The sequence below is a fragment of the Centroberyx affinis genome, unplaced genomic scaffold (genome assembly GCF_046629955.1).
Source record: "Centroberyx affinis isolate AG114_WGS23_722 - 3 ecotype Tasmania unplaced genomic scaffold, CSIRO-AGI_Caff_v1 ptg001252l_1, whole genome shotgun sequence".
NCBI lineage: Eukaryota > Metazoa > Chordata > Actinopteri > Beryciformes > Berycidae > Centroberyx > Centroberyx affinis.
In genome coordinates, this window is record NW_027279763.1 from 242,836 (window position 1) to 314,924 (window position 72,089).

Below are 72,089 nucleotides of genomic sequence, written 5' to 3' on the forward strand. Positions count from 1 at the left end.
CCACCGCGATGCAACCATGCTGTCTTAGGAAAAGGAAACAGGGTTTTCGAGTTTGAACATCCAGAATTGCATTGCTGTGCCATGTTGCCATTAGTGTCACAATGAAAGTTGTGAAGTTGCAGGTTTTATATGATGGGAGGGGTGGGGGGTGGTGGGGGTTGTTCAAAAATCTGTGATGGTATTATTGGTTGAAATTTGTATGCACACCTACTGGTACGCCATGAAGTAACCACTAAAAATATGCCATTTTCCAAGAAGTAAAATTGATGATATTAAAATATGACAAAATAAACATTTTGCACAATTTTTGGTTTTTGAGAGTTTCATTATAAAATTCTATGTATCCAATTTGTTCATTGCTCAATATTTTAAAGATAAGATAGATGTTGACATCTTCCCAAGTGTTAAGAATTAGTGAGGAAAGGGATCAAGATTATGAACCTCAATAATTTTTCAAAAGTGAATTGCCAGCAATCTTTATCTCAGAGTAGGTATCACATTTTTCAAATGGTTGATATCTGATTATGGAATGAAAGTCTTCACTTATCTGTTATCTGTTTATGGGTTTATGACTGCTTGATTTCTATCTTTAAATCATGAAGACCACAATGTAGGCGTTCAATTTTATGAAATCATTTTATGTTTAATGAAAACATAAACTTGAATGTTGCACTGTTAGTTTTCATCAGGTCCTAGGACAATTTTACTATGGTTTAATTTCCAGTTTAAATGAATGTATTATTGTATCTAAGTATTAGGCAGATGAATACAGGTTAGGTAGATGAATACAGATAGTAAATTACAGTACATAGGTGAAACCCTCTGCCTCAGAAGACTTAAGTTACAAATGTAAACTCTGCTAATTTACCACTAAACTATAACATAGTATAATGACTAAACAAAAAGCTGCAGACAAGACACCATTTTATTTCAAAATTCACAGTCTGTTGTGGATTATGGATTAATTACTTGTCCTTACCTGCAGTGAGAGCAGTGTGCCTAGTGCAATGATAACTGCCTCAGTGTTGGGTAGTTCCTCACATCTGTAGTAACTAAAAAGTGTCAAGTCACTGTTACAAACACATGCTTTTGGAGCAAACTGTAGAATTTTAGGTTTTACTTACATTTTCGCAGTGGGAGGCTCTGTCAGATTGGGTGCATTAGGCCTACAACAGGAGTAAAGCCCCTTTCTCCTGCACTGTCAGCACTAACACCAAGTGTAGAGAGAAGTTTGACTGATCCAGAACTACAAGGCTACCTCATTACTACCTCATTAAAAACAAAAATTACCATTAAAAAGGAGCCCGCTGAGGAGGAGTTGGCATCATCTATCTTAAAACATTAATCAGGAAATATGTCTGTCATTAGGTTTGTTGGAGATGACAGCAGGCAGGTTGGGGCTCGGCTCGCCAAATTAAACATAGGCTTGATGTTTTGGATGGGAAGTGATTAGTAGATCAGTCAGGTGATGCAGGTACCGTCACTCGCCTGTGTATTTTTGACCAACTCAAACACACACACATTGTCATTATACTATGCCATCTATGCCACTTTCTACTGCCTCCCTGAAATCCATCATAGGGGGAAATCTTGAATACCTGTGTAGCCTAACTCTCCTGACTAGCAAAATACCCCAGACCGTGCCAGATTGCTCTTCTCTCACTCTGTGAGTTTACTGCCGTCTAAGTGGGCCTACTCAGAGACAAAGATGAGTCCATTTACTGCAGCGAGGTGCAGTAGAGGTCTGATTTAAGTAACTCCTTAAAGGCCTATTTCACTGCTGTGAATATGATGATTTATTAAAACTAGGTCACCCATGTAGTAGAAATGTGCAATTATTTTTGAAATTGGCGCCCTGTGACCAAAGAAAACTGAGAAAACAGCTGTAGATACCCTATATTGCTCTTAAGGGGGAATCCTACAACAACCAGAATGCATTGCGCGCGTCACTGACTCTGACGGTGTGTTCATGGCCAGTGTAGCATCAAAAACAAAGTTAGCAGAGACAAAGCAGGATTATATCTCTTTAGTGAAGCTTATTTTCATTTACAAAACGTTTTTCCTCATCAAGTCTGGATAAATCGCACCCGTTTTCAAAGGATCATAAAACAAACCAGCGCGCTGGAGTCAGTTACGTTCTGTGGATCAACTCACCGAGTGCTGAACGGTGCCGCTGGATGTAGCCGCAAGTTACAGGTAAAGTTAACACAGTCGCTGTTCGCTGTTGTTCTGTATTCAGAGTTGGCAAAGTCCGATATAATATTCTGTCAGAAAACAAAGTCAGGTTCACCAAAGCATTGTGAAGTTTGTTGCAGCGCAGAGTTTTCTGTCTGTCCCCCTGACGATCATCACCGGGCGTTCACAGGTGTTCAGCCCCCGGTGCAGAGCGTCTCTCCCGGCAGACGCTGTTCCAGCTCCTGTGGTCGCCCTCTCCTCCACACTCTGTTTTGTCTGATTCCACAGCACTATATTCGGCCTCATAAATTGTAATTGTGGCGCCACATCTCTGCTCCGACATTCAGCTCTTCACAGAGAAACTTAGCAGTTTAGCTTAGCTTATTTTATCTTAGCTTAGCTTAGCTGCGGCTGAAACATTGCTCCGGTCCGGTGGTCGCTTCCTCTTCCAGACTCAACAGCGCGATATTCGGCCTCGTATCATGAAACTAGTTTTCTTCCAAATACTGATATTTTATAGTATTTAGTAGTATGATATTTTAGTGTCTGCTTTTCCCTATCGCTAGTGTAGCATGGGACGGGAGTGTTTTGGGAGACCCACATTTTACCGTCCTTGAAGGCACCACTACAGAAAATGCGGAAATGTAGTTTGTAGTCTAAGGCCGATCTCCAAAGTCCGCTGGATGACGTGTTTTGCGCCACATGGCTTTTGCTGGTAAATGAGCGGGGAGCTCTGGGTGCAGGCAACATGGAGGGAAGTTAAACATTGTTCATTTGCATATACTACCCATATTGTAATGATACAGTGCTGGTTGAAAATCAGCACTGTTTCCCTTTAAGAAGAAGTCAAATCAGGTCGAGTCAAGTTTATGTATATAGCCCTTCATCACAAAAGCATGTCTCAAAGGACTTTACAGAGAACGAGCCTACTTAGAACTAGGAGTAGAAGTCCTGGTCCTAGGTAAAAAGTAAAAGTAAAAAAAAAGTAGCTCATTTAAATGTACTCGGCAAAATCTACTGAGTTGCTTAAAAAAAAAGAAAAAAAAAAAAAAAGAATATTACCTATGATCTTTCCCTTGCAATGTAAGTGGATGGGAGGACAGAGGTCAAACTAGGTTCTTTTAATTAAAATTGTTAAAATATCTATGATGTTTTATTGGTTGGAATTTATATTTATGCCTACTAGTGCAGCATGAGGTCATCATTAAAGATACTCTGTTTTCCAGGAAGTAAAAGTAATGAGAGTTCATGTCATGGGGACTTTAAGGATGTGCCAGTGGTGGTTTCTGTGTACAGACTATCTGTATTTTTCTTCACCAACAAACCCAAACAGTGTTTTGTTCTGATGGGTTTGGATCTGATGACTTTCTCTTACTGTTTCCCCTCACTCCCTCACTCGCTGCAGTATCACATTTTATGATGCAAAGCTTATGGAGAGCTAATGGAAAACTATGCCGATGAATAAGCGGTAGCAGAACGTATACTTGTAGTGCACTTATGTTTAGTCTACTGTCACACTGTCATCATAGTCTACTGTCTTGTCTGTGCTGTGTATGAGGTGTTTCTCCTTCTTCTTCTTCGTCTGTTTTTTCCTGCCTTGTAATGTCTCAGCACCAATCTTCCAGGTCAAATCTTCCAGGTCAAATGGTGGATTAAAATGATTCTGATTCCGATTTTAAAGTCATCAAATAAGGCGAAAATAAAGGGAAATTCAATTAGATGGGAAGAAAAGGAGAAGAAAGTGCAAGGGGTTTCTGTTGAGAGGCAGACAGAGAGAGAGAGAGGGGGAGAGGGAACAAGGGATGAAAGGACGATGGGAAGTGGCAGGGAAAGACACCTCATTATAGCAGCTCTCCACCGCTTGCTACCAGCTTGGAGATTATGACAGATGTGCTGCTCCATGCAGGAACGCCTCTCTCTCTCTCCCTCTCTCTCTCTCTCTCTCCCTCTCCATTGCCCAGCTCCGGAGAGATGTTACCCCGTGGCTGAGTCTAAACAATGCAATCACCCTTCTTTTATCGACTCGCGCTGAGCCAATGATTTTCCCCCTGTTGATTCCGCTTTGTCTTAAATAACCGGGTATTAATGGTGTCAGAAAATCAACAGGGGCTCTGAACTCCTTTCTTTTCTCTTTCTTTGCTTCTTTCTTTCTTTCTTTCTTTCTTTCTTTCTTTCTTTCAGATCTTAGACAAACTTTAGATACATTGTTAAGTTCCAGCTGTCTGTTAAGTATGCCATACCAAGCTGTACCTGTCCAAACTTTCATTTGGGACAGAAGCTTGGCCCCACCATGTCTGCTGTATTGGCTTGCATTTTACATTCTACAGCCTTCGACAGAAGTGACAGCTTGGCTTGTAAGCTCAGTTGGGGGAGCTAGCTCACTTTGAGAGAGAGGGAGAGAGAGAGAGAGAGAGAGAGAGAGAGAGAGAGAGAGAGAGAAGGGGTGTACAGACAGATGGAAAATGGCTAGGTATGAATGTAAAAACTTTAAATACAATGTTTGATCTTGCTACAAAACCAACAAAACAAAACCTCAGAAAGCACACTGTGTTATGCTTTAATTAAGTCTGAAGCGGCAACTTGATAGTTGAACACAGGCAGTCACATGACTGTACACTTGTTTCTGCCAGGCTCTTCCCTCACTGTCCCTAAAGTAAAGCTTGACAAGATGAGAGCTGAACTATGAGGAAGCACCTGGTATCCATTTAGAGTACATACTATTGTGTTTGTGCAATGCAGCACAAAGGAGGTGGGGAGCGGAGAGGTGGTGTCCATGGTCAGTTGAGAATCTGGCCAAAAACTGGTGTCATGAGCAAGAGCGTAAAGGAACAATTAGGTAATTTGGAGCAGAAAGCGAAAAACGTCCTGCAATGAGGGAAGAAGGTTAATTTTTTATGGCAACTTGTCTTGTGCTCTCTTGCTAGCAGCTTGATCAAGACGTCATTTCCAAGAAGATGTTGTCATCTTGGAAACGGTGCTAAATTTCAGACGGCACACGCAAACTCCCTCACACACACATTCATGTACATTCATTATCCTTGAACTCTCAACTCACATCCTTCCCTGGGTAATATCATTTAGGCCGTATCCTTCGCGGAGCCGTCTTACTGGAAATGTATCTGCTCGTCTTGTGTATCCTAGGAATCCGCTTATCTGATGTTAACTTCCTGAGATCTTGCCTGTAAACAGACCTGAAGTCAGCTGCTCCGTCTAAAAATCACCACCAGGTCTCATGGGTGAGTGAAAGAGGAAACTGAGCAAAAGGAGGGAGGGAAGATGAGGGGAAAGGAAGGAAAAGAAAGAGATGGGAAGGGAGGGGATAGGATGAAGCCAATGTACAGTTGAAGTAAAATATGTCGGACAGAAGGTTAGATTGTTGCTCGGGTCAGAATGTATGTTTCCTGAGGCAAGTTGAGGCATGATACAGCAAACTAAAAATACCCAATGAGAAATAAATGTCCGGCTGTGACTGCATGCATTGTGTTCGTCTCTTCTCGTCACTGTCCCCTCCTTTTCTTTCTCTCTTTCTTCACTTCCCCCATCCCTTCAACTCCTACCCTGTAATCACGCGCTGCTCCAACTGTGGTTAACATTATTAAGGCCCCAGCCATGGCCGCCGTTCCAACTAAAATAAAACAACAATGCCTCCCAGGCCTGCAGAAACCTTACAGCTGGACCCAGAGTAACTCAAGACTTCAGAGTTCTGTCACTGCTTTCCGGTACAGTACATTACATTCAGGTCTCCCCCAGAACCCTTGTTCAAGGAAAACTTAGATATGCTAGTGTCAAAAGAGATAACGCTTTGTGGGAGTGAGAGATTTCAGTCCTGTGGTCCGATTTCTGCAGGACAATTTCACTGCTGGATGTTTTGAAATTGGAGTTAATGAGGGAACTGCGATATCCTGAAGCTTAGGAGAGTGGGTTTGTGACCGGAAAAGTTGCAGGTTACGCTGGGAAAATCTGGGTTTGGGAATGGATATCAGTATCTTCTCCCTCCCTCGACAACTACTGTTGAAATGCCCTTGTACAAGACACTTAATACACAATCGCTCTAGTGGAAAAGTTCAGTGGCCAAATGTAGAAGTTGGTTGTACTGGGCAGCTCCCAGGTGTGAACGTGTGCAACTGTATGAATATAAAGCAGGGCACTGGAGAGGAAGAGCATACTTGCTTAACAAACCTACCCTGGACAAATAAACGTTTAAAAGGAGATGGAGAAATCCAGCTCTGATGAAATGTGAAGACCAGCAAAATTTGTTTCTGTCAAGCTGTGAAAGAACTTCCTGTAGTTTTACGTTTTGACTTGATTCTGTGGGTGCATGGCAGTTTATTTTGGCTGTTTCCCCACTCCCTGCTCACCCACTCGATGGGACGGGACAATCAAAACCAGCCGATGCTGCCTCTCGCCATCACATGCACATACATGAACATGCATGTGTGCATCCCTTAAGGGATACACTATTCAACATGTTTTCTATTCACTTGTGTCTCTAACAAAGCCTTAGTTATGAAGGTCTCTCACTATTGTTAGCTGTTTTTACTATTTTCAGCACTGCATGTACAAGCTATATTGATACATCATAAATTATCCTTTCCAGAGAACACCAACATTTTACTGCTTTCTTGTGTCAACAGATGAGGCAATCACCTGCTCATATTTAAATCTGTCTTCTGATTTAGTGTAAGTTAGTGTACAAACTTAGAACTGTTTACCTCATCATGACGTTCTTTGGTAGTCGACCTCAATGGGCAGAGCAAAAGAACCACAGTTTTTTAGAGCTCAAATTAGCTAAAAAAATATTTTTTTCCTTCTTTCATGACCATGGGATTCATGATCTTGGAAGGTCAGCAGTTAGCTAACTAGCTTACAGCTATAGGTTAGTATGGCTAGTTTGAACTTGGAAGGTCAGCTAGGCTAATTAGCTAACCTAGATAACTTAGTATGGCTAGTTAGCATTCCTTAGTTAGTGTCCTCCTCTCTTACCTCTTGCCTTTTTCACTGGGCTTCAGTCTAATGTTACTTATCCAGAAAAACTGTGGTTCTTTGGCTCCACCCACTGACGTTTAACTCTTTGTTTCTGACTCCAGATCAGCTCTGCCTCGTTGTTTGTAGACCTAAAACTCCAGAGCTACTACATGTATTGGAGGCAGAACTGCAAATTGTCTTTCACTCAGACCCACAGTCTGTAGTCACATATGCATACACAGACACTCAGTCATACATGTACACACACACATACATACACACGTGTACACAAACACACACACACACACACACACACACACATACACAATGCTGGAGGAGAGGTTTAGTAAAGCCAGGCCTATCAGCTGGGCTGCAGCTGTCTGTGTCAGTGGATTAGCAGTCACACCTCATCATCCTCTGTGCAAAACTAATCGCAAGATGCCCGGCAGCCAGTAGGAGGCCATTAGTGCTCAAGGGCACCACACAGGCAGACGATGGAGTGGCGCTCTCCTGCAGACAGCAGGTATACAGCTGCATACTGCACAACACCAACACTCAACATGTTCTTACACACCATGTAGAACCACAGGTGTGCACGTATGTGGTAACACACACACACACACCTCACACACAAACGTACAGACAGCCTGCAGGAGCTCAATGTGCACGGGCAGACGGTCCTCGGCACTTGTCCGGCGCCGATCCAGAAAGAGAAACTGAATAGCTTTAATCGTGGGAGAGCGGCGAGCGGCCGGTTGATTTCAGCATGTGTGTTCATTTCCTGACCATCAATCCCACAGTCCATTTGGCTCAGCACGCACCGGTGATGCTTACCATGCAATTGGAGGAAACCCAGTATCCCCTTTTGTAACACAATTACCATATACTGCAGGGAATTACAAAGAAAAGCCAATGATTAGCTGTCATGCTACTTCTAATACCACAAACACACTGGGAATTATTCACCGTAGTAAGTCTATCAAACTTGTATTTAGTCTTACTTTATTTAAAAAAAAAAAAAAAAAAACTTTTGCTCAGGGAATTAGATAATTTCACTTGTTTTCAATGCTAACCTAAGACACTGCAGTCAATTAAGCGAAACAATAACTGGACTAGCCAACTAATTTGTTGCCATTGTTGAAAGTGCCAGGACATTTGTGGATAGGTAGACATTTTAATTAATATTTTGTATTATTTTGCACGCTTGTGACTTTGTTTCTATTTCATGTCATGCGCAGCTGTCATTGTTCTCATACATGGCACGCAAAAGCAATATACATAATCTGGAAAAATGAATGTCTTTTGAAATATTTGTTTTTATGCAGCTGCAACAGCATCCATTTTTATGCAAATTAATTTCATTATTAAGACTTCTCTGAGTGTGTCTGTTTTTTTTTTTTTTTTTTGGCAAACTGGTAAAGACCAAGAAGAATGCATATGATATCAACAAACAAGCCATTAAACAACGCATCGTCAGAACAAGTTCATCCATTCGTGAACGTCTCCAGTGTTCAGAGTCATTGTCTGGAGAGAACGCGACAGGAGCAGCACATCAATAAACGCTTATTTTTCTCATTTCAGGCATTCATTCGCCATCCTTGAAGTGTGAATTAATGGGAGAAGAGAGGAGAACAGAGAAGAGAGGAGGCGGAAGAAAGACTCTTGTCTCTGGGTTTGTCTCGGGGGAGGCTGGGAGATTGTTTCCGTGACTGACCCACCATCCTCGCTCCGACGTGACAAACTTCCTGAAAAGGGATCTCTGGGAAACTTTTCTTTATGTGAGTTACCTTGTACACTTTGTATTTCCTCTACCGGAAGCTGTAAAATAGAATAGAATAGAATAGAATAGACCTTTATTAATCCCAAAGAGAACTGTTCTTGTACATAAAGAAACCCAGCAGTGCACAAAAATAGGCAGCACATACAGGTTTTATCACTAAAACAAGACAATAGTTCATCTGTGTACCTTACACTGTATTTTTTAGTGATATCTATTTTTTGTGATATCTTGTATGAAATGTGCTATAGAAATAAAGTTTGTTTGATTGATTGATTGATTGATTGATATATTCATTATCTACGTGCACAAAAAGTTATATCATGTGGGAGTGCATGTATCTGTTGCCTGTTATCTTGTTACATATACTTTATGTACCAGTAGCAGCAGCAGTAGTAGTAGTAGTAGCAGCAGCAGTAGCAGTAGTAGTAGCTAGTAGTAGTAGTAGTAGTAGTAGTAGTAGTAGTAGTAGTAGTAGTAGCACTAGTAGTAGGAGTAGTAGTAGTAGTAGTAGTAGCTAGTAGCACTAGTAGTAGGAGTAGTAGTAGTAGCAGTAGCAGTAGTAGCACTAGTAGTAGGAGTAGTAGTAGTAGCAGTAGCACTAATAGCAGCAGCAGCAGCAGTAGTAGTAGTAGTAGTAGCAGTAGTATAACTTCAGGGTAAAAATGTAGACCACATGAATTTAAAGTGTACTTTGTCACAAAGTGCTTTACAGAGAACAATCAACTTCTAAATCAGGAGACAAAAACAAGAGAAAACCTGCACTTCACAAATGTTAAGACACAGATAGGCCCAGAGCTGCTGTGTCTGTGTGTTCACGTGTATGTGTGTGTGTGTGTGTGTGTGTGTGTGTGTCCCTATCTGAGAGGCACAACTGATGACCCGGTGGTTTTCAGAGGATGAAACCGATGTCAGCCATATGCCAAGATGTCCTCAATTAACCAGATGCTGTGATCCCAACTGAGCATTTAAGGGCGATTCTGAAAAAAATGTCAGTGATGGCATTTTGCAGCATCATCACACAGTTTCAGAGGCTGTATTATCACTCAAAATTGTTACGTTCAGGAGCGATGACCTTGACTTCCAGGTGATGATGGACTGAGATCATGCCATAAAAAAGACATTCCACACCATTACAGAGCAAGTATCGCTGGAGAAAGTAGCTGGCAGTTCTTTTATATTTTGCCTTGGCCCTGCAGCTTACATGTCATAGCTGTGATTTTTGAATGGCATAACTCTGCTGTGGTTTGTGCGTCATTATTCATAGTTCACCTTTTCCTGTCCTATAGCAGCTTTTCTTGCTTCATTACTTGAATAGATAGTGGAGTGGGTTTAATCACTGCAAAAAAAACCCAGTCCATCTTAACAAACATTCTTAAACCAAGAAAAAACCTCTGCGATAAGGTAAGATAACTCCACCTGTTTCCAATGCAGTTTCTCGTGTTTCAGGAATTTTCTAGAAATGAGTGTCAGTATCCCGAAACTGAGTCATTCCTATGTTCCCAGGGTCCTATGTTCCCCATATTTATGTTAACCTGACTTGCCAGATGGTTTGTTACACAGAACCATCTGGGAAGTTGTCATTGGAAACTGTTTGGAAAAGGGCAGGCACTTTCAAAAAATACTTGGCAGGTGATTGGATGAACCACCTGTCTATCACCGTCTATCACGGGCTAACTTCAACCAATCAGATCAACGAACCATATAAACAAACTCTTGCCGAAGCCGGTCGGGAGAAGAGCGAAAACATCTTTTCCATCCAGAAAAGCCTTCAGTGCCGTTCTTAGCAGTTCAGAAATAACTGATGTTATAGCAGCATCTACGCTAGCCTCTTTAGGAGCCGCCATTGTTGTGAACGAACAGTCGCTTCTCGCTGTCGCCACACCTAAGCCACGCCCCTAGCTGCCCTCATAGGACGCTGATTGGTCCGCACCACTGTGGTTCAGCCATAAACGCATAACTTGAAGACTGGCAAGATGGATTCTCACGTGATCGTGATCTCGTGAATCCAGCTGCCTCACAAGGTAATATTTATGTGGCACATAATGGGAACATGACAAAGGGTCCTATGTTCCCAGAGTCCTATGTTCCCCAGTTCTAGGGTTAGGATTAGGCTTTGGGTTTGGGTTTGGGTTAGGGTTAGGGTTAGGTTGGTTGCTTGTAGATTTTTACCCAGAGCCCTGACCACAACTGTTTCAAAGAACAAAAGAGCTTTTATCAGCTTAGGGACCTTCCAAATCAAATAAAATGTTGTGTTTATATAGCTGTTTTGAAGCCTTGTTCCAATAAAACAAAATTTGAAACGGGTCAAATTTGACCCGAACACAATAGGAGGGTTAATGTGTATTAACAGAATATTGAACTGGGGAACACAGGACCCTGGGAACATAGATATGCTCCCTCTTGAAAGTCAGAATAAGGCAGATGGACTAAAATGGAATAGGACTCACAGACTAAACAACTTATTAAGATGAAGATTTTTTTTGCAGTGATGACACTTTGGCCCTTGAAACCTGTTAGCAGCCTATTGTATGATGCCAAAAATAGATAACCGTCAAGGAAAAAATATGCTTTCTTGTCTTTCATCCTGAAAAATGTACTTTGTGAAGATACATGCTTGTCGTCTGACTCACCCCCGTTCTGTTAACCACACTTCTCTGGCCTGATGAGTCATGTGGCGTCTCTTAGAGGCATGGCTAAGGTCTGATATGCACCTGATACTGGTTCAGACACTCACAGCTTTTGTTTCAGGGGTTTACTGCCTATCTGTAAAGTGAAAGATTCTGTGTTGAACTACAAAGAACTGGCGGGACCAGAGCCAACATGTAAATGTGCTGGACTTGCGTACGCTGGTCAAAAGTGATTTACGGTTGAGTGATTTTTGAGCGAGCCCAGACAGCTAACTTTCATTATCAGTACGTATCCTCTTTGGACTAGTTGCAAATTCTGAACAGCTCTCGCTTACCATGCACAATCCAGAGGCGCTTTCCTGGCACTTAGTCTCAGACATCTTTGATGCAGCCGGTTTTGAGGCGAAACAAAAGAGGGGTGTGGGTAATTTGACACGCTAAGCTAAACTCAGCTCTTTTTTCTGCCGTCACTGAAAACACTCCATTAGTGAGCAAAATACTGGAGAGGTGATTGTGCGTGGGAGATCTACTTGTTCACGGTTGTATTATATTAAGCTCCGCTCCCTTAAGTGTTAAGCTGCCCTGCTTATCTCACCACTTTGATCGAGGTGTAATGCTTCTCCCAAATTCTGGAAGCAAGTTCTTTTCAAACTGAAAAGGGGCTGAGCAAACCTTCCATTTTTGGCTCTCTTCCTTACAACCTCATTACAGCCATGTTGTTTCAGTTGCTACTCTGTTCAGGAATTAATGGCAGTTGAGCTTACTCAAGCAAAGCTGAGCAAATAAATAACTGAAAAATTATAACATTGTTCAGTAGGCCAGTTAATAAACTCCATGGCCTTATGGGAGTCAGCTCTTCTCCACTGTTCCCCTTACTGGTATATCAGTGGGCCAACCTCAGCTCTCCAATCAACTTTCCCTATCCAACTGCTATTCCAGTTGTCTTGAGACCAAGGAAATTAACTCTCTTCTATTTATTTCTTCTATCTCTAACCATCTTCCCCACCTGGTATTAACTAGGAGCCACTCCAGCCTTATCTGTAATTAGCATAACTCATGGAGTGGAGTTCACGGTGTGTTTATGCTGTGGCTTTGAGAGCTTGGTTAGGGAAAGTATGTGTAAGACAAGTATTTATCTCTTGCTGTTCGTACATTGGCCGCTTTCCAAACCAACGTTAGCTAGGACAGTGGAGGACCACAGGAATAGGAAAGAGAGCTCCCATCTTTCTCTCTAACGCTCGGCCTTTAGATATGGATTTTCAAGCCTTATTTAATCAGGCTAGTTGACAAAGAACTTTTATTTACAGCAATGACCTGAGGGGGGTAATTGAAAGGGGAGGGAGGGTTAAACCGATATACACAATCACACATTTCTTTCTTTCTTCTGCTGTTGGCCACTGAGCAGCTCTAACAGTGGGAGATAAAATGCCTTGCTCAAGGGCAACTCAAGTGTATTTATATGTCCAGTATGTATGTAGTTGAAGGAGAGGAGTGCATGTATCATCTGTTTCCCCCACCCACATTTGCAGAGCAGCTCTGGAGATTCAAACCACTGACCTGCTTCTCCAGCTTTAAAGCTACAACATGCAGGTTTTTCTCCTCGAGGCAGGAAAAGTGTATTGTTAGTCCTGCCCTCCTCCTCCTCCTCCTCCTCAGTTGGCCATGTTCCCGCCCCAACACTTGTCACTCGTCTTGATGAGCTGTCTACCTTGAAAAGGCATCTAGCCCAAGGCTGAGGTAACCGGCATCCATACAGACACTACAGGCTGAGGAAGGCAGACAGCGAATGCAGAGAATCTACAATAAAATGTGTTCACCTTGTTTTGTCTGCTGCATGTTTAACTTTGCTGTTCTTCCATTTCTTACTGCTTTCCACCAGTGTTGTTGTTGCTGTGACTGTCCTGTGCTGAGGCTGCTAGCTTCACCTTGATAGCCACAATCCAGCTCACCGCTGGCCACGCCCACAACAAATGGTATCCACCCCAAAACATCCTGAACATCATTGAAAAGCCAATTTCATTTAAGCATATCCACACAGGGTCCCAGGAAGACACAGACTGATGTGTGTTCATCCAGTGGTCAGAAAGTGATTTTAAATGTAGAGTTATCAAGAGTTTTTATGTCTGTAGATTGAGCAAACACTTCCGGTGAACTCTGGAACTCACAAAATGGATGCTGCCAGGAGTCTTTATCAAAATAAGACATTGAGTTCTCAGGTTTGCCCACAGTGGCAGCTTCCTGTCCCGCTGGCCACATGAATGCCCTCACGGTGCCGCTCCTGCCGTCCCTGGCATCGTTTTAAAGCTCTTGGTAGCCACAGCTATGACTTCCAGATGCTGTCTCCGATGTGTTTTTAGGGGAAAGGAGGGGACTAATCTAATAAGAGTGGGCAGCGCTGGAGAAGCCTGGAAGGTGGAGAATAATATTAGCACATCTTCTTAAATCAGCGTCCCAGCAGGAGTCCGGCAGCCATTTTGTAATGGGGCCCAGACCTCCTCTGTCACAGGGAATTACTGGGTGTGAAAACACAGTGAAGATTGCCAACCCCCCCACAATGGCCCCACTCTTTTTTTTCTTGTATATTTCAAAATTATATGTTTATACTGTATGTTTAAAGACAAACTACGCAAGTGCAGATTATGGTGATCAGTGTTTATCAATCATCAAATCATGGATGATGAAAAGATTTTTTTCCTTTTTGCTTCATACCAAGTCCTTATTTGGATGTTTTCCCCCTCTCTTTCCCCAAGATATTTCTGCAGACTCCCATATGGTGCTTTTATCTCTCCACAGACAGAGCAAGTTCTATGTATTTATTCATTTATTTTGGGGAATGGAGTGGAAAATAGTGTTTCCATGCTAATTTAGCCAATTCAAAGGGATCAGTCCGAGGAGAGAAATTCCCAAGAAATAGCATTAAATTGTCTCAATGAGCACGATCCTTATCATCCTGGCTCCGGCCCATGATGCAGACAATCAGGAAAAATGCCGCATCAGAGGCTACACTGGAGTGTGTGAGCGAGGCTTTGAACGCAAACAATATGGCATCGATAAAAGAAGGTAATTCTGCCGGCTCTCTGTTTAGACTTTGAAGAGTTTAAACGGTGTTTAATTGCACCATGTGTAGGACCCTGGAAGGAGGGGATATTTATAACGGCATCAATTCCTCCGCTCTCTGCATTCCTTTGTAGTGAGCCTGAAGGACTGCCTGGGACCGGGTAGAGGCTCAATGCTGTCAAGAGGGTGTGCTTGAGAGAGCGAGAGAGAGAGAGTCATTGAGATTCGACAGCCCGACTCAGTTTGTCGCTTAATTTTTTCCCCTCTTCTTCCCAAAAAAACAACCGGACTGTCACTCTCTCATACGAACCCAGGGGACGGCTACCTTTCTCTCCAGACGCTGTCGAAGAAGGGAAAAGCGTATTTGGAATTTCACACAGCACAAAAAAACGCAGAAGATTCATTTAAGATGGACAGGATGCCAAACGTTAGTCCACACCATCAAAAAGACACAGCTTTCCCCCGCACCGCTCTGGCTGTCATACTCTCTGTTTCTCATCTTCAAGGACGCCTGGCCCTGCCAAATCTCTCTCCCTCTCCTCCTCCCCTCTCCATCTTCCACACTCTCAGCCACTTCCCCTCGCAAAACCCTTCACTTTCTCTGTTACTGCCTCCCTTTCTTCTCTCCAATTTCCATTCCACTTCCTCTCTTTCATGCTCCAAGTTTCTCTCACACTAACCACCCTGCCTGCCTGCCTGCCTCCAACCCTCCCCTCCAACCCCTCCCTCCCTCCCTCCCTGCCTCCCTCCCTGCCTCCCTGTGGAATTGGGCTGTGCTGTAGTGCGCCGGCGAGATGCTAATTAGCAGGTGGTGTAGGGAAACGCATGGGCATCCATTCACATAAACACAGGGGAACGCGTTGACACCGAGGCCACATGGACTATCAATACTGTTTATAGCAATCACCTGAAGGTCTGATTAATGTTTGAGTTAATCAGCAGGACAGGAAGGAATGTGAGTGTTTGGCTGTGTGTGTGAGAGAGAAGAGGAAGAGAGTGGAGAGAGAGAGAGAGAGAGAGACAGAGAGAGAGAGAGAGACCAATAACACATAGTATATCTCAATGTTTTAGAGAGGGAGCGTGACATCAGTGTATATTTGCAACTTTGCACGTCTGCGTGTTCATATTTGAGGTCGTGTTTTGATTTCGGCCCGGTGAAGTGGAGAGACCCCATTAACCCGGGTTTCCTTAGCAGTGGTGGCGTGCCTTAAGAGGCCGTCGGCCGTACGCGGGACGATGGCGACCGTCAGGCTGATTGCATTTGATGGCAGCTATCTGTAAGCCTCGTAAGTGCTTGGCCTTATTACACAAGGACTGATAGTATGTGACAGATGTCATGAGTTCTACATGTATTTTTAGGCTATTTGCATTACTAAAACTTTGGAAATACTGGAGTAAAATACATTTTGAGTAGGATTTGAGCGATATGGGTTTTGAAAGACCGATACTGATACCATATTTCTGGTATCAGTGGTATTTTCAGCCTATTTATTTTGTGCCGATATTCTGTATAAATAGCTTTTGCCATTTTCATGCCAAATTAATCCCAAAAATGACAGGATTCAGTGTTTCCCCAGAATTTTATTCTTTGAAAAACCATTATGAGAAACTAAAAGTCTGCATTAAAACCTATGCTATTCTCAGGTTGGTTAGCATATCTGGTAAAACAGATTTCATTTCAAGTTTTACAGACTGACTGAAGCTGGTTCAGTAACATCATATCCTCGCCTCCATATTGTTGGCTGACTGGCCGATACCATTATCAGTCCGATACATCAGCAATCACATTGGTCTAGCCTAATTTTTCAGGTCCTGTGTGGAGACGCAGGATGATGATTACTGTCAGGCTGATTGTGTTTGATGGTGGTTATCTGTAAGCCCAGCTTCCTCCATCCCACTAAGTTTATTTACTTAGCAGTTCTCTATCATGCATGTTCATTAAAGAGACACAGGAGTATCTGTTACGTCTGTTGTCTGGGCAGTGTGGCTGGTGATTTTGTCAAACTAGGAATTTCAGCTTACAAAATGCTATGAAGCACGTCATTCAATATCTGTAAAAATGTATCATATGTCTGATGTGTTCATTTTGTCAACCAAGGACTTAAGTGACCTCACTCATTTTAAAAGGCGCTACAATTTGTTTGCAATTTTGGACTATCAAACTCTTAGTTTTGCCTTTTTGAAATGGTGAATATCTCATCTTGGAACAAAGCTCTTCAAATGTAATTCCTCCTCTGTTTGGACAGTGGACAGACTCGTAATGAAGACCATGATGTGAGCATGGGAGACCGAACCGTGGTGCTTTATTACCAGATGAGGCTCAGACCTTTGGCAAGTGTAACTGCCAGCACGGCTTAGATATGAATGGCCATTTTTTGTATCACCCCCCTCCGGTCTGGTTCTCTTCCAAGCTCCAAATGTTGGGAGGTTTTAATGTGGTTTGAAGAGAGAATTTTGGCATAGGAACTGTAGACTGTGGAGTCATTGCATGATAATGTGTGGTGGTCATTGTTAAAGCTCCACACACAAAGAGTGTTTTCTTAATGTTTATTAGTCCAATTTAAGATGTACTTCCTTGGTCCGGCCACTGCATGGCACTCTTCAAATTGAAATGTGACCTCTCTCCTGACAGGTTTGTTCTTGGCTGTGACATATTGAGCCAGTTCTTCCCCAAACAGTCCAGCATCATGTGAGACCCTCTCCGTCTCATTGCAACCCCTTCCCTGTATTTAGATTTCATGATGAACTCCATCCGTGACAAACCAATCTCACACGCCGATCAGTGGACGGACAGTTCCACTATCAGGCGCGGCGGGGGTGGAGGAAGGGCTCTTTTTGAAATCAGAACAGGACTCGTCCGAAATTAATCCCCTTCCCTCGCTCTCCTCCCTTTTCTTTTTTTTCTTTTTTTTGTACAAGGCCCCCCCTCTCCAGAAGATCCCCCGCTGGGTGGTTGGTCCTCCCAGTCAACCTTGAGACTGACATCAGCGTAGCCATCTCATTACTCTCGCAGGGATCTGGGAGGTCAGCCCTATCGAGTGGAGTGGTGCTATAAAATAAATTGAATGCTCCGCTGAGGCAAATGTTGAAGGTGATGGACAGAGAGGGCCCCCGCTCAGAACCAGCGCTCCCCTGGGTTCTGCCGACTGGGACCCGGGCCGAGCAGCTGGATGACTGGCTGGCTGGGAAAAAAAAAGGTTGCAATCAGAATTAAACATGAGCGCCCCCGACCAGCGCGGCATAGTGCCGGCCATCCGTCACTCTCTGCAGCTCGGAGCGGCTACCTGTGCACATCCGACGGGCCTGTCAGGTATTGGAATAGACACAGTTGGCTGCGCAGAGGTAGAATCAGAATTGCAGATGGGGAGAGGGAAGGGAGAGAGGAGAGGAGAGGATGAGGCCGGTCGATGCGAAGCGAACACCTGCAGTGTGGAGCTACAGCGAGATGGACTGTATTCCTTTGGTTTGGGCCAAAGAGTTATCTCAGGCTGTGGTTACACGATGTGACTTTTGAGATCTGATTCTAAAGATCAGATTTTTTTTTTTACATTAATTCACTTTATGTCCACACTTGGCCTGAAAATGTCTTTTATGTATTTAATTTAAGCATAACTCAGACCATTTTCAACCTGGACATATTTTCCCATCAGCGTCAATATGTTGAAAAATACATACTTTGAGTGCTTTTGGAGTGGATTTTTTAAAAGTATTTATTTGCCTAGACTGTATTGGAGAGACACACACACTGACAAGCAAGACAAGAAGCTCTATAATGAAGCAACTGGCAAGAATTTGGTCTGAATCGATCAGTATGCTGGAAAATTATGGGAAAATAGAGTCCAAGTCGAAGTTTTGTTGTAAATCAGTGTCTGCATTACTTTTTCCCACTCTCCTTCTCTGTCACTTTTTTTTGCTTGTATGTACATTGTGGCTAAATTGTAAAAATCCAATTTTTGAGCATCCAGACCAATCACATAATGCATGCTGGTGTGATTGGATGTTAAAAGTCACATTTTAAAAGTGTAACTGTAGCCTCAGTGTGTCGAATCGGTTTCCTTCACATGCAAAATCTCTAGACAGTGAAAATATTTGGATTGCTATTCTTAATACATCAAGAAAGAATATTCCATTCACTACAGTTCCAGGACTTTTTGAAGTGTGTGTAATTTGTGGTCCTCGTTCCCTGTTCCTTGGACTAGTAAAATATCCCATTTCACTTTCAGGCACGGTAGGCTTTGTAATAAGCCGCGTGTTACGGCCGTATGTATACCCTGTAAAGTGACACAAATAATACATCTAAAGCTATATGTTGCGATGAGAATCCATTGAATTAATTTGAAAGAATGCCGTTGGTGCAGTCATGGTTTTGCTTGTAACTGCCTGTAACACAGCAGTGTAGCAGTGGCTTGCAGGCTTGGCACAGAGACATTTTGAAATGTGAGCCCAATTATAAGTACTCATGCCCCCATAAATGACAGATGTTATTAGTGATAGGGAGTAACTGGTGCAACAGTGTGTGCAGATTGACAATCACAGTAAGTATTTGAATAGCTGATTGTAATGAGGTACGATGAGTCAGACAAATTGTTTTCAATATGCAGGAAAAAAAGTTGGCTGTTTCACTCTCACAGGACATTGTTAGATAAGGAGTTTCTTTGCTGTATGCATCAAACAAAGTGCTTAAAATTGATCCAATCTCCAAAACAAGTGTCTGGATTGCTTGGTGGCTTTCCAGAAACACCAGCACAGGAGTACAACTTGAAAATAAAACAGCCCAACTTATCCTTAAACTATTCACAATGGACTGTCCTCCAGTGCACTGCGGGAAAAGCAATTTGTTGGAAGAAGCAAATCCATTTAGCCCCCACAGAAAGGTGGCGAGCAGACTTAATTGAGGTCTCTGGCTATATTTAAAAGGAGTAAATAATTTTTGGCCGCAGCGGGTTATTTTGAGCATAGGTCAAACGGCTGAACACACATTCCAGTAATGGAAAGACTACTTGAGTTGAAGTTTGTTCTGTAATTCTAGGATACAAGAGCACCAGATTCTCTTTTCATATCATGAAAGACGTCGCAAGCTGTCCTCTTCCTCTGCTTGATACCAGAAGACTAATAACTCTTTCCTTTTTGTCTGAAAGTTTGAAAAGTTCTTTTCAGGCTAAGACGTCTGTTCTGCTAGAGTCAACACTGGTTTGAACTGCACAGCATGTCAGCGCTGAATACTTTGCAAAGAATGTATTTGGAGACACAAAATGCTGAATAGCTAAACTTTGAATAAGTTCTCTCTCAAGCTCTCGCTCTTACAGCGCGCACAAACTCACACGGGCACAAACACACTGAGGGACATAAACATGCACACACACATGGACAGAGACAGAGACACACACACACACACACTAACTACACAAAACACCTGCCTGGAGCCTTGGAGTGAGACGCTCCAGAGCCAAAGGAGCTGTTGGCTCTCCTCCTCCAACACCACAACACCAAAATCACAATGGACCCGACCTGTGATAACAGTGAGGTAAAACCCCGGGTCTCTTTCATGACAAGTGCTATCTAATTCCACCGTCTGGCTTCAATTATTCAGCGTCTCTTTCTCGAGGAAAATGTGCCGATTATTTGTCAAGCCGCCCTCTCTGGCCTCCCCCCCCCCACCCCCCACCCCCCTCTGCTCTTTTCTGATTTATATGTCGCCTCTCTGGCATGCCGAGTTAGCCCTGTGTTTTTGATTATGTTTTCATCATTGTTTTTCTAATGCATCAACTTGTAAACCAATTTAGCCGCTGGCGCCCTGAAACTGCTCTGGCATGAAGCAGCTATTGCAGCATTTAGCCGCCCCCCCCCCCCCCACACACACACACACACACACACACACACACACACCCTCCACTGCCAGTAAATGTTTAAATATGTTGTAGTTTTGTTTGAAGGACCGTGTCACCACACATGACTAGTCAGCAGATGCCTTAAAGATAAGAGCACACCTTTTACTTAACATTTACTGGCAAACATTGTTCCATTACTGTGGTTAGAGCAGTTGGTCATAAAAGACTGCAGCCGTGTTTCTCACAAATACTTCAAAAAGTACTCCAACACAGACATTGGAAGCACACTTCAAGGCCGTTTTCTAGAAATATCACCAAGGTTTCTAAAAAAATCCAGCTTTGCCCTCCACAAAGGATTGGATCTAATGATTAATTGGGTGCTATTCTGGGGGCAGGAGTGGAAATAGCTTAATCCTGGTAACTTAATCCAAGTTTAGACCACTTGACCTTGGATCCTCAGCTGTTGCAAGGCCATCCCTGATAGCACTATTGACGAGGAGGATCCACAGCTGGATACACACACTGTAGCAGCAGGCATCCACAGGCACATGGTCACACTCAATGGTTGCTCTTTTGCTGTTAAAACCACCATATGCTTGAAACTTATGTGGTTTGAGCTGCTTTTATATCATGTGTATTTATTAATACAAGGCCTATTATCAAGAGTAAACTGCCAATGGATAGATAGATAGATAGATAGATAGATAGATAGATAGATAGATACATAGATAGATAGATAGAGGGAAATTCAAATTGCAGGAAGACGCTTAGACACCACACATAGGCAAAACAAAGCACAAACCAGGTACATTGTTATATCATTATATTATGTCATATGCTTGAAACTTATGTGGTTTGAGCTGCTTTTATATCATGTGTATTTATTAATACAAGGCCTATTATCAAGAGTAAACTGCCAATAGATAGATAGATAGCTAGATAGCTAGATAGATAGATAGATAGATAGATACATAGATAGATAGATAGAGGGAATTTCAAGTTGCAGGAAGACACTTAGACACCACACATAGGCAAAGTAGAATAGAATATAAAACTTTTCAGATTTGTAGGACAAATCTGCTCCCTTCAGTTCCTCCTGAGTGAGATGGGGGCACTTTTTTTTTTTAATATTTAAACCTTTATTTACCAGGTTGTCCTCGTTTCCTCAAGAGGCACCGAGCCAAGACGGCAGCACAAGGCCAGACATACAGGCTGCAGACCAACAACAACAACACAACCATGTACATAAACACCAAATGAAATCATCCATTATCATGACAGTCTTTATAGCCGAGGCCTCTCTTCTTATTTGTCTTGCTTTTCCTCTGTCTATACGGCACTTATTATCCCAGAACCAGGAAATGACAAGTGGCACCTTCCAGTTAAAAGGGCAGCTGTAATTGAAGTCAATCAATACTGAGAGATGGATGACACCGCCGCTCCAGACTCTGAGGCTCTCCTTTGTTTGGATCTTTACGAACTTGGAGACTTCCAACTCCGGGCTTCTTTACAAGTCCCAAATGTCACCCACTTCATCATTGCCACCCTTTGATTAGTTCATCCTTTATCCGGACGGCCATAACTCTTCAGCAGAGTGTCATTATTTTGAGTGCGACATTAATGGAATCAATATTTTGACACCTAGCCTTCCCTATGCAGGTAATTGGAAGTCACAGGTACGGCGGGTAATCGAGTTGCGGGGATTCATGATTGACAGGTAATAGGATAAGGACTCTCCGCACTCTGAGGCTCTGACATCGTCCCGGCGCCCGTTCTGCGCTTCATGAAAAATGGATTTTAGTTGATACAGTTAAGTCACAGGTTACCTCACATTTTTTTTTGTTCGGTGGCTTGTATTATTTCAGCTCATGCCATGTTATTTTACGTATTTATAGCTCTCACCTCACCTCACCTGTGACTTCACTCCTACATTACGGCCATTGTCATTCAGTATGAGTTTTATTTTTCTATCCCTTGTCATTTCATGGATATTCTTGCTTTATAATTTTACACCATGCCGTGTTCTGTTGTCATTTTTCGATCCTATTAAACAGTCCAGTTGTATCTTCGCTCATCTTCTTCATTTATTCATTTGCTTGCTTATTTTTTTCTTTGTTTGTTTGAGGTGAGATGCTGTTATAAGCCCCTTGGGGGGGGTTTATCTGGAGTTTATTAAATGAGTAATTTGCATCTCCATTTCAGTATTTTTTGTCAGTATTTTTTTGTAATTTCCTGTGCTTTATCACCATACAGCTAAACTAAACTAAACTAAACTAAACTAAACTAAACTGGTGAATATCAGTCATGGTGAAACGGATTGCAGGACTCTGGTGTGTTTTTTGTTTGCTCTCTAGCTGATGCTTCGTCGTTATCCATGGCTAGCACAGCGCTCCGGGCAAAGCCCCAGCCAACAGACTGGTGCCCAAGTAATTACCAGACTTACTGTCAAAACAGAGACAGAGGTAGAGAGAGAAGAGGAGAGAGAGAGGGAGAAAGAGAAGGAGAAAGAGCGAGAGAAACGTAAAGAGAAAGAAAATGAGAGAGGGTATAAGCAAGGCTGACTGAATCTATGTGGCACCAAAAGTCTGCAATGTTTCAGATCACACATCCACATACTCTCTCTCTCTCTCTCTCTCTCTCTCTCTCTCTCTCTCTCTCTCACACATACACACACACACACTCTCTGACACACACACACACACACATACACCCGCGCTAATACCTCTCGATCATCTGGCAGGTACAAGTTGTGCCTTGATCATGTGGTTGTAGGAACATGAAGAGGGTTCATACAGTCATCCAGCTCCATGACTACCCAGGAAGTCACAGCGCTTATTACCCAGCAGCACCTGCTTCTCTGGAGGCAACCTGCAGCAGGCACCGCGCCAGATCCGTGGCGCCTAGCAAGGTTTAATATAAATGATTCATGAATAGACACTGGTCGACTTTATTATAAAAATTGAGTGGGTTGGACTTGACATATTCATCAAGTATTCCATACTGCTGTAGATGCTGTAATAAGTACATGCATCTTATTGAAATAAGGTTCTAATAATATGAGCCTGCGCTGTCAGCAGGAAATATTTTATGCATATTTTATTTCGCTTAAAAATCTGAAATGTATGACTATGGCTGCTATCTTCTTTTATATCTTTCACTGGCATCAAATTTATCATTGGCCGCTATTCTATAGATAGGTGTCTTCTTAGAATCTAATTAAAAAGACTTAACCCTTCTCCCATGGACATAAAATGCACACTGAAAATCCTTCTCAGGGCAAAACATTCATCTGCTAGTTATAAAACCATTAAGTCTCGACTGACGTCACTTCTCAGCACCCTGAATCTGAATCAGCATAACTTCACCCACCAAGTACAATAGCTTTACAGCATTTTGTCTTGGGTGCTAATGGTGAGACAAAACATAAGGGTACAAAGTACACATGGTACAAGGACAACAGGACATTACATACAGCACAAAGGGACACTGCATGACATAGACAAGACAACAGACTAAACAGTGCAGCTATACTGTACATTCAACATTCAAGATCTGTGTGTGGGAGAGGGTTAGAGAACATCATTTGGAACAGTTGTGGTGCTTTAAAGGCACTGAGCAGGATATCCCCCCTTGAAATAGCATAAATATAAAAATTATACTCAGCGTGTGTGTCTGCAGAGAGCCTGCCTTCTGCCTGGGTTTCCTTATTTCTGAATGTTGAGAACGTTTCTGGGCGTCAATGCTTTGACAGTGGGTGTGTCTGTCTGCAACCAAAACCACTGCTGAATTGTTTTATATCTAAAAGCCACGCTGGCTACGGTGGCGGTCCTGATGATACCTAGGGGGACTGCCCATTGTTCTGACAGCCCATTATTCCGAAACCCCAATAGTCCGAAAAATGTCCACCCATTGGACCGAAAGCCCATTTGTCCGACAGCCCGTTATCCCGGAGGTGGTTGGGTTGAGGCATGTGGTCACTGAGGTTAGGGTTAGAACTAGCTTACGGTCAAGGCTGTCAGAAGCCACGGTTGTGGATGGAGCCAGGCACAGAGTTTTCGGACTATTGGGGTTTCGGAATAATGGGCCGTCGGAACAATGGCATGGCACCAGACCTAGCTAGCTAGCTAAGCTAACAGGCACCTACCTGTCCAACAGAAAACAGACAAACTCTGTGTCGCTCTTCATCCCCATCCTCTCCTTCAACACTGGAGAAAGCCAACCCCAGATTCAATCTAGTTTTGGAACGAGCCTTGTCTGTTTGGTATTTCGCCTCATTGTACTTGCATTTTGTACCGTTCTGGCAACCGAGTTCAGGGGGCATGTGCTTCACGTCTTGTTGAGCTGGGGAGGAGGGGTCAACTTTGAAAGTTGCATTCACAAGCCACAACCGGCAAAATCCTACTCAGTATGCCTTTAAAGTTTGTTAAAATTCAGGTAGATTATATTTGGTAATTTGGCGCTTTTAAAGAAATAATAACCTGAAGTTACATCCTGTAGAGCAGTGGTTCTCAACGGGGGGTCCAGGCACCACCAGGGGTCCTTGAGGGCATTCCAGGGGGTCCCCCAGCAAATTGCTGAATTGTTAAACTTCATTATTTCATTTACAAGAACGATTATAGAATGTTGGAGAATGACTGTTTTGATCATAGTTTCTCTGTTATCTCTCTACCTGCAATACAGGTAGTTATGGGATTCTGGACAAAATCATACCTAACAATAAAAATATTGTCAGAATTGGGTTCAAGAGACAAAATCTCATCAAATGGGGGTCCGTGGCCTTAATGTGGACTAAATTAGGGGTCCTTAATATGAAAAAGGTTGAGAATCAGTGCTGTAGAGCATCTATTTATTTTTTGTTGTATACATATGTTGTGTACTTGTACCTGTATACAGGTGTATGTAGTGTTGAGGCCTGTCCTGTTCCTGTTTCCTGATTGTGAAGGAAGGGAGGGAGCAAAAGAAAGCCCAACTAAAGGCACATGGTGGCTCATTTGTTTGGAATGAGGAAAGACTTTTTTGAGGCCTAGCTTAGCAATTTAATGCATGGGAGAGCATCTTCAGTTGATGCTTCGTTCTGAGTTTGAGATGTTTTAGGCTTTCATTATAAAGTCCTGTTCTGAGTATTGCCTCATTTGATTTTTTTCCCTTTTCCTTGGTGGATTAATTCTTTGGATTTCTTTGCAAATGAACAGACTGGCCTGAACCAATCTGGTAAGCCCAATCCTTTTGTCATTGTTTTGCCTTTTCATTGGAGAAAGTAATTTCTCCAGCATCTTTTAGATTTTAGACAATAAACTTTTGATTCCTTTTTTTGTTGGCAACACCAGCTGCGGGAGGAGTGCATCTTATTGTCTGGTTCTGCATTCTGGTTAGTTTCTGCAAAGTACTTTTTCCCTTCAAAACTTTGCTAATCACATTCTTCTTCTAGCTGTACGACTACGGCTGCTCTTATCTTGCTTTTTCAGTGCTGAGCTTAGTGTTATCTAAACTCATGGTTATACATGGACGAGGCTTACAGTACAAGGCTAAAGAGGGCTACGTGGCAGGCTGTGTCTGATACCTATATGCCTGAGTAATGCACTTTCTCATGACGTGTATGCGTTAGGCTCATTTCTCAACATCACTTTTACTGGAAAATCCCAGATCTGTGTTTTAGGGAGACGTCTCCCCCGATCGCACGGCAAATTAATCAACTGCGATTTTCATTTTTACCTTTTTCACTTCTGAGATGCAATGAGCCTGCACCGCCACGGACAAAAATAAATACCACCTAGCCTATGTTGAGTTTTTGCCATTCTCCATGTACAGTGACTTCAAAAGAAAGTCGGAGTGTTGCACAGGATCACTCATGGAGTAGGGAGAGATTGTATGTTGTTGAAGGTGAGTCAGATCTTTCTGTATTTGTATGTTGGGGTGTGTGTGTGTGTGTGTGTGTGTGTGGAGGGGGGGGTTGGTTCAATTGGGCAACTCATCAGAGGCAAAGACCTCATGATTCTGCTTGGCTGAGGTTAAGTCAAGCAGTTAAGGAGCACACGTTTCATCACTGAAACCGAAGTTAGACCTAAGATGGCCTTGACTGAGCTTATTCCCATGAGCACAAAAGGCTTTTATGTAGAAGGCATCCTGCTCACTATTACCACCAATCCATGCCCCAGCTCTGTCTCACACACAGACACACACACACACACACAGAAAGCATAAAGTGTTTATGACCCCATGTTCCAGAGGTCACATTCAGACTTTTATTCGTTACTCTGTCTTGTCAAATGCCCCTATCAGTTTCCCCTGTCCTGCGCATTTATGTGACTGAGGTGGTTAAACAAAAATGCAGCAAGAGGTGCTGACCCTGACCTTTGACCCCCCTGGAAACATACATTCAAACGTCAAGCCAATAACTAGCTTCCTTCTCAGACCGACCAGCCGAGCGCCTAAACAGGAGCAGTCGCTGACAAGCAATTCATTGGCCGCATCAGACAAGAAAAGAGGGGGGAAAGAAAGGCATGAAACGAATGGGGCAGCTTATTTGGGCCGTAATGTAAATACATTTAACGAACCCACTGATTGGGATCCTCCATTAGTTAGAGCAAGGCATTATGGGGCAGTGGGAGATCTGTGTGATCGGCCAATTGAGACAGAAACACAGACTGAGGGGGCGACCGCTCTCAAAGTCATTACATCATTTGGAAAATTGCTTTTACGAAGAGCGAAGCCATGTTTTCTTTCCACAGATAAAGGGGGAAACTTCATGCTTGGGTTAGTGCTGATATCTGGGCGTACTGAGGATCTGTACAATTGAACAATTACTGGTTTCAACTGAGCACTTCAGGGCCTTTGGATGTACAGCAACAAAAACACATCTTCTATATCCCCTCTGTGCATCCATCTCCAGTTTCCAATTCATTATCAGGATGGATTAATAAACAAATTGTGCACATGATATGATAGCAAATGCTAATATCATAAACGGACTGCAGACATGAACACAAGGGGAAATATGGATTTTATTAAATTGCCTCTCTTCCCACCCTCGATTAACGAACGCGCTTCTTGCCAAATGCTCATATTTCAAGTCTTTGAACCGTGTCGTTTGAGGTCTTGGGCTTCATAAGAGGAAAACCGGAGGACCCTCCTGCTTATTCAATCCATCCAGAGCCGGCTTTACAATTCAGTGCGGGTATAGGTTCAGTGGGGCCGGAGCAGGGGGTGGGGGGGGCACGAACATTAGTGCCCAGGAAAAGCTTTCTCCAGCTGGGGAGAATTGACTCTGGCCTGCAGGCCCAGCATGAGGCCTCATAATTGGCCCAATCCAGAAGGATTTATACATTTTCAAATTCAAATTTATATTGTCTGGTTTGCATTCGGGGGGTAAGAGGATAGGCTTACCTATTGGGCTAAGGGACTACTTCATAAAACCTCACAGGAAAAGGACGGTGGATTCCAGTGAGGGGGAATGTGACAGGAGAGATAATGCTGCATCATAAGTTAATACCGATGGAGAGGTTAGGGGAAATCTGAATTACACTTCAAAGGAAAAGCTACCGGGTCCCAAGCAAGAGCTGAAAGAGGCTGTGTGAGATACAATTAAACAGACCCAGAATGCTACCCAAACCACCCACGTTATGCAAACACAAGAGTATAATGCAGGAGAGGTACGGTTAGAAAGATTTTGTTCTTATAAATTATGCATCCCCTGTTTTGGTTTTGAGCATAGACAGTGTAGGCTTTTCAATATTTTATACAGGCTCGCTGGAATGAAAGCTGAACTGTGAAGCCCAGATGTTGGACTAATCAGCTATTCTGCCTTGGTAAACAGACTCTCAACGCTCAAAGAATAGCAGCATTAATACTTTGTGCCGAGTGGCCTGGCTTGATACGGCAGAGGACAAAACAGTGTTTGTGTGTTTGTCAATTCCTGTGATAGACCAAATATAGTGGCATATTTGCCATCTGGTATCGGGCGTACAGTCAGTTTTTTTAACCTTTACACTTCCAGGGAAAGCTCCTTTTCAGCACCAGCCTGCTTCACATTCATTCAGAGGCCTTCATTCACACCTGGGAGCTGCCCAGAACAGCCACAGCCTTCTGCTGTCAGACACACAGCAGCTCCAGTCAGACCATTTGGGGTTTAAGTGCCTTGCTCAAAGGCACCTTGATGGCAAGTGTTGAGGGAGTGGAGGGCATCCACATTCCCTGCCCAGATTATTCTCAGCTGGTCTGGCGATGGTGGTAGTGGTATCAAGTGATGCGATGTGGCAGCAACTGCATGTGTAATTTTACATCCTGTTGTTGCATACAGTATGCTCTGTGCCCGGCCCTTTTAGAGAAGGATACAGACTGTGCCGCTGTGTCTTCACACTGGCTAGCTGGCCGGCTGCTGAGTTACTGCCTGTTGCACACGGATATAGTGAATTTTGACTTTGCACTTACCTTTGATGTGATTTTTTCATCCGTCTCTCAGTCAAAAATGATATCTGAGGTTCATGTGAAACACCACTGGTCTGATTTTGATGACACTTGAAGGGATGACATATTTTGGCACAGTGTCATGCTGTTTCATGCATTACACTGATTTGCCTGATGGGGGCGCTATAATTGAAGGTCTAAATTTAGAACTTTGAAAGGCCCTGATTCCTACGTCATAAATCTGATCGACATGAAACTTGAAAACTTTGAACAGCCGTGAGATGCATCTCCCCCGTTCAGTCAAAATTCGATCAGTGGTGTCTGAGATATGACGCATGCCAGCACATAATTGAATCCACACAGACTGTACTTTTTACTATCCAAGCACTGGGTAACATAATTCTAAATGATTAGCCTAAACAAGGCCTGGATCATGCATGGGAGCTGACATGTTTACTGCTGCCGTGTTTATTTATGATTGTATTTTTGCTTGAGCACATTGTTGTTTATTGTTTGTGTGTAACTAATGTCAGTCAGACTTCTTGGCTAAATAAAAGCATAAAAGCACTACTGTGATGAGTTGCTTTTTGGAAAGAAGTGAACCGTGGATCTGAAGGGGACAACAGACGGAAACGTAAATGCCTGGTCGCCTTGTGGACCATCCATCTCCTGTGGTCCGGAGACTGAGACACGTGGTGGGTGGGACTTAGCTCATGGTCCGCTGGGAGCTATAAGGCACTCATCACCCCTGACAAAGCTCCTCTAATCAGTCCAAATGCTTTCCCCAAATGCCTCGTTTCTTAGCCGTACGGCGAGGTTGAGCGAAGCACACCAGACATGAATCTTCTCTCAGTGAAAACCCAGATCTATGTGTGTGTGCCTGCTTGTGCCTGTGTGAGTGTGTATGGAGCAATTATCATGATACTGCTACCCACGGTTTTAGTGGAGGTAAGTGTTTCTTTTCAAGCTAGAGAGCGTTTACACTCGTCATTTTGAATTCATAAGTACAAATGTTATAAACAGTAGATATGATTTGAATTAACAAAATTCCCAGCGTTCTGGTGGTTCAGCACGCTAAGAAACATGTAATGTATTAGCAAAGTTATGGGTTTTGAATCTGGCTCATGACCTTTCTTGTATGTCATCCCTTCTTTGCTGTGTACTATCTGATAAAGCAGAGATACCACAAAGTGTATCTTAAAACACAGTGCTTGAAATTCTACCGGCACAGAAAATGAACGACTTCATGTTTGGGTCTTCATCAGTGCGCGCCGCGGTGCCCTGGTTTCATCCTCCCTTTCCTGAGAGTAATTGATGTTGTGTGGCCCAACAGTATTAGGTAACTTCGTGTACTGTCTGGTAAGAACATGACCCCATCCCAGAGTGCACTGGGTTAGCTCCATGGGGAAACATGGAGACACGGCAACCATTCCTCCTTTCAGAAAAGACCCCATCCTGGGTATAAGGCTCCCTAAAAGGGACAATGAATGCCTCTTGGCCTGTTTACCTGCAGGTAAGTGCATCCATAAAACAACGGGGATATAGTTTAGGTAAGGGGAGTGAGTGAAACACTAAAGGCTTTAGGAGAATGTATGCACTCATGTTCCTCGTACGGCTTTTTGGATAAAAGCATCCACCAAACGGTCTATGTTTGTTCCACAAAGGATAAAAAATGAGGTGCTATCATGCTACTGCATCTACAAGTCCAATTAAGTATTTTACTCTAACTGATTTGACTTGTAAATTGACAAACACTGTATGGGCACTTAAAAAAAAAACACACTTGTGGGATGCTAGAGAAAGGGGAGTTGTTTTTTGAGATTACAAAATGTGTTGTAAATAACTTTAAGGCAAGGTTTATTTCTGTCATCTAATTAGTACATAACTGTGTTTTTGGTCTGAAAATATCTGAATATTTTCAGGTATACTTGTTTGTGTCTGATGTAGTGTTTTTGTAGTTGTGTTGCCGACAAGCATGGGATGACAGGAGCCTAAATGTTAGAGAATCAAACTTTTGACTGAACCGTCATCTGTTTGAATTTGGCTGGGAAAAGTGAATGTGTAACACTCAGCATGTTTTGGTGTGTTGCCCTTGAGCAAAGCAGCATACCCCCCCCCAACCAGTACTGTATGAATTTGGAACAAGGCATTGCTGAAAAACATCACACATGCCCAGCAAACCGTTCCTAGTTAAATTAAGGTTATAAACGCAGAGGAAGACACAGGAAAGGCTTGTAATGAGCAGACTGGTGGGGAGGGGAAGAGGAGGGCATGGAGAGTTCAGCTCTACACCTCAGTTCACCTCCCATCAGCCATTCACTGGTTTATTTCTCTCTGTCACTTTCCCAAGCTCCATCCCCAGTGTCTCTGTCTTTCTCATTTTTTTTTTTTTGCTAGAATGTATTTCAAAAGTTCCTCCTCCCGCACAAACCTTTTCTGATGTAACTGGCTTCTGACATTGTTTCATGATTCTGGGGCTGAGCGTAACCATTGAAAATGCATTGTGAAATACCAAAAATGCATGGGCATTAAGGGAAAAATCAGGTGCACTACTCTAGCTTGTTGGCATCCAAACTGAACTTCTGATCAACCTCAGAACCAGGAGTCCAACATGTCTCCTTCTGTTAGATTATCACACACTAGGCAGATGAAATGGAAAGCGTTCAATCGCTCCAGCAAGTAAGTTATTCTACCACAAAATTAGAAAACTTTCATGCACTCTCCTTTTGCAATACTCCTATGATGTTATCGTGTCAACCGCAGAAATACTTTTGGAATAACTGGCCTTTACAGTGTAAGTCAGACTTGCCAAACAAATAATGTGGCTTCTGAGCTTTCTGCTACATTTGACGGGATTTCCAAAAACCTCCCCCTCTGCTCGCCTGCAGATGGAACCACTTCTGTGGCTCTAAATTAGATAATGTTTCAAGACACAAGGGGCGAAGAACGATGGTGCCCTTGGTATTATCCCTGTGGTGTGTGTGCCACTTTCAGGCACCTCTAGAGCATTGTTTGTGTGCCCAGATTCCTCCTCTGACACCCACGGGCCCTGGCGCTGCAGTCACAGCCATGCTGCCATGCTTTCATGTGGCCAGGCGTTCCCATTGTACCAGCCTCAAGTGCATTCTCTCTTGCTCTAAATGGCCCTTGTGGTTTTCTATTGGGGTAAATGGAGAGAGGAGAGGCTGTCAGAAGCCGCAGAGGCCTCAGCTTGGCCTTCTATCAGTCGCTTAAGTCATTATCGCATGTCTGTGTTTAGGATGACATGCTTTAGGGTGGGGCTTACCCCTTCTATTGTCTCAGTAAATGCTTGCAGTGCCTACTAATGAACAATCATCCCCACGCCCCTCTGTCTTACCACTGTATAATTGGCTAATTTATTAGTAGCGTGCGATAGCCAAGCTAACTGAGAGCTTAGGAAAGACTGTAGGCTTATGTTTGCTTTTATCTTCTCACACTGCAGTCCCGAACTTTCTCCCTTGTTTATATTTAAACGTACTGTATCTAAACCAAACTCAAGCAGTGCTATTACATTCCATTCCATCATGTGGTACTGAAAGCAATTTCCACCGGCCCCGGTTGTGTGGCAGTAAAGATTTATCTGTGTGCTGCTGTGCTCTGTTTGAGAAGAGGGAAAGGGATGTGGGTTAGAAAGTGTAGCTACCTTTTTAATTGCTCTCAAAAAATAATGTGACATTTTTTTTTTTCACGTATGTGTGTCTTGTTGAAAACAACACACAAAGACATGTTACTTCACAACCTATGTTGAAAACAATATGTCAGTAAGCACATTTATATGCACGCTAATAATTCAGTCTTAACCTGAATAAAGCAATACAACTATCAAAATTGTCATGTGAACTGATCTATCTGATAATCTTAATCGGGGTAAGATCAATCAGACTAAGCATTATCCAGTTAACACACCTGTTTGAATTTGGCGGCTCAATGTTTCCATTTATTGGGGCATTAAATGAATGCATGTAAACATTGCAATCAAAATATTGCTTGAAGCTGATTAGTCCCAGTAATCAAGGTATTGCTGTACACATGTTTGTTGTTGTTAACAGGTTTGTTGAAAAGTGACAAGGTAGGCTCACTGATATACTGAAAATGACACATTCCATTTAGTGTAAAAGTGCAAAACAGCAGGTGATTATCAAATCCAAGAACGCCAAGTCAATGCTTCCCAAGTTGTCTTGGAGACAATGAACTACTCAAGAACGTGAACTCAGAGAATGCGGTTCTTACAGTCTGAGACGGACTGTGTGCCTGACGTCACGCAATCGAGACGCACAGCTGTTCATCTTTCAGCTGTTTCTTCCGGCTCTGTGCTGTAGCGCTGTTTGGACACGAAGCGTCGTTCTTGCACTTAATCTTGCAGCTTCCAATTCGTTCTCATGAGCCAAGTCACTATCCGATGCGTCCTCGGTTGGCGAGTATTCTTCTGGGATCTTTATCAGTCCTCCGTCCTCAACTTCATGTTGCTTTGGAATCACACTTTGGTCATTAGATATTACGTCAGCTCCGTCATGGAGGACACAAGCACGCACAAGATCCAATGACCAATTTGAGTTTCCTATTGCAAGTGCTCCCAGTTGAAACACACAGAGCATTGGTCAGCTGTGGGACAGCCAATCAGAAGCCAAGGCTCAATGCTAACAGCATTTCCATAGCAGCATAGAGTTGGGGTAGAGTAGCAGATCAAAGAGCTTTCTCAGTTTCAATTTTTAGATGTATAAGAGAAGCATCAAAACTGAGAGCATAATCACTGAAATCCTTTGTACGTAACAAGCAACAATTTCCTTTTTCCTTTTGTTTGTGGCAAGAAGGTGCACTTCCTCATCTTGGTGTTAGCATCCCAGTGGGCTGCATTTTTCTGTTGCTATTAGCTTGATTCTGTTCATCTCTGCTGAGCTAGATAAGTGTAAAATTCAATAAAAAAAAATGATACCAGAAGTGTTTACAGTTTACACTCTACAGTTGGGTGCATGATGCTATTTTGGTAAAAACTATGCTGTTAATTTTTCATGCATTGAGAAACAGAGAAAGAGAGCGAGAGAGAGAGAGAGAGAGAGAGAGAGAGGTGTCAGCATCTCCATAACTGCGTGAAAGTGTGTATTTGGGAATGCTGTTCTTAGAGTCTGTACACGCGTTTGAGTATATTTTAATGATCGTCTACACATTTGCTCACCAGTTATTGATGACAGTTCAGCTCCCGTGGGAAGCTCTCTCCTCTCCTCTGCTGCTTCTGCCTGCGAAAGTATCGATCTGGCAGCAATGACATTTTTTGAACTTTGCATATCTCTGTGGACTCTCCCTCTCTCCTTCTGTGTCTCTGCCACATCCTCTCTGTTTCTCTTTGCCCCCCCCTCCCTCTCCCGTCTCCCTCCAGAAGGCTGATAATTAGCTCTCATTGGCGTTGGAAGCTCATTAATGCCTCGTCACCATCCGTGGAGAGAGCATGTCACCGATTCGATTCTCGCCCTGGGTAACCACGGAGACCCCAGACTCGGTGTTTATCTCCGTTTCCCTGGCTGGGCGTTAATGAGACGGCGGGTGGCGGCAGGTTTTTGCTGACTCTGTCCACGCTCAGACGATGTGAACCAGTCTTATAATTGCTAATTTACCCTTCTCTGCACCCAGCAAGCATCCAAGATGCTGTCGAGACACACCGCTAGGAATGCCCATGCCCTTAATATCTCTTCAAAGCAACAAATAGAAGCCTCAGGGAGAAAGTTGGCATTTACTTTATGAGAAAATTAAGCATCATAAATTAGATTAAACAAAGTAAATATTGCATAGTCCCAAAAGATGATAGAAAGAAAGTACAGTTTGTTTATTTTGTCTTTGTCTTACACTATGCAGCATGTCAAATTGCCACAACAGGCAAGATGAATACGGCAATATCTAGAAGCAAAATGGCTAATTTTGAATCCTAGGATTTACCAAACCATCAAAAGTAGTGCAATGTTAGGATGAGGATGGATTGCATTTAATGAGTTTACAGCAATATGGCTACAAAAATGCCAGATGTAGTCCCTTATAGTTATTGGGGAAAAAAATAATCAGATTAGAGATTAGAGAATGAGCAATTGGATTACTCAGAAACATCCTTGATCCAACATAAAATAAAGTACATTTTCATCGCAGAAGCAAATGCTTTTAGGGCACTGGCAATAAAAGTTAATCATGGTTGTGGATGTGTACAACAATATTCAAATTACAGTCTTTAAATTGGCATACATTCTCCATTTGACTTCGTACTGTTTGTTTGATTGTGTTACTGAGTAATCCAATGTATTACGTTGACAAGTGTATTTGACAGCCTGTTTTTGTGTAAATATGCTAGAAATTAATAGTTTCACACTTTAATACTTTCATTTCTGGTTTATATCACACCCATTTATGTGTTTTGTCTGAATACAAATACGGATAAAAATAATTTTCCTGATTGGACGAATACAGATATAGACAGAATAGTACCAACCCCGCTCACCCCTTCTAATCATGCAACCACGTTTGCATTACAGGTGGTTCTCTAAAGTTATTTTAGGATTTGCCTTTAACTTTTGACTTTTAGATGCGCATGATAAATCATATCCCATTATACATTTTTCATCCATTGGATCTTCTGAGGTTTCTGACATACCTTGAACTACTCAGTCATGCTCTTTCTGTTCCTCTCTCCAACTCAGTCACACACAAAGCGCATAGCACACACACACACACACACACACACACACACACACACATACACACACACACACACACACACACACACTGTGCCCTCCAACCACCATTTCCTCTTGCCCATCTTACCCTCGCCTGGCAGGAAATGATCAGCATCTACCCGCTGTTCCTCGCCCCCTTCTTCCTCTCCTCACCACCACCTCCATCTGCATTTCTACGGCTATGCCTTATTTATCCATTCCTCTCAGATAAGGTCTCGGGAGATGAGAGACATCTGCTGCGCATACTTTGAAGATGCATCTCACTGCTCAATTACGTGCGGGGCCAAGGTCTCTTTTGCATTCAGTGGCATGGCGAGTGCATCGCTAACAGGTGGTGGGAGAGAACATGCATGGCGGGCCGTTTGATAAATAAAATATATTATGATAATGCAACTGAGGAAAGGGAGAGATCTGACTACTGCTAAATTGGCAGGCTCTGCTTTCACAACCGGAGAGAAGACAAGGGTTGAGGAGGTGGATGATGGAGGCGCGCGTGCGCACACACACACACACACACACACACACACACACCACAATAGACTGATACTAGGGTAACATATATGCCTACAGTACACTATTCCTGCCCCAGGAGCATCATTGTGTACCCTCTATTCAATAGACTAAGAGTGTAGTATGATAAATGTCTACAGAACACTGTTTCTGCCCCAAGAGCTCCAATACTCTGTCACACACACACACACACACACACACACACACACAGAACACATAGATAATGTAAACACACATACGTAAATGTACATACACAAATGTAAACATATGCATATGTTTGCAGTAGTAACATTTGCATACATATCTGAATACACATTCGATATGCTAATTCATGAATACTCAAATGCAAATATACTGAAAAGTTGATGGACTTGCCGGTGAACGTCTCATGCTGGCAGATGGACACAAGCATGTGTTACAGTTGTCATTCATGTTAGCAAGGACTACAGCTTCCCTTCCTCTTGTGCTGAACAGAAGATGGACAGGCTCTCTCCTGTCAGGCCAAATCAAAAATGTGCATTTAATGAGGAAGCAGGGGTGAACTGAACCGACTTCTCCAACTCTGTTACATATGCATGCAGGCAGAAACATACACAGACTCACATTTGGACACATGCAAACAGACACACATACATCAACACAGCTGAACCTCTATCCAAAATCACGCACACACGCACACAAAAACAAAGAGGTGACCTGGGGCCAAAGGTCGTTAGACTGCAGGGCATCTCATCTGAAAAATGAGAGCCTGGTAATTCATCATGTGTTTCATCTCCCTTCAGACATTATCAGTCTAGTGTGTCGTATCTCACGGAGCCACGCAGGCTGCAGTCAGTTCAGCAAATGGGTGAAGGCTTACCGTCATCTGACCACACACAAAAGTACAACCCGGAATCAGAATCGCTTCGTTCGGGATGTATAATTAATGCACATGAATTTAGAGCATAGACTGTAAAAAAAGATGGACGTAGTGAGTGTGACGTCACCCATTGGCTTCTGAAGGGCCGTTTTGAAGCCTGGAGATTGTGTTTACGGTCGCCGCCATGTTGACATTTTCCAACCTAAGCAACCTAAGCGAGCCGGAGGGTCGTCTGCAGAGCCGCAGCTCCGCCTGCTATTGGCCCAAAATCTATGACCTGTCGATCTCTAGGAGAACAACCAAGTTTTATATCCATTATATCCCGTTAATGACACAATTATTTTGAAAATCACAGGACACATATTAAAAGAAGTGAAATTAGCTACTGAGGCCATAACCTCTTGTGGAAAAAATTTATTGACTTTGTATTTTTAGTGAGAACTTGGGCTGTTGTCCCATTAACTTGCATGGAGTTGGGCCGGGTTTGGACTCGGCCCCGAGCGAATGTTAGAGGAACTGCCACTGCCGCCACTTCAAAATTCACCCGTGGTTTTGGCCACTTGATTTAGAGGAGTTTCACCAGCTAGTGGTTTGACTTTCACAGTGGACCAGAGGGTTTTGGGTCCTATTCCCAGGCTTTCATCCCTTAACACTTAAGAAGCATGCATGTAGCATTCAGTCACTATAATGCCTCTTTAAACCCTTCCCCTTATTTGTTCAAACAATGCTTTGCCAACTCAGTTTCTGGTAAAACTTGGTATGGTGAAGTGTCTCGGGGTGGGGGTGGCATCTCGGGCTGTCAATCACAGCTCTAATGAGGAGGGCAGGGTGCGGGTGGGACGAGGTTAATAAATGACAAACAAACAGGAGAGAAGGAGGCTCTCTGTTCTGCCACGATACCTGCCCGCTCGGGGGAATCAGGCCCAGATGTGTTATGGGTAAATCTGGGTGGAGGCGGTGACTCCGGGGGTCACGCGGGGGCGGCCCGATACGCTCCTCATTGCACACAGCTGTGCTCGCCATCCAGCAACCCCTCACCTTTGACCCCGTGACCCCCCGGTGCACCTCTGGCAGGAATGTCGGGTGATTGGCTACCTTGCTCCCCGTTTCATTTCCTGTTGCTTCGTGGTCAGTTTCTACTTACGGCTTCATGTGTCTCCTGACGCCTCCCTGCTCGAGCCTTAAAGGGATTTTCTCAGCTATCAAGGAAGAGCCTGTAGCTTAAATATGAATTATGGATGGCTTTTGGACTAACAGTAAATCAATAATGTCTGCCCGGGAATGCATTATACTTGTGCAACTCATTATTCAATAAGCAATAAAGGCAGCCTAATCCCCTATATTTATGTGTTCGAACACAGTTAACCACCCTGACCCAGTTTGATTTTGAAATGAAAGGTCACGTATGGTTCAATATTGGACCGCAGGGAGTAGAATACAATTACATTTCAAGGATTTCCAATGCGGCAATCTCAGACATGATCTTGTAACCATGGGGCCTTGGTAGCATGGAACAAGTGTTACTGTTCATAGCTAGAGCAAATTACAGTGTATTGTATCCCTTGGCTCACTTGGATTCATTAGTCATCTCTGTTGTAGGTTTGGCAAAAATACAACACACATTTGAACTTTTATGAACTCGGAGCAAAAACAAAAGAATTGCAATGAGTCGAGGAAAGAGGTAAATTTTTATGGTGTTCAAGGACAAAGAGGAGTTCTAGTCATGGGTCTGTTATAAACCTCCATTTCAGCTCGGCCCAACTAAATTTCCTGTTTTTATGAGCTGAAAATGTGAAAAGAGTGCAGAAACCCTAGCTGGGCATCTGGTTTCCAAGGAGCCAGCTCCCCCGATGTGCCGATCGCATGTCTTTTATCATAAAGCACAACTGTAATTGAAGCAGAGCGTGCTTAAAAAGTTTGATTCCTTTCTGCTTTTATTGCCCTGAGGCCATTTAGTTTGTTTTTTAGCAATAATGGTGATATGACATAGGAGACTCAGTTAAAAAAAAAGGCCCAGGTTTTGAGGCATATTGTGTGCGTTCCCCTCGCCTTGCCACGTTTCTCCTCCAGGTTTGTGAGGCTGACCCCCGGTTCTGAAACCTGACTCGAATCCCAGGTCTGAGGCCGTGTGTGAGGCCCCATGTTTTCATAAATCCCAACACTGAGCTGCATCCATACTTAAAAACAGCAGTAAGAGAGCAAACGAGTGAAGAGGAACACATGGCTACGTGTCAGAAAGGCTGTTCGAGTTTTCAGTGAAAATGTGATAAACTATGCAATTCGAAAGGAATGTAGCAAGTCCCACTCAAGCTATGCCTGTGTAAAAAATATAACATAAAATAAAAAATTAAACGTTCTTTTAATAGCCCTCCCTTCATTACAAACTCTCCTCCTTTCGCAGAATGAAAGAAAGGGGATTTGGGCTGCCACGGATGATGGATGGAAGCGGTGGTGTGGATGAGGTGAGATGTGAGACGCTGTTCGCCCGCTTTTCTTCTCGTCCCTTTTGAGGCCAAATGAAGATGAAGGAGAGAGGGGTTTGAACACTCTGCCTTTGTGTTTCATCCCCTCTGAGGCCGGGCTCTGTTGTCTCTCAGATGCCTGGGACAAATCCATTAGCCGTGCCGTATCTCGGCCGCTGCAGGCGTCACCTTGGTCTGTGTCGCTCCGGAGGCAGGAGAGAGAGAGACAGACACAGATAAACAGAGAGACGCAGAGACAGAGAGGTGACAAGAGACAGCAAAGCGAGGACAGGGACAATCTGCTAAAAGTTGGCACTGAAACTACAAACACAATCCCTTTCTTCACAAATTTTATTTCAAGTTGGTGTAGAAATATGTCGACAACTTACAAAATAATACAGTACATACAGGGATAGTATGACCAGGGTTCGACCGATGTGAGTTTGGCCATTACTTTAAGACTGCCAATATTTTGTGCCGACATTCAATTTGACCATTTTAATTCCCCAAAAAATCAGGTCTTTTGTGTTTCCATAATGCATTTATGTTGCTGAGATTGTAGTACGAATGATTGTAGTATTACAAAGCCTCTGAAACAGCATTTAGACATAAAAACTGTCCATTGAAACTCATACTAATGAAATTCATGGGTTTAAGGCAGAGTGACTCACCTCACTGATTCAGCGGTGCAGGAAAACTCTGGGTTGCATTACTGACTTTAAATGAAGAATTAATTCACAAAAAGACACACTGAACAATTACATGAATAAATAAAACTGACAAATAACATTTCATTGCAGGTTTTACAGACTATTGTTATGTAGCAGTAGTCAGGGAGGAACCTCAATCATATCAGTGGACGACATTGACTGGCCGATGCCAAACATGAAATAAAAGGCCAATATCAGCCTGATAAATCTACAAGTGCAAGACATATAGAATAGAAAGTAGACAATACACTTTAGTCGATACACTGACTGCTAAAAGTGCAGCTTAAATTTGGGATTGTTTCACCAGTGAGTGGTTTGACTTTTACAGTGGAACAGAGGGTTGTGGGTCCAATTCCCAGGCGCTGCATTATGCTATTAGACAGTTAATGCGTCCTGTACTTCTCTTGTAAATCCACAGCTGTGTAAATGGAATAGGCTTGTAACACCATAACAATGCTCTCCACTTAGGAGGGAAATGTACCCAGTCAGCAATGAACTTGTTACTGCACAACGTGACGACCATGTGAACCGCCCTCTGCGAGGAAAACAAGATTTCCATCAAGTTTAAATAAACTCAACCTCGTACTTCTTGTACCGCCGTACAAGACACTGAAGCAGGTCACTTTAGCCTGTTATGGGAGTCATGGGTGGAGGACTATGGATGAGACATGACATACTGTGAAAGTGAAAACAAAGGGAAATATTGGAGACATCAACAGGAAATTCTTACCAGTGCAATTCATCTTTTCCTCTCTCTCTCCGCGAGGTCTGACACAGAATGAGGAAGTCGGTGATAGTGAAGTGTTGAAAGGTTTGGAAAGGAATGCATGATGGTGGACTCTGCAGCGGAGACAAGAAAATGGGAGGTGCGGGGGTGTAAAGACTGGACTGTCCTGGTGGCATATCATATACTCACCACATCATGAGTTCACATCTGATGCCAGGATCACAGCTCATCCATTATGCATTAATGCAAACTATATATGGTTATATATGGTTAACAATTGTAGTATTACAAAGTTAACTTTTGTTGCAGCTTTGATTCTCTGACAAAATGATTTCAGCATGCAAACCTCCCTGAGAGCTAGTAAAAAAAAATAATAATTAGGTTTTAGTTTCCACATGCGCAACCAACGCATTAGCACAATAAATTCAACACATGCAACAGCTGTGTCGCAACACAATGCATCGATATCATATCATCATCAATTATGCAGCAGTAATGGATTCTCTCATAAACCAGTATGACTTGTGAGTCCTGTCTATCAGCCAAGAGACTGCTAATTCTACTCAAAAACCCAAATTCAGATTTATAAGACGCAGGACGTAAAGTTCCACATCTCCTCCCACGGTTGACAAGGGAGGAGTAAAAGACACAGTGGGAGACGAACTACACATTTAGGACAAAAAACGTATTTTTTCCAACACATTCAGTGTGACGGACGCCTGCCTCATAATCTTTGTCTCATGTTGTCGCCCACGCTTCAGTGAGAATCTATTTGGGTGAAGTGTAAAGAATGTTCCCAACATCTGTCTGCAGGCCTGTGGTGAGCTGGCCCTGGGCTTCGGTTGTCGGGTGGGTAGGGCGACTTTTCTCATCTCCCATGTGGTTCTCGGAGAAGCTGCAGCACGCAGACCCGGGAAAAACAATATTTGCTAATAATTCTTGGCGTTTGATTCAACCTGCCTGGCGTGCCAGATGGGTGGAGTGTGCAACATACAGTAGGACAATATAATAAGTGCCAGAAGGTTTGTGCCATTATAGAAAAAAGTCAATTTAATATACCTTTCTGTGATTGACAACTTACCTAACTATCTGCACTGTCCTGACGCAGTAAACTCCATCCATCTGGTACTCCAAGCAGATTAAAATAAATATTGAGAATTATTTGCAAATACCATTTGACCCAGGTCTGATGGCACAGCTTGAATTAAAAGCTCCTCTTTGAAGGTGATGTGTCAGAGAAAAAAAGAAAGTTAAGAGCCATAACTACAGGAAGCAACATACTCTACATCTATTTGACTCCATTTTTGTGGTCAGTTCAACAACAATTTCAGTTTAAATGTTTAATGTTTAAACTGCAAAAGCCCTTTGTAGTCAGCTGTTGGAAAATAGCTCATATTGTCTTTGTACTCTGTGAAACCACCGCTGTTCAAACAACAAGGGAATTCTAGCTGTATTAAATACACTATGGTAGCTCGTCATTTAAAATGAAAATTAACAAAGCGTTGAGACACCTTCAATTTATGTCTTTCAAACACAATTGGAGCCAGACAGTCTGCTAAAGGAATCCATAACAGCAACAATAATTCTTGATGAACATTTAATTTGTCATATCCATCTCTTTCCCCCTGGATCGCTGTATAAACTAGCTGGTGAGTTATGGTCTTATTATTCAATGGGATATGTAATTCTGTAAGCGTATATTTTTCTTCACTACTACTGTATATTATTTTGCATGAGTGGGTCATTCCAGTATAACACAGTAAGATAAGAAAAGGAGATCAATCCTCCCTTCCACCTCATGGTCTTCACTAGATATGAAACCCATTTTTTTTTACTGGCAAATTAAGCGGCAAAAACCCAATTTTCTCACATCCATAGGCACAAAGGCAGAACTATATATACAAACAAGAATAACTTCATCTGATTGTTATCTATCTACTCTGCGATCCTTTGATCTGAGGGTCAAAGGTCAGACCCGGGGCCATGGACACCATAACAACTTTGTTACACAGTCAATTTCAAAGAGTTGTGTTTTTATTCCTCTCTCCCTGAAATCCAATCAGGCTGACCTGGGAAGGACCTTGCGGTTTAGCCTTAATAAATCTACTGCTTAAACGATCGAAACAGAAGAAAGTAATATGTTATCAAGTTTAACCGCCAGTTCGGCAGAGTTCGCTGCATCCCACGACGATGACTGGAATAATTACCTACTTTTCTGCAATTTATATTAATTCTTTGCGCATACATGCCATTGGCAGAGCGATCTGTGAGAACGTAAGGAGAGTTCCTCCTCTGTCGTCGGTTTAACAGAAACGGTCCGATGGAGTTACCAGAGTCGCCACAATCAGGAAGAAATTCAGTTGTTTAACATCTGTCATTAGAAGGTTCTTGTTCTCCTTGAGCGCTTAAGCAGAATGAAATTATAACATGAAGTTAATGGCATACTTTGCAAAGAGATCTCTTTTATCCTTTCAGATTCTCAGATCACACAATGTTAAAATGACTGTACTTGTAAGGAATGTGTGATTACCTCAAGGATTTACATTATTTCTCATAAGCTCTGTTTTTTAAAATTTGCAATATCTCATAACCTCTAATGTTTAACAGGGTGTTTTTTCTCATTGCAAATCACTGTCTGTAAAACAAGTCATTAAGTTTGGAAGCTTTGTTACTATTACAACAATAAAATACTTATTCCAACGATTTCATTCTCCCACGCTCTCGGTCGTTGATCCAGACTTTCCACTGTGTGTGTTTCCTCAGACAAGGCGGCTCATGTTTCATTCAGAGGTATCTGCCTGCACGGCCTCCTGCATTACCGCTGCTCATCCATCCACAGTGGTGCGCTCGCTGTGTCGGATATCCGTACAAATATGTATGCTCTCTATACTGCCGCAGATAACGTTTTTAGTTTGAACTTGGGGACAATGCAAGTTATCTCTGGTGTCACAACCCCGGCCCCGTGTTTTCTTTTCACTTTTCTGGGGGAGCAGGTCTGATATGGCGTGTTGAGGTAATCACAATACAACCACTCCAATGATTGATACTTCCCCCCAATGCCTTCTGGGATGCCATGTTTTTACAGAAGGAAAAGGGTGAACAGTTTTGTTTCTCCAAATGAAAAACAAATGGAGCTGGATGGAAAATTGTAGAGGGATGTAAAGGGATCACTACTTTTGTGGTTCCATGTCGACCACAAGGTCGCATACCAGAAATCAGGATCCCCCACAGTGGAACGAGCTTTTTGTTTCTACGGCAGCACATTTTAGCACTGTTAGTGTTGCCATAATCATGGAAATTGACCAATCAAAAATGCTTCAGTGGCTCACGCTGGGAATGTCTGTCCTCAAAATCCACACTGCCAACAACTTCGCTCTACCAGACATACACAAGTAGTTCTTTTATTTGAAGATTCAGAGGAAAAAAATTTAAAAAAGTCTGAAGGAATAGTGAGGTTTAGAGCGCAATATGAACACAACCAAGAAACCCATGACATCCAACAATGCCTTGAAGCAGAATGTGACTTTGGGTTGAAACTTAAACCACAACAGCATGGCTTACTGTGGCATTTTTCATTGTACCCCAGAGACATTAGGCCAATTACCTTGTTAAGTGATGTGTCTCCTTAACTGATTGCTCTCATGTTTTTTTCTGTCTTCGACTATTTATGTGCTTCACTCCACCAAATGAGACAGGGACAGAGACGAAGAGAGAGAGAGGGAGAGAGAGAGAGAGAGAGAGATGGGGGAGAGAGAGGGAGAGAGAGAGAGAGAGAGAGAGAGAGATGGGGGAGAGAGAGAGAGAGAGAGAGAGAGGGAGACAGGCATAGAGAGAGAGAGAGAGGAGAGAGCAAGATAAACAGAGACAGAAAGAGAGGGGAGAGAGAGAGACAGACAGAGAGAGAGACAGATAGAGAAAGAGAGGGAGACAGACACACAGAGAGAGAGAAGAAGAGATAGAGACACACGCACACAGATGGGGAGATAGAGAGAGAGAGGAAGAGAGAGAGAGAGAGGGAGACAGACAGAGAGAGAGAGAAGAAAAGAGAGAGAGAGAGAGAATGCGAGTGTTGTGTTGTATAATGAGTAAGCTATGGACTCTTTTATCCAAAACAGCATTCAATAGCTACCAGATGGCTGCGGGAAAATACAGTGAGGGAACTTGATTAACTCTAAGCATTTTCTCTTAATTTTACTGAGCCTGTGATGTTGGTAATACCACAAAGGCCGTATTCCTTTACAACACGTGATAAAGTCTGGAGGTGGAAGTGGGAACAAGAGCGGTAAAGAGTGCCATCACATGCTTCATATGAGCAAAGTGATTTATCGGACGAAATAAGAGAATATGGCACAAGCGGGCTTAAAGTAATAATGCAATAATGTGCCTTGAATAATAACATCTCCACCAGTGAATTAACACCATTGTCCCGCACCTAAATGTGCTAATATTTTAGTACGTTGCATAATTTCAATTCTAAAGTGCTCCATCGGGTGAGGTAAAACCTTCTCGACTTCCATCATAACTTCTTTCTCCTCTTAATACACAGAGTAATGGAGGTGAGGGTGTTTTCATCAAAGTGCTCCGTAAAAAAACGCGTGTTGAAGCCGTGACAGTATTAAGAGGTAATTTCCACTTTCTCTTAGTGTGTGCCAGTCAGCGCAGGCTTCGGCGGGGGGGGGGGTCAGGGCTCGTGTGAGCCAATGACAGGACTCAGAGGGATGAGGTCATCGGTCAGAGGAGGCTGGGGGTTCTCTTGGGGGTCCCATATATGTCATCGGGGGTCCCATAAGCCCAACACTTTGCTGATAGATCGCCGCTGTAATGGGCACTCCAGGAGAGAAATTGTTTTAGAGGAAGTGCCGAGTCGTTGATGGAGACGCTGCCACATAGCTGACACTTCTCCTCAACGACAATGTCCCAGCTGAGCGATAACGTGGACGGTGTGTAAGAAATATTCCTACGCAACCTCAAGAGTGCTTTATGCCCAATAAAAATAATTTAGTCTATTATTGAGTCATAAAATCATAATTTTCTTAAAATAAGTGGCCGTGGGGATAGATAATTTCACGTGTTTCTAATGCAAATCAACTTGTTTCAAGAATTTTATAGAATCAACTTTCATTTTCTTGATTGTTTGTATATTTGTTCATTTAGATCCCCATTAGCTACTGTATTGTAACAGTAGCTACTCTTCCTGGGGTCTCCATTAGCATTTTTATCAATACTTCAATAACAGAAAATACATCAGTACACATCCGTAACATTCATACTCACAATAAGACTCAATACATAACATAACCACTAAGACACACAACAACAAACACCAACTCAAAGCCTGTCTAATTCATACGATATCTCTATATAATAATTTCATCTCTTGAGTAATTGAGAAAAAGAAATCACTTAGCAACATCCATTAAATCACAAATAAAAGTGGGATGGATGGCTCAAAAACAAAAAAATCACTTAGCAAATCCACTAAATCGTAATAGTAGTAGTTCAGTGATCTGCCTTATTCTGACTTGTTTCAACATACTGACACTCATTTCTAGAAAATTCCTGAAACAAGTGAAGCTGCAAACAAGTGGAGTTATCTCACCTCACTGGCAGAATATTTCTCTTGGTTTAAGAAAAATAAGATTTGAAGGCTGAATATGACACTAAATGACTTGTTAAGATGGACGTTTTGTGCAGTGAATCAAAAAGGCGAAAACGTTTCGCTGCTACGACCCATTTGATCAGACATTTGAGACCTGCTGAGCCGCCTTAAATTACCCAGAGTGCTCGCCTGGTTGTCTCGTCACAGCAACTGCCGTGTGGCGCTCCAGCAGATGCCAATTGCTCCTGGCTGCCAGGTTGGCTGTGTCAGACTGCCACGGAGTCTGCCTTCTACCTTGTGTTGCAAACACAAGTCAATTACTCCAATTAATCTGGCGGGAGAATGGAATGGAGATGGAGATTGTGCTGCTCAAGTCAAAACAAACAATGTCCCCTGGCCTGTAGCGTTTGCACACATTACCATTAATGAGCGCAGGCCGCTAAATTTATGACCATTTTAGCAGGATAAATGTGCACATTTAGTAGATGGAGATCATGTCATGCATTACGGGCTGGCAAGATACAAAGATTGTTTAGACTCCGGGTCTCAGGCGCTCTTATGACATTATCAACTGCAGACAAACTGAATGGGTGAAGACAGACTTTCAGAATGACTCGCTTACAGATGGAGAGGATCATATCTTCAAAGGGGCAGAAATACTGATTTGGTTCAATGGAGAGCACTTTTACAAGAACTGGGTGTTTCAAATCATCTTCCACATAAGAAGAGCAAAAGAATTTGGTACTGTAAAAACGGACATAAAAAATGCATGGGAGACAAATGGAGGAGAGGTGAACCACGCTGCTTTTATTTTTTTTTTGCACCACACGGAGAAACAATTACATGGGTCTTACCACCATGGGTCCTGAGCGTTTCACTGGTTGCATCTCCACTGTGCCGTATACTGTCCCAATGAAACCCAGGACCGGGTTGGGGCCTTACCGTTTGGAGCCCGTCTGTGTCAGCCATCGTAAGGTGACCAGCTGGTGGTTTATTAGCCGGGGCATTCTGTTGACCGCTCTTGTTAAACTCCTAAACCAGTCTTGTAGAGCCATACTGCGTCCAGGAAAAAATCTGCACCGGACAATGAAGCCAGATTTGCTGATAGGCTGATACCCGGATCACGGACCAGGTGGGCAACCGTGGTTTGATGAGTCCGGAGAGAGGCGGATCAAAGCTTACAGTGGCCAGGAGCGGACGTTCTTAGCTGGGAGACTTCAGAGTTATTTTTAATATGTGGTATTCAACTTATGAGGTCTGCGTGCATGCGAATAACTGCAAAAGCAGAGTTGAGCTTTGACATTCATAAAATATTTACGTTATAGTACTGCCTTTTTAGAGGTATTGCTCTTGATACGAGCCATTACTCATGTATTATTGAACCGAGTGAAGACATTTGTCAGCAAGCTGAAACTTGATATTCCTGTCCCACCAACTGCTTAAAAGAATTTCGCCTCCACATTTTAGTAGTGGCGTGAAGTCATCAAACAATGCCATTGCACTAGATGAAAAAGATATTCTTTTGTGCTTCTAGTACCATTTTAAAGCACCACATTATCTATCAAACTCTACACTGAAAAAAGCTTACACATTACAATAGGTGCCCTTGACAAAGCCTCTGCTGATTAAACTTAATGCAGCAGGTACAGTACAATTCCACAGTACATCACTGTGTCTTCAAATTATTCTAATCCTCTTCCACCCTCCTGACTTCTCTGGCGTGGCTTGAAAAATTTAAGAGATCCCTGATAAAGAGATCTGTGAAATAAAACTCCAATTCGTGACCTTTGCCCTCCCTCTTTGCACTGAACTCTCTTGACTTCTGAGAAAAGTGCCGCCGTAGTTTCCTCAGCTGTTCCTGGGTTTCTGGCCATCCGATAAGCCAATCCGGCGGGCTCATTCCCGCCTCCCCTCCTCTCTGACCTCTCTGCTCTCAGTGTAATTGCCTCAGAGTTTGATGGACCAGTGTCTCCGAAGCAGATGATGTCTTTCATTGCCGCTTGTGATAACAGCTATGAGGCCTCCTCCCTGACCACCGCGAAACCCTTTTCTATAACGAGTTAACGTTGGTGCTGAGGGAAGCAGCCATCTGCTAAGGAAATGAAGCCTCCGTTGCTCAACCCCCCAAAAACTCTGGTTTTCATTTCTACTTGGGGGATAACCTCATGCTTTCCATCATGCACCTTTTAGCAGCACTTATGGTGCATGGTTATGTGGCACAGTTAAAGGCAGATTTCTACTTAATACAGATGTCAAAATCCTTGTCCTTCTTGTTGTGATCAAAAACATAAGAAGCGCTGCCATCCATTTTTTAGAACATATTTTCTTTTCCTCTAGATGGAACCTTTGCCAAGCCTCTCTCTGCCGTGTGTACAAAATATATTTCCATCTCAAACATAACGTGCCGTCCATAATTGCATTTAAGTGACAAGATTGAGGTAATTAGCAAACCAGATAATGGGACAAAATACAGGCTTATGAATTGGATCCCATACATTCTGATACAAAGCATATGCGGCCAGAGCAACAAAAAGCCAAAACTTATCCGCAAAGTGGGGAACACATGTTTACAGAGAGCTGAATGTGATCCAGCTTAGAAATCAGAGTCCGCTTTTTCTACCTTATCTCTTGTTTCTGGAGGATAAATAAAAGCGAAACGTATCATCCTGGAAACCCGAGGCTTCATCCACAGTAATTATATCTGCAACATTTTCTCAGAGAGCAGAAAGTCACGTTTGGCCGGGGCAGCGGACGGAGACGGACAGGTTGATGAATGTACAGGCCCCGAGTCACGAGTCGCCCCGTGCATAGAGGAGTTCGCCGAGTCTGGCTCCTGGGCCGCCGGTGAGCCGCGGTGCTGACGGACAGCAGGGAGGATGATAGATGAAGATGTACGACTGCAGATAGACCATCAGATTAGTGGTTTGGTATATCTGATGTTGTGGTGTAATCAATCCCATTCATCCTCTCCCTGTCCCCCTCTTTGACGCTTGGATCTGCTATCTCTCTGAATGTCCGGCCCGCTGATGGCCAGCCACACACACACACACACTCAGCTAAAGGACCCCGCAATCACAGAGCAGCACCAGCATATACTCCCTTTTCTTCACTGCAAAAAATGTCCGTCTTAACAAGTCATTTAGTCTCATATTCAGCCCTAAAATCTTATTCTTTTGTCTGCCAATGAGGTGAGATAACTCCACTTGTCTTCAATGCAGTTTGTTTCAGGGGTTTTCTGGAAATTACTGTCATTATCTTGAAAAAGGCAGATCACTGCACTACTATCAAGAAAATGATACTTGATTCGACAAAATTAAGACAAGCTGATTTGCATCTGAAACAAGTGAAATTATCTAATCCCATTTTCTTGTTTTTCACTTATTTAAATTACGATTTCAGCACCCAATAATAGACTAAATAGCTTGTTAAGATGGAGATTTTTGCAGTGTTCTCTAGTCTTTACCCTTGTTTCTCCCCAGTACTGCTGCGAACTCTGCAGTAATAGAACACAGCCTTTTGGGTTTTTTGCTGTTTCGTCGCACATCTTTTGGTGATTATATTCTCTTTTTTTTTTCTTCTTCACAGGGACGTGATACGTTTAAGGGGTTTGCATATCAGCAGAGTGCTCTAAAGTCTTGCCAATTCTGTTATTTCCCTTGTGGAGATGAGCTAATTGCCAACGGTACAGTTATAGTGTGCAGGACACAACAGTATTTGGGTTTGGAGAGTAAAATGTGTGGGACACATGTTGAGAGAAATTTGGAGCAACACAAGAGGGGGAAAAGCCCCGGCCAACCTACATGAATATATCCACAAGATCTAGCATGGCTCCAATGACTTAGCATTGGGGTAAACACCCAGATAAACACAAAATTAATCAAAATCTCAGAGGGAGGCATAAGTATCTGGTCTGTAAACTTCTCCTGCACTTCATAACGTTCCAGTAAGAGAGAAAAACGACAACAGCCCCATATTGCCTTTGAGAAAGTCTCTACATTTTAACCAATTCCCCAATAAATCTCAATGTGGCCAGCCTGCCTTGTTACTCTAGGTTCTGCGTCACACATGATTGATATGCATGCAGTTATATTTATTACCCATGTTTCCATCATCCCAGTTAACAAACTGAAACCCATAAGTATGTTCAGCGGTCTAACAGGAAGTGATGTACTGTAGAGCTCTGTGCTGCATAAACATAAGCTCCAGGGATTGTTGTCCTCATCAAAGAAATTCACCCTGTCACCATTTGAAATACACAAAGGCTGACAACGTTGTGTTTTTCACAAGATAAGTCACTTTTGCCTCCCCAAAGAAGTGAGAAATCTACCCGAAAACAACATGCTAGTGAGCTCAGCCAATTAGCGGCTGTTTTCCAGACTCGGGGCGATGCCTTTGACTCTCTCGTCAGAGTTGTAGTTGCAGAGTCCTACAAACCTACATCTGGCAGCCATGACAGGTAAAAGAAGAATAAAGCACTATTCCACCATCAGCACTAATGGGAATAAATGGCTTACCTGAGCCAGCTAACAGCTAACCACATCCTGCTAAGAGCACCCAAAGGCTCCCCGTCAATCTTAGGCCCTAAACGGGCCTTTCAATGGAGAAAAGAATGTCTCAAAGCAAAGTGAAATGTTTACGTTATGAAAATAACTTTCTTTGCCAAGTTTGCAGAAATGGAGAGGAAAAAAGAGAAGCACCTTGTACGTGAGCAAGTAGACTCAGTTGGGGGAGCGTTAGAAAGACATGCTGACTGTTCGAGAGCCGCCTCGCATAACTGTAAATGTGAGCCAATCTTTCCTGGCACGAGTTCGGTGGTGTTTGGTCAAAGCGGGCAACATCTTTGGTTGAAATCATTCTAGTTTCCCGAAGTGAGATTAGCGCAAGTACCAGTGCTAATTAATGTCACATGGGAGAGAAATTCAGTCATCGGGGTGTGGGAGTACCATCCTTACTAAGGTGATGACAATGCTGAACATCTTGCAGTATTTTGTGGTGTGGGAAAACTCCCTGCAAACAATTCTGCCCATGACCCAAACCGAATGGTTAGTTTCTCTCCCCTCAGAAAATTCCATTGAAGAACAAAAGCAGGGAAGGGGCTGAAGCCTAATAAGCGAATCAGAACAGACAACGGCTCCTATGGTGTGCGCTCAATTTGCTGCTCCTAATTTATCTGCCTCTGCAAACGTTTCACCTCTGATCTACTTTGAGCTTTCATTCCACACTCTTTCTTTTATTTCATCTCTTTTTTTTTTTTACTCCGATGGGAGGATGATTTGAACCTGTGAAAAACTGGCAAGGCTAGAGAATCTGGCTGTGGAAGATAAACTTCTGAATTTCTCTGCCCGCCTGTCTGTTAACTAAAAGATGGCTGTATGAAAGTGTGTTTTTAATTGCTTCATGAGATGATGTGTGCTTTAATTTTAATAAATAAATTAACTGTAATTTAAGTGAAGTGGACAAAAAATGACTTCAAACTTTAATTTCAAACCTAATTGAATCCTGAGCGTTCTGTTAAAACACACCCGGCTGCCCATCCCAACTCCCTTTGGAGATACTATTGGGACCACTCTCTTTCAGTTAGTAGAGCGGATGATTTTCTCATAATTATTCATTTTTCCCAAAATGGTTTTACTCATTAAATGACCAGTGTAGCTTTGTAGCCCTATAGCAATAGCCTGCATAATCATTTAGGATGAGGTGAACTTAAGTTTAATAATAACATATGAATTGGAAAATAACTAAAATAGCAAACTTTCCTATTTGTAATTTGTAATTTGAAATCACTTAAATTATTAAGTTGTTGAAATTGAAAGTGAATTCCCTGCCCCTAATTCAATGAGTGATGGACATTTTAGTCGAGGCTTTATTGTCATACAAAGGGAAATTCCACAGAAAATTTCAGTAAAAATGGATATGGTATGACAATTAATCATACGAGACGTCAATGTTCACAGCAGAACTCTAAACAAAAAACATCCTTCCAACTATGTGGAAGACCAACACACAATTTGTCTCTTATTTTCAGTGTGGAACTACCTGACCTGACCTCACTTCCCTTCAAAATAAACCCTTCTAACATTTAAATAATTCATACACTGAAATCCAACAACAACAACAACAACAAATTAGTTGAATATTTTAATAGTTATTTTCTCACTGTACAATAAACTCTTCTTGGAACTGCAGGCATCCATTTCACCGTCACACAGCAAAAATTAAAATAAAAAAAGAAAAGCACACACACAAACCCAACCTGAACATGTAACACAACACTCTCAAGCCCTATTTTGATCCAATTATTCCATCTAAATTACAATATTCCTAATGAAAAAAAAATGCAAATCATGCGTAGTGTAAGAGAAAAAACAATAGGAGAATTGAATTGGCGCAAGGGGATTGCAGCCATGAAACAAACAGACGCTGTTCTTGCCAGCGACCCCCTCCCTACTCCCCCCCCAAAACACACACACACACACACACACACACACACACACACACACACACACACAAGCTTTAGCCGTATGTGCCGTGTTAGCCTCATTAATCAAATCCACATGTGAGGGCTTTGGAAAGGAGTAGAGAGAGCATAGACCAGGAGAAAAGAGATAGGACAGAGGACGATGAGGAAGGGGAAGAGTAAATGATAGAGAGATAGGGGGAGATTGGTTTTAGAGAGATAGTGTGTGTGTGTGTGTGTGTGTGTTTAGAAGAGAGAGAGAAACGGGTGGGGCGTGGAAGAGAGAGGAATGGGAAGAGGAGGAAGAAAAGTATGAGAGGGAGGCAAGAGGGAGGGTAGAGGACTGGGAAAAGTGGGCGTGTAAGAAAGGAGGTCTGGAAGGAAAGAGGGAGGAAGAAGGAGAGAGAGAAAGAGAGAGAGAGAGAGAGAGGGAAAGTACTTCCAGGAGAGAGAGGGGGAGCTGGAGGACTGTGACTGAGGCAACGTTACGCTGCAGCTGAAAGTGTCCCAATTCTGACATTTTTCTCTCTCACATGTGAGACAGATCTGCTGTTTTCTAATCGGTGTGTGAACAGCAAAAAGCTGCATGGAGTCGCATTCTTTTTTTAAAATTCCAGTCTGACCCACACCGATATGTGGTGTAAAACCGGATCCCGAGGCATGCGACCCACATGCGGCTTGTACTTAAGTCAGAAAGTAAGTCTCATGTCACTCATCGGAGACAATAATCAACAATTTTGCCACCACAACAACAACACGGAGGACAATGAGAACGGACAATAGAAAGAAAGACAAATAGCCAAATTGTATTTGCGGAGATGTTCAGTCAAAACTCGACGACATGCACCGCAATTGAAATGTGTCGGAAAAACGCGGCAGAAGTGTAGGCACAAAAACAGACATGACATCTTTTGTTACTGTTACGACGTCTTTTTCGGCATCGCTGTCGGTTCATATTGGTATCGGCTATGGGTTACGTCCTATAATAGTTATGAACAGTTATCCCAAAAAAACATCAGATATGAGCAGCAATTGGGAATAGAGCGTGAAAGCCTGCGGTGTGAACGATACGGCCGGGTGAAATGGTGTAATAACAATGTAGCTGATAGGACGAGAGGAACCTGGGGCCTCTTTCACAAGACTCTGCTCCTTTTCAAAAGAGTTAGGCTCCATTTAAGGCTCATAAAAATCCCCTAATATCACAAAGCATCCGCTGTAATCATTTCTCATATTTCCCACTCTTAATAGATAATAAATATCAAAGTCATCCGCTCCAGCAGGCCACAGAGAGGCAGTTTTATCCACCTTGACTGAAATCCAACTCCGCGTCCAGAAATGTAGGCTTCGCTTGGAAACTTTTGAAAGATACAAATGAGTACAGTGTTTGGTTTTTGATAAGCACTCTCTCTTATGTCCTTTTCCAGGAAGAGTGAGATATACTGTAGATGATGGATCACAGTTAATTTAGGTTTAAGAGATGTTAAGCCACCCGGCTCCATTTTCACATGTACTTGTGATTAATGATAGCGTGCGCACCTCTGCGTGAGGATTCATAATTTGTCAGTCAAAAAGTTTATGCTCCACTAATTTACTGATAATGTTATCCAGGCCAGTCTGAATGGTCAACTGCATGCAATCCAACATTTTTTACAACTGCTAAAAATAATACTAATAATGCTAACATTATTTATATAGCCCTTTCCAAAACCAGCAATAAAACAAGAATGAATAAAACAAAATAGGGCAAGCAGTAAAAATAAAACTGGCACTATGTCATTTCCCACACATTAAGAGTATTCCTGTGTTATGTTTCAGCAGTGCCTACCACAAAACAGACCAAAACCGATCTGAAAAGCTTTCTCATAATCTGGCAAAGTGTATGAAAACCCAAAAAGTCCCAAGTACCCTCTTTCTCGGCGGAGGTATCTAATTGCCGAAACAGGCCGATCTTAGGTGTCTCGTGAAAATGACCTCTCTCTTAGGTGTTGTGATTGTATGGGAGAGTCTGGATCACTTAGTGCTAATCCATCTGAGAGTCATCTGTGCTTTTCTCTCACTCACCTTTGACCTTTCTCAAGCTCCCTGGTCCCAAATCCATTGCTGGTAAGGAGTTGGGCGGGGGGGGGGGTTGGGGTGGGGAAGGGGAGGGGGAAGGGGTGGCAGGCGGGACATTTTCCTCTGGATGTTTCCTGTGGTTCTGAACGTTCCTAAATGTTTCCAAGCCTCGAGGTCTCGCAGGGGTTTTTCAGCAAACACTGGAGGGCAAGCGCATTATTTGTTTCCCACTGACCACTAAAAGCTGAAGGGGTGATCCTCATCCAAACTAATAGCTACCAGAGGAGCTGTCAGATACTGTGAGAAACACTGCGTCAAAGAGCTATTTTAGCAGAATGCATCACGCACGCAGCCGGAGCGTTGTTTAATCTGTCACGTAGCCTATCCCCTCCCTAAAATAATCTCACATCCTTGACTCTTGTCAGAAGAAGTTTGGTGCGGCCCTCGATACAAAGCGGCCATCTGTGCGCGAGGCCTTGAAGCCGATCGGCGCTGGGAAATCAAAAACCCCCCGATCGACCCACCACGAGGCGCTCCTAAATCCTTTCAGAAGGGGCTTTAGCGGCGGAAAAACGGGACAGGAAGATAATTGAGTGGTAAGCATAGCTGAATCGTTAGCAATGGGCCCAGGGGCTTTCAAATTAAGACCCGCTTTGACACTTAAGAGGGAGAGGGAGCCCGGGCCAGTTGTGTGAGATGAGATCCTGTCTAGGGCCACATCAGGCAGGAAAGGGGGAGCGGGGAGGTCGGTATGCGGGGGTTAGGGAGTGTGGATGGTGATGGCTTGAGTTGAGACGGCTGCCACCCCCCCCCCCCCCCCACACACACACACACACACCACACCACACCCTCCTCCCCCTCTTTGCAAGGGGGACTGAGGAAGTATTGGTGAGGGGTGGAGGGGGGGTGCAGGAGTGGGGGGGGGGGGGGGGTAAGAATCCGAGGCACACAGCGGCACAGGACAACGTCTCCATTTAGTGCAGCCAAAAAACAGCTGCTTCCAAATGTTCCCCCACAGTAAGCCCTGGAGACGATGCCCCATGTACCCCAACATGCCCCCACCCACCCGCCCGCCACCCTCCCTCCCACACACACACACACACACACACACACATAAAGAAAGAGAGACTGCTTTCCTTACTAAGTTACCCTGCTTATATAGTTTTCCACAAACACACACATACGTAACAACGCTGATTTTATTCTCCTCCATCTTATCCTCATTAGACGATACCTTTTGGACACACACACAAACAAACACACAAATACACTGCTGTCCTCCTCCTCCTCACACTCTTAACCCCTTACACTCTCACTCTACAACCGCCAACCTCTCAACCGTCTCTCTCCGGGCTGAAAGTGGATTCCAGAGCTCCGTCGATAGCGAACAGGGAACAAATGGAGAGCGGACCACCCCCCATGCTCCTCCTCGCTCTCCTCCCCCCTGAGCCCCAGCGTCTTACACAAATAAACCAGTGGAGATTTAATGACATCGGGCTTCAGGATCTTTTTCGCTCTCTTTATCAAAGGATCAAATGCTCGTGGGCTGCCTGTGTGTGTGTGTGTGTGCATATGTGTGCGTGTGTGTGTGTGCTTTATTGTCAGCGCCTGAGTGTGTGTATGTATGCATGCATCCGGTGGTTTAGTAGTAAATAAAATGGTGGGTGGTTAAACATCATCATACGGCTGGGAAACTACCAATATAAGACAAAAATCTATTATATTCTCATCAAAAACTTTTTTTTTTTCTACATCAGTTTGATATAAGTTACAAATATGATGTATACTATTAATTTAGGTTGTCATGAAGATTTATATCAACCTAAAAAGATGGGTAAACTGTATTTCATAAAAAAATAATAAGATACAACGCGCTCAACTCACGATAATACCATGACAACTGGGTGCTGGATCCTTTAAGTAGTAGATAATGTATTCCATAAATAAAAGTCCCTAAAATCTGATTTTCTCCACGTGTTTGTATAAGTGTGTACAGATGATTGTGAGTATTTTAGTGTTTGTAAGTGTCTGTGTGTGTGTGTGTGTGTGTGTGAGAAAGCGAGGGCGAGAGAGACGTGGAAGCTCCAGTGATTCATTTCAGACTTTTTTCTTTTTCCTCTTCATCCCTTCCCAACAGCTGTTTGTTGTCCACACCGCTTTGCAGTCCAAGGAGGAAGGACAACCCTTAACGTAAACCAGGGACTTTAATAAAGATGGATGCTTGCTTTTATATCCCTCAACGCTGACGATTTTTCTTGTTGATTTTTCGCCCCGTCCCGAGGGATTGCGCGGGACGTATATTTCAGCACATCTCCGAGAGGCGGAATCAATGACCCCACTCCAAACTGTTTACATATTTTAATCATCGCCCTTGCTGATGGGACATGTAAAGTTTGCGCTGTTAAAGCTGCGCTGCACTATTATTTCAGGGCCCGGGGATGAGGAGTGGGCATGCATTAGAGAGAGAGGTCCCATTCACTGGCGGTTGTAGCTTCTGTGTATTTTCAATCCCTCGTCAACATCGTCGAAGCCTACCGGGATCACACTCCAGACAATAGATGTATTATTCACATTAGACTCCATTTGCAATTCTCATTCACTTTGAATCTAAAATGCAATCAGTATCTCTAAATACTGAATGTAACAGACAATTTCCGAAGGTTAAAGTTGACATTTCAAATTCTAGATAAACTCAAGGTGTGTTTTTGCACAATGGTAAACAGATGTTGCTCGTGTGAACCTCTGCGAATGCTGTTCAGTTATGCAAATGTGACACAGAAATCTGCATATTCATAAAACGAGCGCTGCTAAATTTCCACCGCGGTGTTGACCTAATTCTTACGGATCACGGATAACATAATAATTATGCTAAAACAGATGTGGGCTAATGCTCTGTGCTCCTAGCATGCATTCAAAGGCATTTAAGTTATTTCCCTTTCCTCGTCCCACCAGCTAAACCGCTCCTTCTCAGGTTCAAGTGCAGCTTTAAGTAACGCTCGTGCATAATTTAACTCCCCAAACCGCATATCAATACGGTAACTGCATGTTTATGTCGGAAGCAATTAGCTTTGAAATTGTTTGGGGAGACTTTGGTGACAGAAGCAGAGCGTGTAATGGAAGCGCGGTGAAGGGTGATTTACGCTGGTCAAGACGACCTCAACCCATACAGGAAGGGAATACTGTTTTGAGGTCAGCAAGCCACGAGGCACCTAGGAGGCTTACCTGATGGAATCCATGTGAGCGGCTGGTGTGAAGTTTCTGTGTGTGTGTGAGTGTGTGTGTGTGTGTGTGGTGTGGACTGATTGCAAAGTTAGACCCACAATAACAGCAGTTAGCAACAGCCTGTAGAGTGCTAATTTACATTTAGCTGGTGGTCCTTGCCCCTAAACCGAACAAATTAAGCTGTATAATGTATATTTTAATCAGCTATGCAGTAAATTATGATTTTTAACTCTTGTGCAGGCAGACACACTCACACCCTTACAGGACGAGTCACCTTACCAATATGTGACAAGAGGACAGGCACCAAAATACTTTCTGTGAGTCTGATAGATAGCTGTGCATGCTAACGCTTTAGCATACAGTATGTTCATTAATATGCAGCCACAGGTGCTTCATCGATGGAGCAAGTGAAGCAAATGCATCCCCACAGTCAAATCAGGGAAATCAAAGTTTTGCTCTCCCACTTTCTGATCAGAGGAAAATGTCATTTTTAATGTTTGAACGAGTTACAAAAAATATTTCCCATTTATCAATGAGCCCCCGTCCCTGAATCTGAATGACATTTATCAGAGACTATGTTTTTGAGTTCTTGACCCCCCCGCCTCAGTGGCTGAGCTCACTGGCAAAGCAATCAGCCTCACTGGCTGCTGCATGGCACAGCGTGCTGCAGGCGGGCTGAGGGAGATGATGGATTACTTTTAAGGTAGCTAAGGCAACTTCAAAAACTTCAAAAGCAGTTGAACACTTGCAGTTGTAATTATTTATAGGCCATAAACAATTTTAGCTTACATGTCCTTGTAAACAATTAGCAACTAAGTGATGTGAGCTCGCTGCCGAGAGCAGGCTCACTAACGCTACCTGTTAAAAACACTAACGTTAGATATGTGAAAAATAAAAGATTCATAGGTAAGAACGGAAAAAGCCAAGGGCAATTAATTAAGTTAAGAAACAAGACTGCAATTATGACGAACCACAGTTATTAGCTTGCTTTAGCTTGCTGTTTCTGTCCAGATGATTCAACCATTAACAAAGATTTTAGATGCTGTTTCCTTCATCTAAAGGCTGCTTTACCCATGAAAGAAATATTCCAACTTAATTACTGAACCACGCTTGTAAATTAATTTACTAAGCCATATTAGTTTAAGGCATGCTTGGTTAAAAATAAATACCTTTATTATAATGGTGTTGTTTTTGACTTTGTGGAAGGTCACAGCCGTGTAGTTATAAGTTATGTTGCAAATACTATTTCAAAGGAATTTATTTCAAAGAAAGTAATATCTCTTGATGGAAATGCTGAAGAACACTTACAGTATACTGTTAAATAAACAGGATCCCATTTCTGTAGGGGAGGTGGTCTGGAACTCCACAAAAATGCAGGAAAATGGTTGTAAAAACACAATTTATTTCTGGGGGAGGGCCAGACCCTGCTGCTTAAACAGCTCCCACCTTCAGACTGAATCAGGCACCTATACCTAGGTGAACAACATTATCCTGAAAGTGAGAAAATGAGAACTTGTAGCAGCTCTTAGGCTGGATGGTTAGTTTATTTTAAACCTGCCAGGCTTATTTAGGGGATTGGTAAAATAGACACAAAATTAGACAAAAAAGAAACACCTTGGAACTACTTTCAGTGGCAGAAGATCTCTCTTCCCACAAGACCTTGAGCGTAACTTTTTTTGTTTATGAAGGATTAAGAAAGTGAGAGAAGTTAGCCAGACAGCTGAAGTTTCTACACTGTTGATTCGAAATGGATTTCACTAATGATGAAGATTTTGTTTTCAGAAATTAGTAATCTACAGTCTATAGAATAAAAACCAGTACCAACTTTGGATTACTAAAAGGTATCATCAAACATTGCATAATGCTAGAGCTTTCTACTGGACTCACAGGGATGATTTTGGTGCCAGTCCTCTTGTCAGATATTGGTTAAGGTGACCAACGGGTCAAACTCCCACAAAGTCAGTATAGCCTTTAAATTGTAGGGAAAAAGAAGCATTGAAATGTATTTAATATGTATCAATGTAACAAATGAGGTTGGAGGAACATTATTCTCCTCCAAAATTAATAAAAACATTCATTACATCCTTGAAAAATAACATTACAGCGAATGTTGGCTTAGTGGAATAAACCGTGGAGCTGGTGTGGTGAAACAATCAAGACATGCACAGTTATTATGTCTGAACATATCCTTTATGTTCGGTTTTAACCTCATTACAGGCATATTCCCCACTGTCTGAGACCATTTCAGGGCAGAGCCGGTGTTGTACACACACACGTCGTCAACGGCGGTGGTGAGCGGTGATGCTTTCCAGATTCTGACTGCTGCTAACTTCCTCCAGAAGCGCGTACGTGCACACACTAACACACACACACACACACACAATCACACAATCATGCACGCAGAACCTTTTTCTGTCACACATGTACACTAATTTTTACACACATTCTCCAGCCCACACACACACACACACACCCAGACACCCATGTCAAACTGTGCCAACGGCAGTGGAAATATGGAGCACATTTTCAAGGCGTTCACTGTGTCCTCAAGGAGAAATCCATTTGAAACGTTCCCGACCTCATTGATTTTGAAAGGAGAGCCGAGCCAACAGTTGTGTTTTGTTTATCACTGAGTGATATGATCGCTCAAACTATGAATCAACTCACATAGCATGCAGTCCTCCAAGGCCAAAAGAGGGGATCAGACATTGGTTAAAAGAGCAGTCCGCTAAAAGAGGGAAAAAAAATACAATTATTGTGTTATTATTGCAGAGGCAAGATAGCACTAGCCTTTCACTTCGGTAATTGAATCCAAGAGAGAAGCTAATTGGTTTTCAAATGAAGCATTAAGAAACAAAACCAAGGACTTACGATAACAAAGGAAAGTGTGTCCAGTCAGTCTGAGTGCAGGGGTGGAGAAGAAAAGATTAAAAAGGACAAGATTGAAAGAAAATTGGCAAATTGGAAAGACATTCTGTAATGAAAATTAAAACTCAGCCTAATAATCAAACATGCCGCATAACATTTATACTGCTGATAAAAGAAATCAGGGAAAGTGACAGAATATTGGAAAATACGGAAACCTGTTGATGACATAAACCAGATCCACTGTATTCCTTAGCTGTTTTTACATGATTGCACCGTCAAGCACAGCACATTGAACCCTGCAGCATATTTGGATTTTCCCCAGCATTAAGGCGGCGTAATGGTGAGAAGTCCGTCTGTCCCAGCAGCCTTCGGTTTAGCTGCCATTGTGAGCTGCCCTTCACTAATCAAGTATGTGTGTGGATAGCCAGGCTTTTGATGCCGAAGCAGGCGTTTACAAGTTCAGCAGCGTGTGTGGGCCACAGCCACAGCTTATACACACACACACACACACATTCACACAGATCAACAATAGCCGAAGCCTCCAGCCACCAAGGCACCTTCCCACAATAACTGCACAGCACATGTTGTTAGCTACATGACTGCTAGCTCAATCAAGGAGCTGTTGGATTTTTCTAATGCTACGTCAAGTTTCCATGCAAGCGTGACGGGCAAACGAGCAACGCCGTGGAAAAATGCCCATGTTGCATTTGCTGTGTTGGTCAGTTCTCTTCCTGTTTGTGAGTGTGAGCTGCTGTAAAAATCTATATTCAGTTTTTGGCCTATATGCACTCTTTTTTCTACATACAACCAACATAATAAATGCAAATTCACTTGTTGCAGTTTTACTTTCAGTCTCAGTGCCGTCTTTAAAGGAGAAATCCACCCTCAGATACTGTTACGCTGTTAGAGTATAATTTACTTTTTTTTTGGTGTACCCACTTTCCCTCAACCTCTTTACTTCTACTTCAGTTAGAGATTTCCTACATTTACCACAATTACATTCAACAACCCCCAGAGAACTGCTGTGAGTTTGTTGCTTTCAAACAAAGGTGGGTGTATGGGGATATAAATAGCTTGAAGGTGCGATCATTCAGTTGTGGTTTGTCGTAGGTGTAGGTGGAGAGAACAGTAGCAATAGCGAAATGCAACATCTTGGGTTGCTTTGCATTCTGGTCTATTGAGGCTACTGTTGGAGGAGAAACTGATCTGCTTCTTCTACGATGGATTTCTCCCTGTATGATTGTTGAACTTCGGTGCAAAATGGCGGCTCTATCAAGAAACCGCCGCTCTTTGATTCTGAGGGACTGACACCAAAACCTGACGTTCACCGCTGATGTTTTAGATCGCTGGAAATTTAAAACTTAATTGTAGCAGCTGGAAATATGTTGATGTCATGTCATGTTGTCTAGCTTTGAAAATACACAACCACAACAAAATGGGCCCAAAAACGCAAGATACATCGCCAGTAGATGTGGGTTTTTTTTTTTTAACAGCGTTAATGTTTTTCAGGTTGATTTTCATTTATCAATCAATCAATCAATCAGTCAATCAGTCAATCAATCAAACTTTATTTATATAGCACCTTTCAAACAAATCAAATGCAATTCAAAGTGCTTTACAAGTGATTGACAAAACGTAGAATGTTAAAAATGGATTTAGAGACTAATGCACACCAAAACAACTAAACCCCCCCCCCAAAAAAAAAAGTAAAGACAACAATAAAAGATGGGTAGTTAAGATAATAAAAGATAAACAATAAAAGATAATACAAGCAATAAAAATAACATTAAAAATACAATTATGAAATACTACACAAAAGAAATTGATTATAGTAAAACAGTAAAATGTTGATAAAACAAAATAGAAAAAATAAATAATAATGATAATAAATAAAATAAATATAAATACTAAAACCATAAAATTATAAAATACTACATAAAAGCCAGACTGAATAGATGGGTTTTTAGTTTACGTTTAAAAATACCAATATTTTCAGCTCAGATTTAAAAGACAGTGGAGATGTTACAATATGGCAGAAGACAACTGTTTTTGCCACATTTAAAGATGCTAATGAACAAATATTGCGCTTTTAAGAATCATCTTGTTTTTCAAAATGTCATTTCCTGACGTAATTTTGAGGACTCGTGCCAGTTGAAGGAAGTTACAGCCTTACAGGGAGAGGAATATGGGTATACTGTACATCCTTCCCAGCTGGTCTCCTGTCTTATCTGAAATCCAAGCCAGACATTGTACAGTGGAACGGGGACTTCATATAGACACTTGCACTTACTCAATCCAAATCCATCAGGGATTTTAGGGGTTATCTGAGACACAAAAGACTTTCAGATGAGGGGAGGGGAGGGGGCACAGAAACATGTGGGTAACCGTGGCCGTTTCATCTTTATGGCTGCGTGGTCTTACTCAGGGGGATCAGTCAGATCAGACAGGACACACATTCATATGCAGGAATGATAACAAGGGGACCGCTCGGGCTTCAAAGTGCTGGCGTTTATGGTTTGTTGAATTGCCACAAAGAGATATTGTTTTTACATGTTTTTGGCTTTGAAGCAGGTTAAGCTGACATTATTTTGAACATTTATAGAAAGCTGTTTGTCCTTATGTGGGCACGTACTTCCCATGTCAGGTCTTCATGTGACAGTTAATGGGTTCTGTGGCATTTTATAGATCCAAGCACGGCCACGTCGGGGACGAAGCTCCGTGTCAGCAACCGTTTCACATCTCACTCCTTCACAACACTTTTGTTTCTCCGAGAGGATAGAAAAACACACCAGGCCGAGGTTTCCAGGGGGACTCAAAAAAACAAGCGCAGCTCAAAGAAAGCCTGTTGCACCTGTTGCCGGCTCTCGACAGCGGCAGGGGCTGGCGGAGGGGCTGGCGGAGGAGCTGTCAGCCGCGCTCCTCTGGGAGTCTGAGGGATTGGGTGAGAGAGCCACGGTCCGCCAAGTGTGACTGGCTGGAGACGCGGGGTTGACTAGGGGCTGCCCCTGTAGCCGTCACCGCTGCTCCGCGCTCTTGCCCATCCTTCATCTGAAAACTGAGGAAAAAAAATGTACTTTTGCCTGCCTGACTCGACAGCTCGGGCTGCCAGGATCTGCCCGGGGCCTTCGTATTCCCTTTTGACAGTTGTCACGGCACGGCACCATGCTGCCATTTCCCCCGCACCTGTGACTGACCGCACTGAGCAGCCCCCTCTGGTTTCAATAAAACATGGAGGATACTTGAGCGGAGGGAGGCTCTCTGTGAGTGCTAGCTTGAATTGTTGGGTGAGATAGTTGACTATTGTCTCTGTTTCATTTCACTCCAACCTTTTCTGCCTTTGGGTCTTGCTATATTGATTCAAGTCAACTCAGTGCAACTAATAAAGGTTCTCTGGCAGTACAACTGTGTGTTGGCATGCCAGTGATTTAACTTTGCCAATAATGTAGCATTAGTCCAAAGATAATAAAGTATACAAATCTTTGTGCTTCATCCCTTCACTCCTTCTCTCAACTGCAGTGTGCCTGCTGTGGGACCTTGGGTTAATGCTTTTGTGAGAGCTTCACTGTGACATTGTGTTCCTGAGTGGTTTGGTGTGATTTGATTGGCTTATAGTGTTGCTCGGGGGGTTGCTGGGTAGCGAGGGTTAGACATGACTGCAGTGGCATGAGGTGTGGATCCACCTTTCCCCCTGCCTTTCTTTTGATGTCCATGTCTCTGCACCAATGGCACTAAGATAACAAATCCTTCATATTTGCTGTAGCAATTATAGTGATTTTACTTCTGATTGATTTTCTCTTAGTTCTGTATCAGTCTTACCCATTAAAGCTCAGAGTCTTATTACACCAGGCTTCATCACATTGTTTGCTTATCTTGACTGATGTGAAGAACCGGAGGCCTTACAATACCACGTACTCCCTGGAGCATGCCAATAATGTTTCCGAGCTCATTCCCTCCACCACACATGGAGCATCTTTCACATTCCAGCTGTGTCTATTTGTCTCCTCCTGAGCGGAGGAACTCCAAACCGTAATTAGAAGCCCTGGGAAAAGGCCCTGGAAAATTCATGGAAACCGACATGAGAATCCGCAGGATGCAGAACTTCCAGTGCTCGGAGAATGTGTGTGTCACATTTTCACGGCTAATCATTCCGAAGTGCAGTGGATGGCTTGCGATGAGCACGGTGAATTATGCACATTATACCGGTAAGCTTCTGTAGAATGCGCCCGAGCTGTCTGGCAGCTCCTCTCCACAGGAATATCAATCAGGGTTGCTACAATATGATGACAAGTCCAGCTAGAGCAACACAGTGTCGATGATTCAGGGGCTGAATGATTTTACAGCCTAGAGGACAGTTGGAATGACGCTATGCTGAAGGGCTAAAGTTATGTATGAGGACGGGGCCAAAACGATAGCTTCATAACTAAACACTTCATTCGAATGGATATGGAATTAGTGATGAAAATACGTCGTCAATGTTCTGCCAAAATGCCAGGCAATGTTTTCCATACATCTACAATGTCAAGACTACTGAGAAAAACCTGCCTGATTACGATGATGCGTTGATAGTTCTAGTCTAGTCTATTTATATAGATCTTTATCACAAGCATGTCTCAAAGGGCTTTACACAGCATCATATACAGAACATGTCATATACATACTACATGATATATACATACTACGTATACAGTATATACACATCATATACATACTTCATATACATCATTAACTACATCATATACATACTATCTATCATATACTACATCATATACATAATTTTACTAGATCATATACCATACTACACACAAACACAATCATGCCTATGGGCAATTTAAGGTCTGACCTGCATGTTCTGCATGCAACCGTAAAAGAAGAACATGCAAACTCCACACAGGAAGGACCAGGGCAGAGTTCTGAACCCATGACCTTCTTGCTGTGAGGAGACAGTACCAACCGCTGAACCACTGTCCCGCCAATGTTCAATAGTCTGACTTGATCTGCAGGTTAGAAAACACTTTCTGACAATGCAACGTCTAAATCGGCCCATGAAGTTTATGTGAAACTTAAAATCTATTTCGCCCGAGCAAACCCGGCAGGATGCACTCTCTCTAAAGAAAATGCATACCTAAACAAAACAACAGAGACAAGAGGAGGCGAGAGAGTGGCCCGGCGCGGTTGTGCCTTGTGTGCAGATTGGCGGAGCGACTCCAAAGCGCCTGTCCGCTCGCCGTGTTCCCGTTGCCAGAATCACTTGACAGGCGGCGCCGAGACGACGTTTACTCCAGCAGCGTCAGGGATGCACAGACAGCGTCCCGGTGACACCTCTCTCCCATTAGCACTGTCAAACAATGCATATAGGCTTTTGAGGAAATTTCTCTCTTTCATTCTCCACTCAAGACAGATACATACAGGTAGGCACACACATAAACTGGGGAGACACACATACTTCCTTTTTGGGTTCACTTTCCTCTCATTTATTTCTCTTTTTTCTTTGTGTTTTTTTTGCCTGTGTTTTCTACCCAACCACCACTCTCCCCACCTCTCCCTCCACACACACACACACACACACACACACTCAAACCCCCACCCCGCCCCTTTTCCAGCCACATCAAGCATAAGCGGGGAGAGGACAAGAGGGGAGAGAGAGAGAGAGAGGAGAAGCAGAGGAAACGGACAGCAATTATGACCAGAATGGGGGAAAAACAGTGACATAAACAAAAACAGCAAAAAGCCTGAAAAGTTGTTAACAGTCCCTTTTAGAAAATAATATACTATTGTTTGGATGTGGGCGAGGCAGGGTTTCTCTGTGTCAACACCACATGGTAAATTACAGTATCCAGCAAACCCAAGAGGAAATGAGAAAAGACAAGGGAACAAACAGAGATTAGCATGTTTAGCTGTCATGCGAAGAAAAACTAGAGTTTATGGATGCTGTACGGCTTCCTGCCTGCCTGCCTGCCTGCCATGCTGCGGACCTGCATCATTTGCAAATCATCCTTCGCTTTTGTTTTAATTTACTGTACTTGGAGTTTGCCAGATAGAATAATACAATGACTGGCAGAAAGTTAAGACCATTACAGTAAATGTTTTTGAAAGTTTTGTCTTGATACAGTAAATCCCAACTATGTGGCATCTATCAGGCTAAAACAAATGCTAATAATTAGTTGGTGGTGTGGTAAAAATACTATTTCACCAAACTGTATTATTATGTCTATTTTTTGTGCTTTTTCTAACACAACTTCCTGTATTGTGAACTCTTGTGTCAATCAATGAATGTTCTAGCTAAACGCCCTAAATGTATAAATGCTTGGAGCCATTGTGGTCCTCTGGGGACTATAGGGAGGCTATTGGAGTGAGCTGCTCTAAAGTCCAAATGTTTCAGTATTCATTCTCACACCGTATCCCACTTTCCTCGGTAGAGTCTGCTGTCAATTTCTATAATTCAGAGCCTGTCATACTGGGATTATTCCCTGGCTGTCTCAAACAACACCTGCTAGACTAGACACACTCTGGAATAGCAAATGGAAATATCCCACTGACCCCCTTCCAAACACACACACACACACACACACACAAATACACACTGCATGACCCGCAGGTACTTGCAGAGAGTGCCATAACTTCGCCCTAACACACCTTGCAGGCTTGAGACAAGCCCCGTCTGTCCGTCTGCTTGGCAGCGAGACGTCCTGGTGGAGAAGTCTGAAACCTGGCGAGGCGTCTCGTTAGCTTGATACCATTCGCAGACCGGCTGAACCCCGGGTTGAATCCTGGCGGGACGGCGGCCGCGGCTTCCAAAACGAGATTCAGCAGGCTTCTGCACGTCTATGTTTGAATTCTCGTTTCTCAGACGAACGAGCAGCTGAAAACCTTTTGGAAACTCAAAACAGCTCGTGTCTGGATGGATATTTCATAAAAAAAAAAAAAAAAAAAAAAGAGCAGTTCTGGCCAAACACATTTGGAGGAGCGAGGAAACCCTCTCAGGTTTCAGCTGTCGGCCGGCAGCCCTCGGCCGCTCTGTGGAGCGAACGTGAGGGGGAGAACAAAATGTGAGCCGGCCTCACACACACCGTCCACATGAGAGCCGGGGGTTAAGCCTGTTTCAAACAAGCCAGGTTTAACCCCCTCAACCCCACCGCCAGCTCCACCACTACCACCCAAAATGATGAATCGCATCGGGCCTTCCCACATACACACATGTCCACACGCATGTACACAAGCACACAGCAAAACACACACACAGACTATAAACTTGACCCTTACACACACACACACGCGCGCACACACACACATTTGTTGTGCACATAGTGTTGGAGGATTTAAGTGTGTAGTATGTTTGGTGCAGCCTTCATTCAAGCAGCTGTGTTGGTGGTCGGGTAGCGGTGTTGACAGCTGAAGGCCTGTTGTTCCATAAAGCCATACCTCCAACCTTTAACAGCAAGGGAACACCTACAACATGCTTGCTCACAAATACACACACACACACACACAACACACACACACCAGTTGACATGCATGCACACGTGGATGAAAGCTTTCTACATTTTTTTACATGCATGCTAACACACACATACACACAAACACTTTCATACATGACCAGGCAGGCCGTCTGGCCTTTCTCATAGCCAACACTGCCAGAGTGTTAGCCCACTCCCTCCTCCTTAATTCCATACACTCATAACTTCTTAATAGTTGGACCGACTATTCTGAAAAACATAGAGATGCCTTGTCGAGCTGTGCTGGTGGGGGACCCGTAACTCTCAGTGTTTCTTTTTAATACCATTTACTGGCCAAACGGCGAACATCGATTATTGTGTTGCGATGTAAAAAAAAAAGAGGGAAAAAAAACATCAAGCACATCAAGAGTGCTCCTCTTGTAAAGGCTATGATTGAGTTTCACAATGGCACTGGTCCTGCTGAATCAAACACTTTGAAAACCACAGCCCAGTGAATGAAAAGTGACCTTGATTTTGCTAACCTCGCATAATTCCCACCAAATGTGTTGTGGCAGAAGCTCTATCTCAGAGTGCTGTGATTCTGTGACACAAAAGACACATTTTCTGTGTTTTCTACATACAGATCTCTGCCATTGGGCTGCGCCCCTCCATTAAGCACTTATAGCCTCTCTCATGTAACCTTTCTGGAGACAGATGAAGAATTTAAATGGAATTTCTGTGGGCACGGTTTGCAGCAAATTTGGAGCAAGTGCTAGTCATAGACAGGAGTGAGTGTGTGTATGTGGGTGTGTGCACAAGCATGAATGCAGGGCACGAAGTCTGACTGCTTCTTGTGTTTAGAGTAATTCACTGACAGGCAAGAAAGCCTGAAATACTGACATGGACTGTGTTTTTGTGTGTGTGTGTGAGTGTGTGTGTGTGGATGGCTATGCGTGTGCGTTTGTGTGCACAAGACATCTATAAGTATATATTAGAGTTCTGTTCTGAGACGGCTGGTTTGCATTAAAGTGGTATATGAGTGCGTATGCCAAATATTACACACTAGTAGACGTGTGGTTAAAACGATGATGGAGTTATGTGTGTGAGCGTGCGCGTGTGTGTGTGTGTGTGTGTGTTTGCATGTGCCCACAGGCCTCTGGGTTGCGCTCTCAGACAAAGCAAGCAACAGTCTGCACACCCTGTCGCTTCATCCCTGCCTACGCAACCACTTGTCGAACAATCCTACAATATGTGCAGCAAAGATTACCTTAATTGCAGATGACATTTTAAATGAATTTTGAAAAGGTTGACAGCAAAGTCTGGGCATGAAAGCCACTTCCATTCAAACTAGGGAGAGGCCAACCTTTGTGGCTATTCACGCTACGCTCTGCCTTTCCGAGAGAGACTGGAAGTTTTCCTGGGGACGATGTAAAACCGTATTATAGAGAACAAATCAGTTAATAGCTTCTTTATGGCGTATCCTAAACGCCTCATTTAAAAACCTTTCAACTCAATAGCTGTCCTCCCATGTGGCCTAACTGCACACAAAGATAATTAACAGACACTCTGCCATATTAGCTTGAATTGGGAATGGAACATTTTTATCGTCCGTCAAATGTTTGCTAACCATTGTTACACAGCGCCGTCACACTTTTTTTTCTCTCCTCCCTTTGTGCGCCCGTGACCGATTCACACCCCGCTGCAGCGATGGAATTTGTTTTGCATGCATAAATTCTTCATAGGGCCTCGTATTGACTCCGCCAGATAAGTGACAAAACCCAACGAGAGTACACCAGAGGCATAATTAATAGTTTATGGCGTCATCAAAAAAATGCATCGCCTATGAGAAAAAGCGGATGTTCTCCTTAAGCGCGCGTATAGCCGCTTCTCCCGATGGAATGACATGGAAAGACACGCCGCTGTAGTGTATCGTCACCTGTCATGTCAGATATGATAGGAAGAAAGAAATCGCTGCCAGGAAAAAGACACAAATAGAAACCTGCTATGAATGAAGGAATCGAGCCTTCTTCTGTATGCTGGGGTTCACAGCAGACATGCATGGTTTCTTTCTGCATAGAATATTATACCGAGAGAGTTGGGGAATATTGCGGGGTATGTAAGGAACGGGCGTATATGTGAGACGATGTTGTATTTGTGTAGAAGTGAAAGGAAAGGAAGAGAAAAACAAGAAATCTTTAGGGGGGGGGGAAAGAAGGGAAGGTAAGAGAGCAATGGACCTGTACCCCGTCCAGACAAACCAGCAGCGTCGGACCGGGTGGGAGAGCCGCACCGTCTCTCTCCCTCAACTGGAGCCGGTAGTTTCCAGGCTAATTAGGACCGTGTTGTGGTACAGTGTGAAGGGGTTCCCGTGTGGGTTCCTGTTTCTCCGGCTGTGTGCGCATCCAGACTGCTCGTTTGTGGTGAGGTATGACAGCGTGAGACCCGGGGAGTCGATGAGAGGAAGCTCAGGATGAGAGAGAGGAGTAAGCACTTTGGGGATGGGAGCGAGGGTGGAAGAGGAGAAAGAGCGAGAGGGAAGGAAGTGGAAACGGTGGAAATCAAAGGGAAGGGAGAAGGATAAGGGGGGGGGGGGGGTGAGGAAGGGAAGTGGGGAGAAGAAGGGGAGACAGACGGGTGGAGGTGTGGTGGTGGGGGGGGTCAGGGAAGGTTAATCACAGTGTTGCAGAGTGTAGTGGAGCTGCTTCTCCTCACAGTTGTGTCTGTCAAGCCGTACAGCTTCCCCAAATATAAGCACCTCCTCTGAGATTCTGCTGGCAGAAAACAATAACACATCTACCGCTGCGGTGTAATTCATACGCCTGCAAATATACCTAGAAAGCAAACCGCTTCTAAACAGCATCAGGATTACTTCTTGGCATATATTACTTCATGTGCCCTTGACTTTTTCTGGCAATATGGTATTTGTATTTGTTATATAATCTGGTAATCAGCTTCATGAATGAGTACAGTAGCTATGTGTTGTGTTAACTGAATGTGCCATGCCTTAACTGCTGGTCTCACAGAATTTTGTGGAATCATCCTGATGTCTTAAAAGGCAAATATTATGCTCCGTGCATGAAAAGTGAGAGAAATATGTTTCCCTAACATGAAAGGATCACATGAATTAGACACAACTAATTAGTGCGACATTGAAGTAGCGATGTAAACTAAGGGTGTGGAGGTCACGGCGGTGGATGGGTGTATCTATTTGCCTGAGTGAAGTTTTCAGTGAAAGTTTTTATTTAACCATGATCAGATCCTTTCCTAACACAACCAAAGTAGTGTTAGTTGTCTAAACGTAACCTTTAACCAACTTTAACCAAAATAGTTTTTCCTGCATAAACACAACCGTTAGCTAACCTTTTCATATGACAACAGGTGAAAAGTATCCAATTCATGCTATTGTCACACAGCCCTTTCATGGTGGAGGAACGTAATCTTCACATTATTCACAACCACAAAATGTAATTTGAAAAAAAAAAAAAAAAAAACACGTTTCAGGGTTTGTGCTCATTTCACAAAATTTAGTGACTGTGCTGGGGTGAGGAAGTGAGATTCTCTCCTAACATGTGTCCATTCCTGTTAAAATGTCCTTGAGCAAGAAACTAAACCTCAAAC